The sequence below is a fragment of the Hydra vulgaris genome, chromosome 13 (assembly GCF_038396675.1).
Source record: "Hydra vulgaris chromosome 13, alternate assembly HydraT2T_AEP".
Taxonomy (NCBI): Eukaryota; Metazoa; Cnidaria; class Hydrozoa; order Anthoathecata; family Hydridae; genus Hydra; species Hydra vulgaris.
The window spans coordinates 14963978-15036066 of record NC_088932.1 but is presented as its reverse complement, the minus strand read 5'-3'; the positions used below and the strand labels follow the sequence as shown (position 1 = coordinate 15036066).

General features: G+C 27.3%; 1 protein-coding gene and 2 long non-coding RNA genes across 3 annotated transcripts; all 3 read left to right on the top strand.

The window, feature by feature from the left end:
• Positions 1-36973: 36973 nt before the first annotated feature.
• Positions 36974-41371, top strand: LOC136089677 (uncharacterized). The gene is made up of 4 exons (XM_065815730.1): positions 36974-37202; positions 37291-40174; positions 40364-40404; positions 41256-41371. Exons 1-4 carry the CDS (start codon positions 36974-36976, stop codon positions 41369-41371), a joined length of 3270 nt encoding a protein of 1089 aa, XP_065671802.1.
• A 12644-nt stretch (positions 41372-54015) lies between these two features.
• On the top strand, positions 54016-57662 carry LOC136090159 (uncharacterized). The gene is made up of 3 exons (XR_010643212.1): positions 54016-54081; positions 55087-55141; positions 57601-57662. It is a non-coding gene; the product is annotated as an uncharacterized LOC136090159 (long non-coding RNA).
• Positions 57663-57685: 23 nt separating this feature from the next.
• On the top strand, positions 57686-62037 carry LOC136090158 (uncharacterized). Its single transcript, XR_010643211.1, has 3 exons — positions 57686-57697; positions 57767-57827; positions 62014-62037. It is a non-coding gene; the product is annotated as an uncharacterized LOC136090158 (long non-coding RNA).
• Positions 62038-72089: the final 10052 nt, after the last annotated feature.

Genomic DNA, 72089 nt, shown 5'->3' with positions numbered 1-72089 from the left:
AAATAATGATTCTTCACGCTTTAAATCTCTGTTAATGTCGGGTTCTGATAAAACTTGTTTATAAATGCTTTGGCCAGTAGCACCATCAAAACCAGCCTTACACGTTAGTGTCATTGTTTTTATTGCTTTGTCGTTCAATATCAAGTGCCTTAGCACAGGTTCCTGAACTGCACAGATTCTTTGCAAAGTATGAGTCATTAAATCTTTTAAAGGAACTGAAGCTGAATAGTCCTCCACTGTTATGTTTGCAGGATAACATTTCAATTTTGCATCTCTGACATCATTGTAAGCGGGGTAGATGTTATATTCTTTCTCCAAGGCTCCGCTTCTAATCAATTGATAGGAAGCTTTTGTCAGACTTGCATCAATTATTAAAGCCAGTGCTTCGTCTGCTGAATATTTAGTTGCTTTATCTGTATTTGATATATTTAAAACATTCTTGGCAGCAATAACAACAGATTCATCTCTAAATTTTTTATTAGCAGCAAAAAATAATTCATTGGATGAATGAGATTCAATTAAACAAGATACACGCCGTTTTTTAGTTTTATTAGAACTATTATCAAATGCAACTGGTTTTCGACCACGTCTACTTGCAGTTGGTTCATTGTCTTTTTTTCTGACAATTAAATATTCATTAAGTTAGTTCACAAACTTCTTTTCAAAATTTTTTACAGTATAGTTTGCAGATTTCCACTTTTTTTTATACAAGTAAACAAATCGTTGAACAGCATTTCTAAAATCAACGTCTTTAAAATCAGCAAATTTTGGCTGAATAAACTTTAATATATCTTCAGTAATATTTTGTTTTGAAATACTAAGATTATTTTTTTGGAGAAAATTATGAATGTCTAAGTTTAACAAAACCATATCTAAATAATTATTGTAACAAGTATTTTGTATTTAAAAGTAAAATGTTATAATATATATGCCGCCTGGACTACTAATACTTGTTAGTAATTAAGTTACTACAAGTGTTAGTAATTAAAATTAAAAGTAATTAAATTACTGTCAGTGTTAGTAATTAAATTACTAACAACTACCAAAAATATGTTGTTGCTATGTTATGCAAAGTAAGGTATCCATAGTAACTAAAAAAGGTAGCCTCATAAGAATTCTGAATCTCATTTAAATACATACCCCCAATATTGTGTATTTAGCGCAAGTAAAATACTGTTAAAACAAATTTAATGTAAAAATGAGTTGTTGCTATGCAAAATTTAGTACCATAGCAACCAAATTAAAACATACATAAAATCTGAACAGGGATTTAAGGGGACGAGCAATCAATTAAAACTCGATTGAAGCATCATATAGCTCAAATAAATATAAGACAACACATGGCAAATTGTGGTAATTATTAGTTATTGTGCGGCAAAAAATAAGTTTCTTAAGAAATTTTTTTTTTTAATCTGTGATTTTTAAAGTATAACTGAGATAACATGCTATGACAAATTTATTTCACACATTGGTTTTTCTTATCTCTAAATACTCTAGAATAACATGTACTAATTTTTTGTTTCAAAAACGTAGATGTATTTGAAATATAACACAACGTTGATGTCACCGTTAATTACTTAGTTATAATTTTTTATTTTTTTATTTTATCTCAATGTTCAAATGCTTATAGTCCTGGTAACTAAGGGATTTAATATAAATAAATTATCAATAGATTTCTCCTAATATATGTAGATACTAAAATTAAATTGGTTTTCAAGATTAGACAACTAAAATTTTTCCCATTTGGTCCACCTACTGGCCCACTGTGCATGGGTTCAAGGTCATTACGCATAATGTGCGTTTAATTACTCATATTCCGTTAGTCATTGTAAGTAATAAATTAGGAAATAATTATTTGTGAAATATTGTAGTCATTAATGACTTCAACCTGGCTAATAATCAAAATTGCTCGACTAATAAGGTTCCTTATTAAAATTTCTCTCATTCTCTCTATCTCTGTCTCTCTCTCTGTCTCTCTCTCTCTCTCTCACTCTCTCTCTCTGTATATATATATATATATATATATATATATATATATATATATATATATATATATATATATATACATATATATATATATGTATATATATTTATATTTATATATATATATATATATATATATATATATATATATACATATACATATACATACATATATATATATATATATATATATATATATATATATATATATATACATACACACATATATATATATGTATATATATATATATATATATATATATATATATATATATATATATATATATATATATATATATATATATATATATATATATATATATATATATATATATATATATATATATATATATGTTTATATATATATTTGTATTTATATTTTTTTTAGAAAATGTTGAAGAAAGATAGAAGATACTAAAATCTTTGGTATTATGCAAGCCGAAGCGATTTAATTAATTCAATCGACAAAAAACGGCGTGTAAATCGCAAAAGAAAATGTAATATTTTTAATATTCATTTTGGATGTATTGATTAATAGCATTTATTTTAAAATAAATTCATTATGCAACTCGTTTTTTAATTTTATAAAATTTCGTCATAATAGTTTAAGGTAAATCCCACATAGGTTATAGGTGGAAAACATCACATGTAAATGATCAAAAATGCCTCACGTTTTGAATACCTAATGGGATAAAGTAGCAAATACCAGATTAAGTTAAACCTCTCTGAAAGCTTCGATGAATAATTTTAAATTACTATTTAAGTAATTTTTAAATTAAAAGAATTTCAAAAATTATCATATAAGCATTCGGACTTTTATTTGTCTAGTATTGACAACTTTTATACCATTTGGATTAAAATATGTGGCATTTAAGATCTATAACATGTAGTATTTTCCACCTATATCCCATGTAGGATTTACCACATAAAACCCATGTGGAATTTACCATATGAAACCCATATGGGACAAAATAATAATCCCCATATGGGTTACGTATGGTAAAAACCCACGCGTATCCCATATGGGATTTACCATATGGAATCCATGTGGGATTTACCATATGAAACCCACATAGGACAAAATAATAATCCCCACATGGGTTACATATGGAAAAAATCCACGCGTATTCCATGTGCGCTTTTTCACTGGGTATAGACAAAAATGTTACATGGACAGCCCGAATAAAGGCCATCAACACTCAAATATCTAAAAATCTTGGTTTACTTTTCAAAGCTAGGCCGATTTTATCACAAAAAACTTTAAAACACTTTACTTTTACTTTATACATAGTCATCTCACGTACGCTAACATTGCTTAGGGAACGCACACAAGACAAAATTAATATCTCTTTATCGACGGCAAAAACATGCTTCTAGAATTATATATCATGAAAACATACACATGCTAAACCTCTATAAAAAGAAATGAAAGCGCTAAACATTTTTCAAATCAATATCTATGCTAATATACTATTTATGCTAAAATATAGAATGGGATTCACAGAAAACATCTTTCATTCAATTACCAATAAGTTTAACACTAGAGCAACTGGTAACTTTATCGTACCCCGAAAAAAAAACAAAAAACTCTCAACTTGGTATCTCTTATCGCGACCCCTATATATATAACATATTCATTCCGAAATACACTGTAATTACTCTTCCTGACAATATATTTTCTTTAAAGTCAAAACTTAAAAATTTTGTTCTTAATATAGATAATTACATAGATTATTTATAGTTCACATGATAAATCAAAATTTGAACTAAAACAATTTACAAAGTGAGAAAAGTCGGATTTTTATATCTATGTTAAAAACATTAAAAAAAAATAAAAAAATAAAATAAAATTCACACAATCACAAATCATAATACAACTAGAAAAAACAAAGCAAAATTGTATCACAATAATATTTAAAATATTGGTGCATAAGAATCACAATGTTTATGTGTATCTTGGGTAATACCCCAAGGTTCTCGATGATAAGACTTATTCAGTCTTCTACAAGTTCCCTATAACAATATAATTTATCTTAACAAGTCCTTCATTATATATTCAACTAGTGCTTTCTAAGTTTATTGTTTTCAGTTGTTTTTTCTTTTTTAACTGAGTGTTATTTTTTCTGTTAAATGCATTTTAGCAGTATTTGGCTAAATATAATCTTTTGGAGAAAGTATATTTTGCTTATATTACGATGTGAAAAAATTATAACCAATATGTAGTTGTGAAGATATAAATACATAAATAATATTATTAAATAAATTTTGTAAAGTTAATATAGTATTTTGAAATAATTAAAGTTTCCACATGATTCTTACATTTAAACCTAAGTTGGCTAACTTTTCATCAACCAATCGTTGTAGCACTTTTTATTAATAAAATGTAACAAAAAAGTAGTTGATCCAAATAACAATAACAGATAATTATTTTCTTATGCCATGTACATGCTTATGGTGTTTCTTATATTTTTATGTAAAACTTATAAAATTTTTCATAAAAAAATATTTTCTTTTAGTTAAATAAAAATAAAAAGCCAATAATGTGTTTTTTGATTTGTAATTAAAGTTGACATATAAATAAAATACAAAAGCAATGATTTTATAGAATTTGTAAATAAAAATTTAGGAGAATGGCTTTACATGATTGGCTTTACAATATTTTGTGTGCAGCAAAAAATAAGAAAGATGTTAGCTTATTGCATCCAGTGTATAAAATTTTGTAAAGTATATTTATTCTTTTAATAATTTAATAACGCTCTCAAATTGAGCACTTTTTTTTAATTTAACAATCTTAGCGGTTTTACAATCTTTTTACGTTGCTGGAAAATACTAGGTAATAAAATTTCAATATAATTTTGATTTACAATCTTTGTTATATTTTATCTAAAGCAAATAAGTTGCTTTGAAAATTCTAAAATAGATTTTCAGCTGGTAAAGATTTAGTCATTTTACTCTTTAATTTCTTTTTCTAAACTACTTTGTATAGATTTTATTTAATCCAATTCCCACTATATAATAGTTGTGCTGCGTAAATTTAAATAAGTAAAAACTTTCAGATACCACTTAAATTTACTCTTATAAAGATGCCTCTTTTTGTTTTTTAACTAATTTATTTCCTGCAAAGCTGAAAGCAAACACTGTTTAAGTTTGGAGGTAGAGAAAACATTGAGTACAGTTAGAGACCTAGAAAGTGGTTAACAGAACGCTTAAAAGACTGTAGAATCAGGAAAAAATGAAGACAGAAAACAATTCCAAAACAACAATTTGCAACAAAAAAAGCTATATAAAATTAAGTTTTTCAAGCATAAAAAAATTTGTAGGATAAATAGATGAAACTTTGCTGATTGACAAGTTATGCACGATCGAGTTTCAGTTGAAAGAACAAGGGATGAAAGTTTTTTTTTGATTGCGTCACCATGGTAGAATTTGTAAAAAAAAAGATGTAACTTTACAACGATGGGACAGAGGCTGAAGCTTGGCAGCATGCCAAACAATAAAAATACGTTTTGAGATCTTGTTTGCAAAAGAAAAGGGCATTAATAAAAGAACCAACCCTTAACAGCAACAGTATTTTATACAAGGATAGATAAAAAATTTATAATGGCAGAGAATAGAGTCTGTAGAAAAAAAATTGCAATAAAGGGAAGCGAACATTAATCCAATAAATAGCTGTTGGATACTGCTAATAATCATTTACCTTAGCATGCACCTTTGCAGATCCTATCTTTGCAATAGATTGTATATGAGGTTTGTATAAAAGGCTATAACTAAAATATAATCTGCAAAACGTAAAATAATAGACTGAGTAAGAATTTCGTTATTCATCAATAAAGAAATATCAACAACATAGCTATATTGCAATAATTATTAGCGGTAAACAATTGAGTTTTGTTCGGATTTTTTTCGACTGCCAGTTTAAGCTCAAAGTTAGTGAAGCAAGATTAGCTGCCTGTTCTAAGCAATCAAAAGGTGATGATTTTTTGTCAAAACTGGAGTTGTGTTGCTAACAGGTAAAGTTGTCAGTCATATTGTTTGCAAATTGGACCACACTAGGCGTAAGATGATCATTAAGATCACTAATAGAAAAAATTAAAAAAAAGATTGGAATCTTGTGTCACTCAAGAAGTTACTGGAGATATTTCAGGATGTTTTAGGTATACACTCGTCAACTTAATCATCATAAGAATTAACTTAACAACTTTCCTGTATCAATACCTGTACACAAGTGTATATGCAAACTGGCCCTTTAAATTCTTAAAAATGTTCAAATTCTAACCATATTTATATAATGATAATAAATAAAGTAAAGAAAAGAATGATTAAAAGTTATATGTTTTATTTTAACAATATGATGATGGTTGTACTCTTATAGCATCACATTGACATTATTTAGTATTTAATTAATTTGTCAATTTATATTTAATAATTCTCAACTAAGACAACTCAAAATAAGTTTTGGTTTTTAAGTATTGACCATTAAAAAAAATTCAAATTGACGTCATTAAGATTAAATCAAAGTTATTTTGATCTATTATAAGTAAAAATGAAGATTAAAAAATAATATATTTTTATTTTAGATTGATTAAAGATATTTTGCAGAATTGTAATTATTAATATTTATTATTTCTATTTTCAGAAAACCTCTGAGAAACTAGAAGAATATGAAAATTCTGGTATTGAAAGAGTCAAGGTGGTTTACTTAATAAACTTAAGATATATAAAAAATGGCGTGCAAATTCATTTTTTAATTTTTTTTTTATTTTTGAAGCATTTTGCTGTAATAGGTTATAGTGACTCTCACATGGGTTATAGGTGGAAAACGCCACATATGTGGAAGATCTGCTATCGACTACTTTTTTACCATTTGGAAAAAAATATATATGGCACCTAAGATCTATAAAATATGTGGTATTTTCCACCTACAAAATATTCATCATCACAAAATAATAACTCAAACAAAGCTTACATGCCGTAAAGAAACACTCGCATTTTCCATCTAGAACTTGCCATATATAACACATGTAGGATTTACCGCCAATATTCAATGTGGAACTAACCACTTGAAACCCACGTGGAAAAAAATAACTATCCCCACATGGGTTACATGTGGAAAAAACCATGCGTATCCTATGTGCGATTTTTCACTGGAAAACGCTGTTGTTTTAAATATAGGGTAATATATGGGCTATTAGTTTCTTTATTATTTTTACTAAAGAGTCTTTAAAATAAACCTCGAATAAATTACTTTTACCACATGGAGGACGATAAACGTAACCTACTAATATAATTCTGCATTTATAGTTAATAATTTTAATGAAAAGACTTTCGAAGTTAGTATTTGGTAAATATAATAAAATTTTACTTTATAAGCATATTCATCTGAGACATAAAGCCCCAATCCTTCACTCTTTTTTTGCTGGTTCTTGCTTGGCCAAATAGTTTATAGAAAACCTAAATGTAGATAGATTTAATTCTAGAAGACTTTCTGAATCATGCTAAGTCTTCCGGCCTTTTCGAACAAGGGATGTAGGAGTGTTCCCCTCCCCTTCTCCCTTAAAGCTGCTATTGTCAAGATTATGACATTGACATGAAATGAACTATGTCTGAGGAAATTCTTTTCACACAACTTCAATTTGTAGTTTAGCAACATATTCATTGGTTCTTTCTTTTATATCTGACATTATTTAAGTTCTTGCACACATCAAATTAAACCTATTTAATTTATTAAAAATATCCTGTGATGATTCAATGTTATATTTTGCGATACATAATTTCAATTATCTAATTGAAATCTTTAAATATACTTCTTAATACTCGTGATAAGCTGTTATTATTGAAATAAATGCCGATCTGACTTATTTATTTATATATTTAAATTTTTTATTTTCTATTGAAATTATAATTATAATTTGTATTTTTGCAAACAAATTAAAATCTTATAATATTTAAAGTTTACAGACATCTTATAAAGAAGTCTGTAAACTTAAGGAAGCAGGTACTCATGCAGCACAAAACAGTGGGGCCGCATTGGCCTAATGATTTTAACGTTACTTTTTAGTTTAATCCAACGTATTAATACACGGATCAATAAATTTGTAATTTTTAACAATTTTTTTTAATGACTTTTAAATGATATGGCTGAATCATTACCGTATGGCATACAAATTGAAGTTCCATAAAATGTTGTTTTATATAAATATATATATATATATATATATATATATATATATATATATATATATATATATATATATATATATATATATATATATATATATAACTTATAAGCACGCAAGAAAATACGCATATCCCTAAACTTTTCTTTTTAAACCAGTATACAGTAAATTGAATTTTTAATGGGCATAAAAGGTGGAGAAGATTCAGGGTTAAGACAGATTATTGGTCTGGCATAATATAATCTTCAGTAATCTTAGAGCTAAAAAATGTTTGTCGTTAAACATCATGTAAACTTTTTAAATTTTATTAAAACTTCTACAAATAAAATTAATTTTGAGATTTTTGATAAATTTAATTTTAAGGCCAATTTAAACTAAAGTCTTGTCAATATGCATTAAAACGATTTATATATCTTTGAATCATATTCCCCTAATTGGGAATTGATTCTGATTACCAGTTTACAAGCAACTGCGTTATATTATTTGTTAAATTTTATTGTAATGCAATCAGAAAAGCCTTGTGCGACGTTTGATCAACAGTTTTACTTTAAAGTGTAAAAAAAATTCTTTTTTTTTACGCTTTAACGTTGTTCAGTACATTTCCTTACCAAGTATGACAAGAAAACAGAGTTTTTAGCTTGAATGATTTGACATTAATGATATAATTGACTGTCTACTGCCATGGATTTAGAGTATACCATCTAATACGTGTATGTCACTGTCACTTAGGATATGCCTAAGTGACAGTGACATTGATCTTCTTTGTTAGCAAGTAAGCACAAAACGTTTTGTAAACGTTTTTTAATAGTCCCGTGAAAGCATTTTTTTTTTTAGTTCTTTGAACGTCCATATGAATTGGTAACCTGACATTTTTTTTAAAACGCTTTGTGAACGTTTTTTAAGGGTCCTACAAAAACGTTTTTTAATGGTTTTTTAAACGTCCATATGAAGCGGTGAACGGAAGTTTCACTAAAAACGTTTTTTAATGGTTTTTATTAAGTCTAAATGAAACGTTTTATCGTTTATAACGTTGTTCCTAAAAACCTCTTTTTACGTATCAGTTATTCAAGTAAATAACTTATGTTGTTGAGAAAAAAACCTTTTCACAAACGAACTTTTAGGTTAAACAGCCTAAATCCGGATAATTAACTAAAAATTTAAACATTTTGCGTTTATATACAATTTTAGTAAACAAAAACATAATGAAATAATGTTTTTCTGTTAGAGCTCTCTTTAAACGATCGCCTATCAACTTGTAGACCAAACCGTATTTTGCTGTATGTAACACTAATGCTCCTAAAAAGAAATATATCGTATAAATCTTTTATGTATTGCATGTAAAAAATTAAAAATCTATAAGAAAAAAGAAATGTAAAATTACACACGGTATATAAAAGGAACAATATAAACGACCTGCACACCACATTTTTTAAAAAATTATTTATGATCACTCTAAACAATAAAGTTTTTTTAATATGATTTATTTCCATATGCTCCAGCTTTCTTAAACATTGCTATAGCACATTTTGACATAATTTATCCAAAATATAGTAAGCAGAAGCTGAAAAGAGCTGAAAATATCATTGAATATATTTAGTTTGATCGTGTATTACTTTATTTAGGAAATTTTTATTCATTTAGCAAGAATATAATAACTAATAAAACTTTACATTATTTTTATAAATTATTTCACCTTCATCAAACCTTGTTATATCATTTATTTTTAGAAAATAATCACTCTTCAGACGCCGTTTTTTCCTCCAGGATATCCAATGTAGATAAAGAACTTTTGATTTCGGACTTTAGGGTTGGTAGTTTCATAAAAACATTAAAAACCTATTAAATAAAAAAAAATTAGAACAGAGTAAAGTATTATAAAAAAACTGTTGTGGAAAACTGAAAATTAAATTAAATACTATAACATCTTTTGAAAGATGAAAAGACAACATTTATAAACATACGTGTTATACTAACAGGTTTAAAACTTGATGGCAGTTCATCATAACAATAAACCGCAGCAATGCCTCTCTGTAAGTCTATTTTAACTTGTTGAAAAAATGTTTTGTTTATTATTTATTAACTTATAAAAAATGAATACACTTTTTTAAACTAAAATTTATAATAAAAACAGATGAATAACATTTATTTATTTTGCACTGTGATATCAGGACTTGTTTCTCTAATGTGAAAACATTTGTGATATATTACACTTATCGTTCTAAAGTTGTTATTAAAAAAAATACAAAAGATTGTACACTCCAATCGTTTAAATAGACTTACATTGAAGTATTTAGTTAAGAATATTTAATATTACACTAATTTTGAAAACTAATTAAAAAATTTGCATTTATGGTTTTTATTAAAAAATTTATCAAAAGATTTATTTATAAAATGATTCTAACCTAAATTTACTTTGTTTTTAGGTTATGATCATTTCATTGTAACTATACTTGGCTCTTTATTACTCAAAATTGAGATTGGTTGTTTAACTTCTTTTAGTATACACAAAAATAGTTTTACATACATAAGGAAAAAAAAAAATAAATAAACAAAATACATTTAAGATAACATATATATATATATATATATATATATATATATATATATATATATATATATATATATATATATATATATATATATATATAAATATATATACATATGTATAAAAATAATATTTTGAAATATATATAAATATAATATGTGAAACATATATAAATATATATATGCAAATATATATACGTATATATATGTTTATACATATATATGTTTATACATTTATTTATATACACACAAACATTTCTATAATTTTCAAAAAGTTTGCCTATACGTGAACTAAATGTTTAAAAGAAAACTCTTTCTTGGATTTTAGTACTCGAAGACTCTCAAGTTTTGAAACAAATATTATGTATAACTTTATATATATATATATAAAGTTTTACATAATATATATATATATATATATATATATATATATATATATATATATATATATATATATATATATATATATATATATATATATATATATATATATATATATATATATATATATATATATATATATATATATATATAAAGCGCCGTTTTTAGCTTAGAAAAATTGTTTTTCAAACGTTTTTTATAGGCCCCGTAATATATTAAATCTGTTGATAAAAAACTGCTAATTAAACGTTTTTTAAATGTTTTTTCAACGTTTCACCTAAACAATCGTCGTTTGAGCGACCATTAAACGTTTAATAAATGTTTACAAAACTTCCTTGAGCCCACTGGCTATTATGGATGGATAGTAATGGCTGGGTAGCTCAATTATTTAAAGCGTCAAACGACTTGATAAAACAACTTCTTGGTTTACAAAACGAATTGTTGGTGCAGCCGCGGCGCTGAGGTTGGAGATCTGGCTTGGAACCAAGAGGTCCAAAGTTGGCACCGGGCTTAAGCCCAATAAGCGATATTGGTAAGAAAAAAAGCGTCAACATCTTAGTCAAAAGATCTTCGGCGGTGCTCAGCAATAAGACCGATAGGTCTTTTGGGAGCACATTCATATTCACTAAAAAAAAACAACTGATGTGTTGTGCAAGACGAGTACATATCTAGTCACCGCTAACTCAGCGCTCGGATAAGAGAATTTGAGATGTATTATAAAATCGTTAATAATAAAAAACAGTTTTGTTTCAGTTTTATAAAAAAGTTTATAAGTTAATAAAAGAAACTAGCTTTTTTAATGGAAACTAAAATTTTTTAAATAAACAAAACGAATTGAAACAACTTTTGTAAATCATCGTCAGCAAGTCTATTTACTTTAAATATTTATTGTTTTCGATACTTTGTAAATTTATCTTCTTTTTACTTTTTCAGTTTAAAAGAGTGTCACTTAAATATTATAAATTTTACTCAAAACAACATTTTAATATCATGAACCAAATGTCTCAAGACAAAAAAAACCAAAAGGATTATGTGTCTTAAGATATTTCGAGAAAAGACATAAGTTTAGCTAGCATCATCACTAGTGAATGTAGAAATAATTTTAAAAGCATTTTTTTGTTTAACTATGATATCGTCTTAATGTAAATAAACCCTTTTTTTTCTCAATTAACTTTTAAAAATTATAGTCATAACATAACTATTTACTTTAAAACATTTATTTGTTTTCTTTCTTCTTATAGCGCTGCTGAACTTTCTTAGTATATATATTTGCATCATCATTTAAATAGAAAAAACTTTAGCTAGTTTGCATAATCCATCAAAGTTGTTGCAATTATTTATTGGGTATTATTTTAGTTAATAACCAATATTCATAACAATAGTTTGTCAAAATTATTTTATAATAAGTAGACAAAATTATATTAGCTAATTATTTTTTTTCTTTAGTTGAGTAAATTCTATATTCAATATATTGTTATATAAATATATTTACGCGAGCATTTTTTTGAATGTTGTACTATTTTCTTAATGTTGTTATATTTAATATTGTACAAGATTACTTAATGTACTCCTTGGTAAATTTTTTTTTTATACATATTTAATATTTTGAACCCTTTTTTTTTAAGCATCTTTTATAAATTCACACTTTTTTGGATTTTAATCTAGCAATTAAGTATTTTTATAATTATTTTTCGTCATAAATTATTTACTTGATACTAAAAGTAAAAATCTGTATAGACACGTGTTTGTCACGATCTAGGTATAAACCAAAAACATGTGTATGTTACGGGCAGTTTAACTTTAGTTTCACACGTGTTTTTTTGATGTTTTAAAGTCAAATTTATAACTGGTTTTACATTACTTACACAAGTTTATTAAAACATAATTCCAGGATTCCGTAACAGTGAAACCAATCTTATTTTAACTTTTTATTAAAAAAGAGTAGTTAGTTTCACAAAATCATTGTCAGCACGTTTTATACAATTTGTTTTGGAAGGTTTTAAAGATGCAACTAAAGGCTAGCGTTACTTTTTACTGAGTTGTGCCGGATAGGTAGTTTAGGTATTTACTAAATGTTCGAAAATAATTGAATCTGCTTTAAAAAAAATTTTAATTTACATTTCTTAGATGCATATGGCTGTAGAATGGGTCAGAATTCCTTTATTAATATTTATTTTTATTTTACTTTATTCAAACACAGCATTATTATTTTTAACAACTTCGCATAAAAAGCAGTAATATATTGTATCAGTGTATATTTAAGGCAAGTTTTTTTAGTTGTTTGATATTATGTTCCTTAAAAGTTATTTATCTCTCTTTCTATCACTGTCATATTTGCTATGTTATGTTATGTTCATTAAAAGTTATTTATCTCTGTTTCTATCCCTGTCAGTTGTTTACTCCTTCTATTATCAAAGTAAATCAGTGACAGGGATAAGAACTGAGATTATATAACTGAGTTAACTGAATAACTGAGACAAAACGGTTCAACAAAATAATTTGGAGATTTAACCAATATTTTTTATTGGAAAAAAATTAACATTTTTTTTCTTTATTTTAAAGAGAACTTAAGATGTATTTAAAATGTAAAAAAAAAGCGAACAAAACTATTTGTTAAGTTCTTAACTAAATTTATCTTTAAAAAGAAACGAGCCTTTTTTACCCTGCCGTTTTGATATATAGAAATCAATGGGTACTTAAAATTGATCTTAATTAACAAATAAAGAAACCAAAAAAAGACATAAAAAAACGATAAAACAATTAAAAGAACAACAAAATAAAACAAATAAAAAAGCATCAGATTATTATTTAAAAAAATATCTGTGAACATTTTGAGTTGCATCGAAGTTTTGTAAGTTGATTTGAAATATCGCTTTCCTTTTTTTGTTTAATAAAACTAGATGCTTCTTACATATTTGCTTTAGTATGTATGCTTATCAAAGTAATGTTTTGCGACTTGAAAATTTATACATATATCATTTACTAGTTTGACTTGAAACTTTGAGTAAAGTTATATTAGGTGCCCAAGGAAGTCCTTACGGTCATATCTTAGAACACTGCGAAAGAGCATTTGAAAGAAAGTTCATGCCTCCTTCCTTACTGTTGTTAAAAAACTTGCCCAGAGGTGCTCTTGAACCACCGATCTCCAGCTTCTGAGGCAAGCCCGCTAACCAATGCACTACGGCTGCTTAACGTTGTTCCCAATTTGTTTTTTAATTGCTAGCGGTGTCTTTGTGTTGTCAACAACTTTTAATCTGCCAAGTATTTGAATTTTAATCCAGTATTTCCCTTTGAATTTGGAAAGTCCAGAGTTTCTACTTTTTTTTTTATTAATTGACAATGCATTAGTGGTGAAAAATTTGTTGCATCAAAGCTGAAAATCTTTTCCTACAATTGACTATAACCCTATTTTTTTTAATATTTGAAATTTATCTCTGCAAAACACTGGTTATATGTGTGACGTAAAAACTTACGACTGAACTATAATACTTGTAATTGGATAACTATAACTTAAAAGCACTATTTATCGAGTTAATAAGAACCAAAAAACAAAACAAATTCAAAATATATGCATTTTTCAAACTTTTGATGTTTTTTAGGCACGCAAAACCCATTTTTAAGAATAGAACACAATTAGCTATAAGTTTTCCTTTTCTTTTAAAAAAGAAAAAAAATTCTAGTATATAATTTTATTAAATTTTTATTAAATTTTTTAAATATTAAGTTTATGTCAAGTTTCAGATTAAATCATATAATGGTTTGAAAAAGATCCCCACATTTTATGATTATGCAAAAATAAACTTAATTTAAAAATTACTAAAAGAAAAAACTCTTCGAAATTCCCCGCTTGCATAAACTACTCTTTCAAATATTTTGTACGTATTTCAAAAATTATTTTGTATAGCTCTCAACTTATTGCGCCTAAATTTTACTTTACTTAAATACTTTGTCACATTAGAAATACACTTTGAGTCGTTTTTAAGTCAAAAGGCCTGTAGATTGCAGCCTAGTGTTAGAATCTCATTAAATAAACTCTGTAAAAATTATTTTAGTGTATTAAAGTTTAGTACGGCTGATGCTACTTTGATACATAGAGCAGTTCTTTCGACTAATATATCTTTGACACCACGCTTTCAAATCAAATATTTTATAAACTTATTATGTTTCTGTGCAAACATTTCTCTTAAAGAATATCACTATAAAGTCTTGCACAGTAGCAAGTTTTATATTATATTTTGCTATTCATACAATTAAAAAAATATTAAAGTACAAGGAAGCGTTTTCAATTACAAAGAGAATTTTTTAAAAAACAAAAGAAACAACTTATATTATAGACAGTGGCTCAAAGTATATGCGGATGACCAGAGATACAATAATCTTATCAAAGAGCACCTATGTGGGCTTTAGCAGGTGTAAAGTAAGTAACAATTTTTATAAAAATTTTATAAAACTCTGTTAAAATAATAATAATCTCCGTTACATATGTAGAGTGAAAGTCAGAAAAATAGAATCAATTTCTATAAATAAATAGAAAAATTGAATCGAATAAAAAAGTTTATACATCTAATTTCAAAACTTTCAATTGAATTCAAAATTTATTTTTTTAAATATAAAGAAAATAAATTTACTAACTTTACCATATTGAATTTTTGAAATTGCAATTTTAAAGCGTATTCTTTATATTTAATGTACTTGAGAGGTAATGTGGTGTAAGCTTCCAATTAGATCTCAAAAAACAGCTATTGTTTAAGTTTTATTTCAATGTTTTACGTTGCGATATAGTCAAAATTATTAATATGTGAAGATTATGTGATGGAATCTATATATGTCATTTACACTCATCCCTTACATTCTTTCGATTATTAACTTTGCATGCTTACATTTAATTTGTCAGTTGGTTGAGTTCTAGCCCACGCAGTGTTAACATAATTAGTTGTAGCTATAGACTAGGCTAAGATATATTAGTTTTAGGCTTTAGATATTTATTAGTCGACTAATTCTGTACATGGTGTCGATTCTTATGTTTATTTTTGACTTGATGTATTGTGCATGAGGAAAATTTGTTTATTTACAAAAATTTCTTGGTGCATTTAAAATGTCTGTTTTTAATTTGTTTATCATATAAAAATTGAGCTCGTAGTTTAAACAGCAGGTATTCTTCTTGTGGTTTATTGAGAGCTTGTTAGCTGTGAATTATCTATTTACTTTTATCAGCACAATATTCGTATTTCCATATTGTTGATTAATACAACTATTGGGCATAAACAAAATAGCATTATCAGCATAGATAGTTTAGTTTATTTTTGTTGATATGTTACAGCAGTCATTTATATAAATTAGAAATATTAGACAACTGACGATTGAAACTTCAAGCAAAATTATTATTGTACCAGAATCCGTATTGACTTCATATGTTTTCTGTCAGTTAGCAAGCTTTTAGCACGGAAAAATGATTTCATTGTAAAAATGATAACAGTTTATCTTTTTTTAAAGTGTAGAGTGAACTACTGTGTCAAATTCTTTTGAAATATTTTTAAAAATTCCGCGTGTAAATTGAAGTTTTTCAAATTCATTTGTTATTTAGTCAACTTTTTTGATTTTTTTCAAAATATAAAAGAAAGGTTTACTGAAGTTTTTTTTGTTTGAAACATCTATTGGTTGATGTTCCATCAAAATTCAGATATATATTTTTTATTTATAAACATGAGAAAGGATCCTAAATTTCTTTTATTATAAGTTTACTGTTACATAAAAAATTACAACTAGAAGAACTTAGATTTTAAATGATTCAATTGGAAGTAAGATTACATTGCTAATTTTAGAGCAATTTTGTAGAAAAATTGTTAAACTCTTTTGAGATGTTGAGTAGTAAATAGTATTATTATTAGTAATATTGAAAAGAAGTGACGAGCTACACTTCTCATAAGCCATCTTGTTATTAATTAAAATTTATACTTTTTTATTTCAAATTTAAATTTAGTTATATTTTTTTTATAAAATTGTTTGCCTTTTTTTTCATTTTTTAGAAAGCCTTACTAGTATTTAAAGCTTTAATTTTAATTTTTATTAATTTTTTGTAAACACCTGCAGTAAATACTTTTACAAGGTTAAAGTAAAAAATTGTTTAAAGTTTGAAAGAAAGAATAGAAATCATTTTTGAATGTTTTCTTCTGGAGTTTGCTTGAAAATGTTTCTCTGTTCTTTTACATTCCACCAATCTAATAAGTATTTCAATGTTTTCTTAATGTAATGAGTATTTCAATGTTTTATATTTCTTTTTGTTTTCAATATTCCTATTTTTTTTAATTTTGTTGTAAACTTTTTGTTTCTTTCTTGAAAATAGTACTAGAGTTTTTTCTATTCCAATTGTTTTCATTTTCGATTTTATTGTTTCATAAAGAAACGTCTTATTTTATATTTTTATAAACTTATTGAAAAAAGAAGCGCATGCATCATTAGTATTATGACATTCATATACTTCATAGAATAGTTTTTGGAAAAAGGTACTGTGTATAGTTAGTTTGAATGAGTAGTCGAAGTTGTTTTAACTTTATTAAATTTATTGTAAATAGAAGAGGGGTCACTTATGTCTCTCTGAAATAATCCTGTTTCAATTAACGTTTTTGAAAAGTGGTTTAAAATATATTATCAATCGCAGTTCCTGTACCAATATTTACCTGAGTTATTACTACTCGAAATATATTTTTTCTAAATATTACATAGGGCTTGCATGCGAATAAAACTTTTAATTACAAATAATTGCATGATTAATTTTTTTGATCATAATTAATCGCGCTATTAATCGAGCACTATAATTTATATTATTTAAAAACACTAACCGAAAAAAATTTTTAAATCGTTTGATCTATTTACATGGATATGATAAAACATCATAAAAAAGTTCTTGTTAAAGTTTCTACTGTATCTAATACAATTAATAAAAATAAAATTTTTGAAAATTTTGAAATAAAAAATTTCTAAAAGCCAGTCTTTTAAACATGATAACATGTTCAGTGAATCTGGTAGCAATGATGATCTGTGCCTTTCTGCAATGAATCCAGAGGTTGAAAACAGCCTTTCGAATGGAATTATAGTCGCTGGAACTGCCAAATATTTATTCGCAATTGTTGCTAACCGAGGATATGATCTTGGGTGTAGCTTCCACCTCATAAGAAGATCTTTAATTTGGCGCAGGGTTCTTTTCGATATTGACTCATTTTTATCTTCACTTGGGGAGTCAACTTTATGCAGATCTGGTAGATTGAACGCTATTTAACGCTTTTTCGCTGATGCCTGTTGCAAAATAATTATTCAAATATTACCGTTAATAAAGCATATAGATATTTTCTAACTATTTCAATTAATATTATAGTACTCGTAGAATTTTATCTATGTCATTAGAATAATTCAGTAAAAAAACATTATCAAATAAGTTACTACAAATGCTCACCTCTTTTGAATCTTGTTTTAATGATACTGAGCTTTGGAAAAGAATCAAGATGCTTTGATAATCTCTGCCAGACATTTGATCTTTCATTTGAAGCTATAAGCGATAATTTTTTAAATCTTGAATCTAATGCTGACGAGATTTGTAACAAACTGTCATTCGAAAAATCATTATATCGACGCCTTATTTCATTTATATATTTTACTTTAAATAGCACGATGTAACAAAGATCGTCGTTTCAATAACCATTTCGCGTGATAAGTGGCATATGACTGGTAAAACCACCGAACTAGAAACGTATTTGTTATCACCTAACAAATCCGAAGCCACTTTGCATGTTTGCAAAACATCAGCAATTTTTTCCATTTTTTTCCATTCTCTTTTTGTCCAAGTCTGTAAGCGATGGTTTTGCTCATCAAGTGTCACTGTGAAGGCTTTTCTATGTTTCAACATAGGTCTCAGCATATCATACATGCTATTTTACCTTGTAACAGCATGCCGAAATGCTGAATTAGACTTTTTTGTGGCAGGTCGAGGTCAATTTGATTTTCATGTAGTTTAATATTATTTGATGGACATTATATGTTTGAAATAGTCAACAATTTTGTGGCATTTAGCTAGTATTTTGTCAAATGCAGTCTTCTCAATGGCAGATTTTTGTAACTAGCTGAACGGTATGTGGGAAACATGAAAGATGTTTGAAGGGTAAACTTGATACAGTCTTTACAAGTACCAATAGAAAATATTTTTTCAAATAATTTCCATTCATTGGCAATATTTCTGAAGTGGGTTGAAACATTGTCACTGTTTTGTCGGTCCAATGTTTGAGGAAAACCTAAGGCAAATGAGTTTAACATCCAGTTTTTATCTATAAAATGGCATGTTAAATCAAGGCAACTGACATTACCCAAAGAGGACCAATGGTCGCATGTAATTGCTATACAAGTAGCCATGTTTACGAGGTCTATTTTCTTTTTCTTCTCATCTTCATAGAGTGTTTGCATTTTATTTTAGTTTGTGTTTTGACAAGAAAATTAGATTTGTAGTCGGATATTGATGTTCGAATGGGATCCGTCAAACCTGGATCTCTAACAATCTTGAGTGTTTGACAGCTACTGGGAACCCAGCAAACAATAGCTTCCGTAATATTTTTTGATTTTTTTGCAGAAATATGTTTATTTACGCCATTTTGTGAGTTAATACTGTCGCATATTGTATATTGTTTTGACGAACTTGCGATCTTGCTTTTATTCTTACTAGCAGTTGCGAGGAAAACGTGTTTACTGTTAAAATGACACTGAAACGTTGTTAGACTCGGTGATATGCAAATTCCTTAAAACAATTTTTACAGATAATTAGTTTTTTTAACTCGTATTTAAAAGAAAGGCTCCATTGAGGATAGATTAATTGCCGTTTGAACCAATAATTTCATTTATAAATAAACAAATTTCGTTAGGATATTATATTAAAACTTTTTTTAAATCTTGAATCTAATGCTGACGAGATTTGTAACAAACTGTCATTCGAAAAATCATTATATCGACGCCTTATTTCATTTATATATTTTACTTTAAATAGCACGATGTAACAAAGATCGTCGTTTCAATAACCATTTCGCGTGATAAGTGGCATATGACTGGTAAAACCACCGAACTAGAAACGTATTTGTTATCACCTAACAAATCCGAAGCCACTTTGCATGTTTGCAAAACATCAGCAATTTTTTCCATTTTTTTCCATTCTCTTTTTGTCCAAGTCTGTAAGCGATGGTTTTGCTCATCAAGTGTCACTGTGAAGGCTTTTCTATGTTTCAACATAGGTCTCAGCATATCATACATGCTATTTTACCTTGTAACAGCATGCCGAAATGCTGAATTAGACTTTTTTGTGGCAGGTCGAGGTCAATTTGATTTTCATGTAGTTTAATATTATTTGATGGACATTATATGTTTGAAATAGTCAACAATTTTGTGGCATTTAGCTAGTATTTTGTCAAATGCAGTCTTCTCAATGGCAGATTTTTGTAACTAGCTGAACGGTATGTGGGAAACATGAAAGATGTTTGAAGGGTAAACTTGATACAGTCTTTACAAGTACCAATAGAAAATATTTTTTCAAATAATTTCCATTCATTGGCAATATTTCTGAAGTGGGTTGAAACATTGTCACTGTTTTGTCGGTCCAATGTTTGAGGAAAACCTAAGGCAAATGAGTTTAACATCCAGTTTTTATCTATAAAATGGCATGTTAAATCAAGGCAACTGACATTACCCAAAGAGGACCAATGGTCGCATGTAATTGCTATACAAGTAGCCATGTTTACGAGGTCTATTTTCTTTTTCTTCTCATCTTCATAGAGTGTTTGCATTTTATTTTAGTTTGTGTTTTGACAAGAAAATTAGATTTGTAGTCGGATATTGATGTTCGAATGGGATCCGTCAAACCTGGATCTCTAACAATCTTGAGTGTTTGACAGCTACTGGGAACCCAGCAAACAATAGCTTCCGTAATATTTTTTGATTTTTTTGCAGAAATATGTTTATTTACGCCATTTTGTGAGTTAATACTGTCGCATATTGTATATTGTTTTGACGAACTTGCGATCTTGCTTTTATTCTTACTAGCAGTTGCGAGGAAAACGTGTTTACTGTTAAAATGACACTGAAACGTTGTTAGACTCGGTGATATGCAAATTCCTTAAAACAATTTTTACAGATAATTAGTTTTTTTAACTCGTATTTAAAAGAAAGGCTCCATTGAGGATAGATTAATTGCCGTTTGAACCAATAATTTCATTTATAAATAAACAAATTTCGTTAGGATATTATATTAAAACTTTTTTTAAATCTTGAATCTAATGCTGACGAGATTTGTAACAAACTGTCATTCGAAAAATCATTATATCGACGCCTTATTTCATTTATATATTTTACTTTAAATAGCACGATGTAACAAAGATCGTCGTTTCAATAACCATTTCGCGTGATAAGTGGCATATGACTGGTAAAACCACCGAACTAGAAACGTATTTGTTATCACCTAACAAATCCGAAGCCACTTTGCATGTTTGCAAAACATCAGCAATTTTTTCCATTTTTTTCCATTCTCTTTTTGTCCAAGTCTGTAAGCGATGGTTTTGCTCATCAAGTGTCACTGTGAAGGCTTTTCTATGTTTCAACATAGGTCTCAGCATATCATACATGCTATTTTACCTTGTAACAGCATGCCGAAATGCTGAATTAGACTTTTTTGTGGCAGGTCGAGGTCAATTTGATTTTCATGTAGTTTAATATTATTTGATGGACATTATATGTTTGAAATAGTCAACAATTTTGTGGCATTTAGCTAGTATTTTGTCAAATGCAGTCTTCTCAATGGCAGATTTTTGTAACTAGCTGAACGGTATGTGGGAAACATGAAAGATGTTTGAAGGGTAAACTTGATACAGTCTTTACAAGTACCAATAGAAAATATTTTTTCAAATAATTTCCATTCATTGGCAATATTTCTGAAGTGGGTTGAAACATTGTCACTGTTTTGTCGGTCCAATGTTTGAGGAAAACCTAAGGCAAATGAGTTTAACATCCAGTTTTTATCTATAAAATGGCATGTTAAATCAAGGCAACTGACATTACCCAAAGAGGACCAATGGTCGCATGTAATTGCTATACAAGTAGCCATGTTTACGAGGTCTATTTTCTTTTTCTTCTCATCTTCATAGAGTGTTTGCATTTTATTTTAGTTTGTGTTTTGACAAGAAAATTAGATTTGTAGTCGGATATTGATGTTCGAATGGGATCCGTCAAACCTGGATCTCTAACAATCTTGAGTGTTTGACAGCTACTGGGAACCCAGCAAACAATAGCTTCCGTAATATTTTTTGATTTTTTTGCAGAAATATGTTTATTTACGCCATTTTGTGAGTTAATACTGTCGCATATTGTATATTGTTTTGACGAACTTGCGATCTTGCTTTTATTCTTACTAGCAGTTGCGAGGAAAACGTGTTTACTGTTAAAATGACACTGAAACGTTGTTAGACTCGGTGATATGCAAATTCCTTAAAACAATTTTTACAGATAATTAGTTTTTTTAACTCGTATTTAAAAGAAAGGCTCCATTGAGGATAGATTAATTGCCGTTTGAACCAATAATTTCATTTATAAATAAACAAATTTCGTTAGGATATTATATTAAAACTTTTTTTAAATCTTGAATCTAATGCTGACGAGATTTGTAACAAACTGTCATTCGAAAAATCATTATATCGACGCCTTATTTCATTTATATATTTTACTTTAAATAGCACGATGTAACAAAGATCGTCGTTTCAATAACCATTTCGCGTGATAAGTGGCATATGACTGGTAAAACCACCGAACTAGAAACGTATTTGTTATCACCTAACAAATCCGAAGCCACTTTGCATGTTTGCAAAACATCAGCAATTTTTTCCATTTTTTTCCATTCTCTTTTTGTCCAAGTCTGTAAGCGATGGTTTTGCTCATCAAGTGTCACTGTGAAGGCTTTTCTATGTTTCAACATAGGTCTCAGCATATCATACATGCTATTTTACCTTGTAACAGCATGCCGAAATGCTGAATTAGACTTTTTTGTGGCAGGTCGAGGTCAATTTGATTTTCATGTAGTTTAATATTATTTGATGGACATTATATGTTTGAAATAGTCAACAATTTTGTGGCATTTAGCTAGTATTTTGTCAAATGCAGTCTTCTCAATGGCAGATTTTTGTAACTAGCTGAACGGTATGTGGGAAACATGAAAGATGTTTGAAGGGTAAACTTGATACAGTCTTTACAAGTACCAATAGAAAATATTTTTTCAAATAATTTCCATTCATTGGCAATATTTCTGAAGTGGGTTGAAACATTGTCACTGTTTTGTCGGTCCAATGTTTGAGGAAAACCTAAGGCAAATGAGTTTAACATCCAGTTTTTATCTATAAAATGGCATGTTAAATCAAGGCAACTGACATTACCCAAAGAGGACCAATGGTCGCATGTAATTGCTATACAAGTAGCCATGTTTACGAGGTCTATTTTCTTTTTCTTCTCATCTTCATAGAGTGTTTGCATTTTATTTTAGTTTGTGTTTTGACAAGAAAATTAGATTTGTAGTCGGATATTGATGTTCGAATGGGATCCGTCAAACCTGGATCTCTAACAATCTTGAGTGTTTGACAGCTACTGGGAACCCAGCAAACAATAGCTTCCGTAATATTTTTTGATTTTTTTGCAGAAATATGTTTATTTACGCCATTTTGTGAGTTAATACTGTCGCATATTGTATATTGTTTTGACGAACTTGCGATCTTGCTTTTATTCTTACTAGCAGTTGCGAGGAAAACGTGTTTACTGTTAAAATGACACTGAAACGTTGTTAGACTCGGTGATATGCAAATTCCTTAAAACAATTTTTACAGATAATTAGTTTTTTTAACTCGTATTTAAAAGAAAGGCTCCATTGAGGATAGATTAATTGCCGTTTGAACCAATAATTTCATTTATAAATAAACAAATTTCGTTAGGATATTATATTAAAACTTTGGAAATTTAATAAATTAATTGACAAAATAACAAAACAATCAAAACTATTTTGGAAAGAAAAAGTATAAAGTTAGAGACACAAATTTGAGAAAAATAAAACAAAATGGCGTCATAACGTGAGTAAACATTAATTAGAAATCACAAAGTGGTATAGACATTTTATTAATGCTCAAAAACTATTTTTGATTCTAATTAAAATTAGTAGTCAAAATTGATGATCTTATTTAATCTTATCGTCAAAAAAATTTATGAGTTAGAAAATTTGATCTGCGTTAATTTTTTATAACTTGCGTTAAATTACTTGCATTTTAACACGTTTTTAACGCGTTAACTTTGGAAGCCGTGATATTTAAACATAATATTTATCGAACATTAACACAAAGTTGATATCTATCATATTTAAAAAGCATGTCATGCAAAGATATTGTTTTTTAATATTTATTACAGGTTCGGGATTTTATGTTTATGTACCTGGTAATGCACAATTTTTACTATTATTAATTATTTAATTTATAATAAATTCTTAAAAATGTTTTACAGCATCAAAAGGAGGACGTTAGATGCATACAATGACAGTGTTTTTAACTATTGACTTCATTTGTTAAGTTTTGGTTAGGTGCAATACCTTCGTAATGTTATATGAATACTTCTCTCGAATGTGAAAACAAACGAGTGATCAAAGTATCATAAGAGATGAATGCAATTTTGTTTCTGGGAGCAATCTAAATTTAACAGATTTCCGGGTACTTTCATATTTTCTTTAAAACTTTATCGTATTTGATCGGTTTCAGCAAACAAGTCCTCAAACCAAAATATATTTTTACCTTTTAACGTTACATACTTTTTAAAGATTTTAACTTAATGTTTTATTATCCAAGTGCTTTAAAACTATTGTTCTTGATTTATTTTATTCTTTAATTCCAGTTAGATGCACTCGTTCTACATCAAATTACTCTCGTAACAATTTTCAAATTTTTTGTATTATTTCATTTTTTTTGGATCAATTTCAATTTAAAATGGGTTTCTAATTGCTATTTTATATTAAGAATTATTATTGTCTAAGTATATAATTGTTAGATATATTATAAATGAGTCGTCATATATACTAAAATTTTATTTTAATTACCTAATATAAAGACCGTTAGGTTTACCTTTGTTAATAGAAAAGTGGTTTTCAAGTTTTATATAAAAGATATTTGATTCAAAAATTAATGTTGTATTTTTTTTTCAATATAATTACTTTCTTATAGTAAACAAGCTAAACATTAGGAAGTAACTAATTATAGACCATCAATTCAATATTATTAAACACAATGTTGCATGTGGTTTTATGTATACCTTTAAACTTTTTTCTTCAGGGTAAAATGCTTTATTACCTACTATTGACATTATTTATAGCTGGATGTAGATGCAACCTTATAGTTAAGATTGATGGCATCAATGGGAATGATAGTATTGCTTGCACTAATGGCACATTACAACACCTTGCAAAAACTTAAACTACGTTTTCGCAAATGTTAAAATTATGAGCTATTTAACATTAAAGATTTTAAAAGGAGAGCATATACTTTTTGCGGAGAATCGGGTAAATGGTATTTTGTTATGGAAATTGTTTCTTTTAACAAAGCTTTGCTTAAATGCGTTAATTCATCTGGACCAACATTATTTCTTCAAGTAATGCTAATGTACGGGGAGTTACACTCAAACATTGCAGTGCAAAATATAATAAGATTGAATACTAAAACAAAGGAAACATTTATCGATTTTCATGAGCACGGCAATTCGTTTTCTTAATTTTAAAAATGTTGCTATAAATAATATTGCATTCAAAGAAAACGAAACTGTTGCTCTTGCTTTCTATATTGTTGGCGATTCCGTCCAAATTTACTAATAATTTTTTGATTCTGATGTGATTTATTTAACAAAAGAAATATTTCAGTCGGTGGTGGGGTAAATGTGGAGATATCTAATTACGCAAGTTTAAATTTATTTATTAATACAGATACCAAATACCTTATTGAAAAATGCAATTTTTAAACAATTTCTTGGTCAGTAGATTAAAACAATCAGATTTGTCCACCAAAGTCCGACAAAATATATATGCTAGAGGCGCTGGTCTCTTAATTGTGTTAAAAGGAGATGCAAAAAGAAACTTTTTAAACATTGTTGATTGTTTGTTTATTAACAACACTGCTCATTGAGAAGTAGGTGAGATTTTATATTTAGCAGAGGAATGCAAAAACAAATCACAACTATTTAATGGCTGCGTATTTGAAGCAAATAAAGCCGTTTTAGCCGGTAGTGATAATCGTATTTATAAAGAATCCAAGCAAATAACATCGTTGAAAGAAAATAGAACTAAACTAGAAAAGTTATTATTCAAAAAAAACTCAGCCATATGGGAAGGTGGAGTCCCCATTGAAAGTGCAACAATAAACGTGTATGAGGATTGGACAACTAATACCTTATTTAAAAGATGTATTTTTGATGAATCCTATGGTACTGTTGGTTTTGCAATTGGCCTTCACACACGAAATTTAAAAACAAAGATGTTCGATAGAGGAGTGTGATATTGGGTCGTTATGAACAATTGCTTATTTAACAAGAATCAAGTGACTTGAGGATAAAAAAGTCAGAGGTCAAGGTTGTATTTACTTCAAAGAAGCATTTCTAGTGCTTACTGGAAACAATAGTTTCTCATGTAATCAAGGAACAGCTATTGCGTTGGAATCCGCATCTTTAACATTTGGAAGCACTGGGTATTCTTTATTTCTAAATAGTACGGAAACAGAAGGAGGTGCAATAGCTTAGTATAAAACGTCATGGGAAGAACTAGAAAAAGATTGACGGAATTTGTTTAATCGAAATACGACCTTACGAATAGGAGGTGCGTTATTTGTTAAACATGCTGGTCATCCTCGAGTTGGTTTTCAAAATATAGAACTACAATCTTTCTCATGTTTTATACGCTATATTGATATGGATACTTTTGAGTGGCCTGGTAATATAACTTTTCTTAAAAACTCTATTCCACCAAGTTCAGGGAACTCGATATACGCTTCAACATAAAATATTGTCGCTCCAATGGCGAGAGTCCAATGAACGCACCAGCTCTAGTTTGGCCTTTTATAAAATACGAGAGTGTCAGAACAGATCAAGTAATTGTAACAAGTCCTATGGAACTAAACTTTAATAAAGAACAATGAAACGTTTCACCATTCTTCTCTTTTTCGACAGAGGTTCACCAAATGATAAACGTGGACAAAGTGTTTATGGTTCAGTAAAAATAGAGATAAATAGCAAAGTATATTTATAACCTTAGCTCCTCCAAGCTACGATTTTATTGCGAGAGATAAAATATCCAATCTAAAGTTATTGGGGAAAACGCTATCAAAGTTTTCTGTGACATTGATTACTATTAACGATCAACTTGTTTTTTCGCTAACATTTAATGTTTCTTTAAGTTTTTGTTAACAGGTTTTCGCCTTTGGGCAAACAATTGTATACCCAGTAGGCACCCAACGTCGAACCAACGTTGTATTTTGGATAGATTATGTTAGGCTACGTCGACTCACTATATTTAACGTTGTAATAACGTTATATTCACTAACGTTACTTTCATCAGAATTTCAACGTTGTACTAACGGTGGTTTTGTAACGTTTATGTTATAAGGTTGTAATAACGTTGTAATAACATCGGCAACACTAATTCCAATTATCATCGGAAATACAACGTTGTATTAACGTTGGTTACACTAACGTTTTTTTTCATCTGAATTACAATATTATGGAAACATTTGTTACACTAACGTTATTTTTTATCGGAATCGTAACATTGTGGTAACGTTAGTTACACTAACGTTTCTTTTCATCGAATTACAACGTTATAACAACTTCGGTTATACTAACATTTTTTTAAAATCAGAATTATAACGTTTAGTCAACGTTGGATGAAGCGGGCTATTTTCGTCGCAATTTCATTTGGTTAATTAAAATATTTTTTGTCAACATGCGTTTCCTCTTGAGTCGCATTTTGCGACAAATAAGGAAATCCATATATAATTTTAATTCATTTTGGTTTAAACTAATTACATTATACGAAAACAAGCGAATAAATGTTTACATTCTAAAAAGAAATAAAAATCCTTTTTTTACCAAAAAATGTATACTATGTTTGAAAAATTTAAAATAATTAAAAAAACTTTGAAATAATTACTCATTTAAATCAGGAAAATTTATTAAATAAAAAATCTGAATTAATTTCTAAATGTAGACACGAAAATAAATATCTCTTCAAAAATTATAAAAACAAATGACCAAATTAAACTATCCCCATTCCAAAGAAATTTATTTAATAATTACTTTCTGTAGCATCCCGTTTACCAAAAAAATATAGTAATTAAAATTTTTTGTATAATAATTTATATTTTCCTGTAATCATTTTTTTCTATAAATTGAATTTTTTTCGAGATTTAGTAACTCTTCCTGATGATCCATTAATGTTGAAACTTCAACTTGAAGAAAAAAGTTAGGTAAGTGTTTTTTACTAATTTATTATTGCTCTGTTCTTTAAGAACATTGAGCACTCTATTTGTATAATACACTAACATAATTTACATTTATATATTTATATATATATATAAATATATGTATGAATATATATATATATATATATATATATATATATATATATATATATATATATATATATATATATATATATATATATGTATGTATGTATGTGTGTGTGTATGTATGTATGTATGTATGTATGTATGTATGTATGTATGTATGTATGTATGTATGTATGTATGTATGTATGTATGTATGTATTTATGTATGTATGTATGTATGTATGTATGTATGTATGTATGTATGTATGTATGCATAGACACAAGTATGTGTTTTTTACATTGCTGGGAGTATTTAAAATTCTTTTTAAAATACTTTCACTGTATTAAATTTTAGAAAATAAAATTTATAAATCACTGTATATAAATTTTATTTTCTAACAGAGTTCTAATTTATTTGTATTTCATCAAGTTTTTGTGTGTTTGACACAAAACACAAATCCTGATTTTATTGTTAATTTGCGACATGGTCAAAGTTTAAAATCATAAATTTTAATATAATTATTTGTTTTCAATATTACAAGTATTAATTTTAATTATTATTAAATATAATTAAAGATATTATATATAATTAAACTTATATTAACCAAGCTATGCATTTTTAGCCTTGCTAATGTCTTCGAAAGAAAACACGTTGATAGAGATTAATTTTGAAATACAAAAAATTCTGAGATACGTTCCAGACAAGGTGAATGTAGAAGATGGCGGGCGAAAAAAAAATTAAAGCACAACCAATATCGTCCAAAAAAACTACAGCAACAAGAGAATAACTAACTTTTTATTTTTAAATTTATTATGTAAAAATTCCCTCGAAATATTTCTTAATGAATGAAACTACTCTACCACGTTGTAATATTTTTGTAAATCGACGTTTTTAAACAATTTCTTCTCATTTTATTGTCAAACCTGTTGTTTATTGAACGTTAACCTTCAGCTAAGTAGATCTACTCAAAAGTTTAATAAGCGTTAGAATAACGTTAAGCAACGTTTGAATGGTGTTAATCCAATGTTGTTCAATGTCAAAACGTCAACATAAAATGTTCTAATTTTTATCTTGACAAAAAACGCCAAGATAAAAATTATAACATTTCGTTTTAGCGTCTAAATTAAAACGTTAGCTAACGTTAGTAAAACGATGTTAATACAACATTAATTAACATTAATTAATGCTCGATGTTAATACAACATTAATTATTGTTGGAAAAACATCGAGGAACATTATAACATATCGGTCTTCGTCAAATTATAACGTTAGCTAATGTTGGCAAATCTGACGTCGTCCATCCTTTCCATTTCCAACATTAATCCAACGTTAATCCTACCAAAAAAACAACGTCATTAAACGTTGTATCAACGTTGTTGTGCCCGCTGGGTTTGCATGTATGTCGAGGTTGGAGATGTTTCACGAGGCAGGTGGGGTTATGTAAATAGTAAAACCAGTTTGCTTAAAACTGTAGTGTGTTCGCAATCATATTGCAAATGCCATTTTGGTATCAAAGAATATTTATGCCAATTCGATGTAAAAGATCAATGTTCTGAAAATCGTTGAGGAAGACTTTGTAGTTAATGTGCTGAAGGGTATAGCGTGGTTTTTTTTACGTAGGTTGTAAAACCTGTTACAAAATGGTGGCTGATTTTCATTTTGTTTTTTTGTTTTTTTGTTATTCTTTTAATATATTTTTGTTCCATAGTACACATTTTTGTGAGAACATAATATAGGTTCCTTAAGATTGAATATACATACAAATATAAAAAATCTCAAACATATATAATAAATAAACTTCTGTAATACAAACTGTAAGAAAAACGCGGGAAACTTGCATTAGACCAAAAGGTCTTATCATCAAGAACCGCTTTACATTGTCGTACATATATATATGCATATATATATATATATATTTATATATATATATATATATATATATATATATATATATATATATATATATATATATATAAATATATATATATATATATATATATATATATAAATGTATATATATATATACACACATATATATATATGTATTTATATATTTACATATATATATATATATATATATATATATATATATATATATACATGTATATACATAAATTAAAATCAAAATACTTTCAAACTTTTTACGTTAAATTGTTACATTATAATTGTATTTAAATGTATGATAACATTTATACAAACATATATCAGTACTTTTTCTTTATTTTACCACGTTTATTGCTTACGCAATGTTTAAAATATATTCAAGTAAATAAAAAATAAAATTTTATATAAGAAGCTAGCAGCCAACTAATTTCGAAAAAATTAGTAAGTAAATTTTTATATTTTAAAATACTCTTTTTAATAGCTTTTTTAAAGCCATTTAAGTTTTCAAAGTCAATAATATTTTGATTAAGTAATAAAAACTTATTTTATTTATGAGGTGCACGATAAGTAATTTTAAATTGCTCAAGATTAGTTTTGCATAAAGGCTCTAAAAGGGTACTTTTTGTGTGCAACGGGTACTTATACTCTGTCTTTTGTTTATAAAGAGAAAATTGAAAGTTAAAGGAGCTTTTTGCATTTTGCTATTACACATAAGCTTTGAACATTATATATATTTAGTTTAAACATTCATTGTACTATTATTAGATATAATAATATTTTATGTTTGTTATTTGTATTTGTTATTTTTCTCAGCTTTAATGAGGTTGATAAGTTTTTTGCATATAGACTTCATGAATTTGTTGAAAATGATGTTCAGTATTATTTACTCAAAGCAGCATTTGCAAGACACTTTCTCATATATATTGCGGATTACTTGCTTTGTGCTTTTTACTTGTAATGTTCGCATTCTTATTACTTTTATTTTTTATTCCTAAAAAAATAAGAGAATGTAAACATATTGGAATAATATATTTTAAATACGTTGTTCCCGTTTTTGATGCGTTGAAGAGCTGCTTTGATAAATCAAAGTTAATTGGGAACGATAATAGCCGACAAGAAAAAGAAATAAAAGAGAGCTGAAAACAACAGCGATGATTTGCAACTTATTATTTTATCCTCAGACTTATAATGATTATCATTTCTGTTTTTGTTCGTAACGAAATTATTAATCTTTCTCTCTTTTTGTTGGTATCTGTTATATCTCTAGCAGTTTTTGCCTCGTGTCAGCCTTACAGAGAACGTTGTTTTAACATTTAGGATATGCTCGCCGTAACTTTAATGTGTATTGCTATCTTAAAAAGTTTACTTCTAAACGTTCCTTTTTTTACAAAACAGACTCTATTGAATATTATTAGAATATAGTTGGAAATCATTATTTCGTTGCAATTTTCAACCTTAATTGTAAGGCTTGGTTGAACGAGACGAATATTTCTGTTTAAAAGGTTGTCAAAAAGATCCAGTTTAATAAAGAAAAGCGGTATATTTTATTTTAATTATATGGTAATATTATACACTATTTCGTGTTTACTGCTTTATTAATTTTTTTCATATAACAAATGTTTAATTTCGAATTAACTGCTTTTATATTTTTTTTATGTATCAAACTTTTAGATCAACAGTTTAGTTTTGATTTTTCTTTTTTTATGTTTCTGTTTTTTCTAAAACAGTTATATGAAATTGAAATTCGTATATTACTTCTGACAGCTAAATGATTAATAATATGACGTTGGGGTGATATATATATAAAATATTTCTAAAGTTAATAGTGGTTTACAGCGTTTAATAAACTAAAAGCAAACTAAAAAAATTGTAATACGTATATTAACAATAATTAAATTTATTAAATAAATAAGCTTCATTAAGCTAACTTGTTTCAGTAATTTATTTTAATGATTATAAATACAAAAGAGCTAATGTTTATTGTCGTTGCAGTTATGATATATGTATAATACAACTTTTATGTTGCACAGTAAAATTGCATATTTTGAATATTGCACGTCAATAAAATGAACTGAACAACTTATTGCTTTATTTTTATATGTGTGGCCCACTTTTGTTCAGTATAGTTTGATTTTACCCACCAACCGACTCGGGTTAATTAAAGAAATGAAATTTATAAACTTTGTTACTGGATTAATCATAATTCTCTTTCAATGTTTGACTTACTATGTAAGTTAATTATATAAAGCAGGGGCTTGCAACCGAAATCGGTTGGTGGGCAAAAATACAATTTACTGAGGTGGAAACAAACATCAAAATAAATCAACAAATTATTTAAAATATTTTGTTATTGTGCAATGTTCAAAGTAAGTATTTTTCCAGCGCCAGCTGCGACTGTACTAACAAGTTGTGTTACACATATATCATAACTACAACGACAATAAACATTACCTATTCCGTATTTACAATCATTCTAAACACCTCTTTCGTCCCTAATCACGAGGGTTAAAGTATTATTATTACATTTATACTATAAATATTCATGGTGGTTTTGTCACAATTATTTTAAAGTTGTTATGATTAGTTTAAACTTAATATGATATATGTTTTTGTATTTTACTGAAGATTTAATGATATTACCAGATCATCGACGCGCATTGTACTTATTGGTCAGGGCTTAACTGGTTTAATTTTGAAAAAAAAATTAAGCAGCGTTCCTAATGCTTATATAATGTACGATGTCAATCGGCTAAAATTTGCAAATTTATTAATGGCGATATATATTTGATGATAATCAACCTTATGTCTTTTCTAAAGGTATATTAGCTCAATGTTTGATTGAAATTCTTTTACCTCCATTCTTGGAGACGCTAATTTCACCTCTACATTAAATGGAGCTAAGAATATTTAGAAGAATTCTTCAAACTATTGCATGAATGAGAATCTAGTTGTGAATTCTTCAAGTATTTTTGTAATTTCAGTTGAATATTACACTAATATACTGTTTTGCAAACTAAGTTAAACATTATGGATGATAGAACTTTAAATGCATTGTTAGCTTTCGTTTTCTGAATAAACAATGCCTTAATTATATTCCTTTACAATTAATGAAAACTTCTAATTTTAATTTATAACTTTTTAATATATATAAAAATAATTTTTAATGTTCTATGTTTCAATAGTTTATAGTCAGAATAACTAAAACTATATCGACAGATAAAAACTTTTATTGGGCAGCAAACAGTTTTACAAGGGCTGCAGGTTTGGCATATCAGATTGTTAATGTTATGAAGACTATATTTTAATTTATTTAATTATACTTATTAAAACGTGTAATTGGTTCACACGTATACATACATAGACGTGCAAACCAATTTTGGTTAAAATTATTTGCGCTAGGAGTGATCTGAATAAAGTGGGAGTGGAGTCACTTGCTGGTGTATTTTTTTTTTGTTTCTGACTGTTTATATATTAAAAAAAGTAGTACAAATTGGCAAATATATAGACGTGCTTTTTACATAAAGTTAGCCTCTTGTAAATGTAACCAATATATAAATGAAGTAAATTTACGAAGGGATATTCATTAAACCAAATGTAAGTAATATGTCGAATCAAGGCCGCTTCTAGCTCCCTCGGGACCTGGGGCAAAAATAGTTTTAGAGGCTGCATACATTTAAATATCACAATAGATCAAAGATTTTTGAATAAATATTAGACAAAAAGATCTTTAACTTTTGCTTTTCCTCTAAAAAAGAAAACTTAGCTTAAAAAAAAAGACTTTTTTAGTTTTTCATTTATATTATCAGTAAATTAAGAAAAAAAATATATACTTTCCACCTTTTTTTTCAGCTATGCTGTTGAAAACATCAACATAGTTTTAAACTTTTGCTAACTTATGTTTTATTAAAAGATATATTAAATGATTAAGCCAGTTCTTTTCTGTTGTCAAAGCTAAAAAAGTTTTTATTAATTTTAGTTAGCTTAAAGATATATGTCCTTTTGGCTCTATTAGTGAGTTAAGCATTAGAGAGTACTCTTTCACAATCACATAGAGACGGAGTATAGTTTTATGCCCATTTTGTATATATTTAATTAAAAATTAAATTTTATTAAATTTTTCTTTATTAAAAATGCTCGTCAATACATAGCATATTTTGTAATAAAGTCTTATTTTATCTTATGAGCACCTACGTCATTATTTTTATTTTTTTGACACGATTTCAACTTGAGTTTTTAAAAACATCTTCGACTCTTTCTTTCTTTTTGTAAAGTAGTTATTGTGGAAATGTTTTGATATTTTTTTCTATATTTACTTGAATACTACTGATATCTGATCGAAGCTTATCTAATGTGGTTATGAAAACATCAAATATAAATTTTATTTCAAGATTTTGGAACGGCTGTTTATCTAAAATATCATCAAAATGAGGTTTAATAATATAAGCTTTACATGCTTGTTTGCTTTTTAGTTGATTCAATTACAATTAATTGGTGTAATTTTCTTTAAAAGACAGAAGTTTTAATTATTGATGAATTTTAAGGATTAATTTATTCAGAAATAATTTGTTTGATAATGATTTCAATTTGAATATTTGAAAAAAAAGTTACTATTAATTCTCACATAACTAATATTAGTTCTCTTATCTATTAAAATTTAAAATATTTTCCTACAATTTTATGGCCTCCAAGAATATGAAGGGGAAAGGTGGAAAAATATGCTTTAAGAGCACTATTTTATATGGTGTTGTGAAAGATATAACTTTATAAGATATCTTTTTTTGGACTTCCGCTTCAAAAGTGATAAGACGTGTTTTTTCTGCGTAAGATTTAACTTTTAAATCTAGTATTTAATATATAATTGTTTTCCTAGATTATTGTACTCTCTTTTAAATATTTTGTAAAGTGTTGTTTCAGTCTAATTTTTCCTAGTTAATTAAGGTTTTATTTTGTTAATTTTTTTTTTTATATTAACTTAAATCTAGTATTTAATATATATTTGTTTTCCTAAGTTATTGTACTATCTCCTTTTAGTATATTTGTTTTAAGTTTTTGTTTGAGTCTTTTTTCCTAGTTAATTAAGGTTTTATTTTGTTAAGGTCTTATTTTGAAATAATTATACAATAATTTATTTATAAAGTTTTTTGCACATATATATATTTTTCGAAGATCGTCCTTTTTCCTTGTTTATGATTATTCGGAATTGTACATATTTTTGACTGCTATATTATATTTGACTGCTATAATATATTTGAATATTTTTGGTTTTATTTTGTTTATCTACTATATTGTGATTTGTTAAACATCTTCCTTATTTTTGTATTTTATTTTATTAATTGTTAATTTTGTTCTAAACTACAATACATTTCTTAGTATATTTAAATTTTTCTAGCTTGCTAATTGACGTAATTCCTTTTGTATAATTTTGTATAGGCCATTTAAATTACATTATTTGCTAAACGACGTAATATAAATTGATTGTGCTATAAACACTTAGTTCTGTTCTAATCAGCAATTAAGTTTGTTTTAAAGTTTGCTAAAACTTGAAATATATTATTTTAATATCTTTATTATTATTATCATTATTATTAAAATTTTTACTATTATTATTTTAATAATTGTAAATTATTAAAATTGACAATTATCAAATGACATCAATAGTGGCTGCTGCGGCAGCTCTCGACACAACTTGCGTATCAATAGTCGACGCAGCGATAAGAGATACCATGGCAACAACATTCACAAACAAAACATTCAACGAAAACTACAAAAACCGCGTCGCCGAAATGCTCAAGGTGGCATTAATCTCTGCGCTCACACCGATAATTAAATTGAATAAAGAAACCGAGGCTAAACTAACTGCCCAAATTTACGATCTCAACAAGAAACTGGAAGACAAGAAATCTATTACCTACGCCTCGAAACTCAAAGGAAACGCACCTGAAACAGTCAAACACAGAAACGAAATAATAAATATTGTTGCTGCCGAAAACAAAGACAGGCAGGATCGTTCCATGAACGTCATTGTGGTTGGTCTACCCAAAACCGAGAACAAAGACGACAAGACAAGCGTCACAGAGTTCATCAAGGCTTGTGGTCTTGATGACTTTACAATCAAACAAGCTCGACGCCTAAACTCAAGTAAAAAACAAACTGTTCATAACTCTAATATTATTCAAGTCTCTCTTGCAAACGAAATGGAACAAACCGTTGTTTTAAATCTCTGCAATCGCCATCAACTACAACAATTTAACGGAGTTAAATTGATGTAGTTGATGAGAAGTAGTTGAAGGAGTCACGAGAAGACAGAACTCCGGCTCAGCAACAAGCGTTCAACGAAACTCGAGCTAGACTTAAAAAGAAAAACGAAGAGCTGAAAGATGCTGGGATTCTCGACCAACCGTTTTGGAATGTCATCCACAAAAGAACCGGTCAAATATGCTGTATTGATGTCACAATGTCAAACGAGCAAAAGAAATATGTGTTCGCCTCAGCAACTACAGCTCTCAACGAATATCGAAGAAGTAATACAGCAGCTACAACAAGCACCGCTCAAGAAAACTCGTCCACCTAAAAAAAAAACACACCAAAATAACGACCAGCATCCCTGTAATAAATAAAAATAATCTATCTCCTGCAAATCTCCGCTTTTGGGCCAACAATCCATGCTCGCTAAATAAAAACAAACGCAACGAAGCCATAGCCCGTTTACACAACTTAGAAGTTAAAAATACTCCTCACATTTTATTCTTCACCGAAACTTGGTACAACGGAACAAGCGACACGGTTATACCAGGCTATCAAATTCATCGAAGAGATAGAGACGGAAGAGGAGGTGGCGTGGCCATTTATATACAAGAAGAGATAACTACATTAGAAACCAATTTTGCACAATTGAACTCAGACTCCATTGAACAAATGTGGCGCGTTATTAAGCTTGGCAACAACTCAATTCTTCTCGGATGTATATATAGTCCACACGACCTAAATGACGAAATTCTCAAAAACTATATAGCATCTATCAAAGCTTCGAAAGCTGCCGCCCAAAGGTTAGAGTGTGATTTCATTATAATCTATGGGGACTTTAATTTTAGCAACACATTTTATGAGTATATTGAGATTGGCGGTGGCGTGGCGACAACAGCGCACGTGCTAAATGAACAACCAGGAGACATGAAATTTCAAGATTGCTTAAACGAATGCCTACTCACACAATTGATCACCTTCAAAACATATCGTAGTAACAGATTTTCAGAGCCGAACAGTACTCTAGACCTAGTAATAACAGACAAACCAGATCTCTTGATAGAAATAAAAGAAGAAGACTCGTTCGGGGACACTCCAATGGGACAATCTCATGCTCTAATCACAGGTCGATTTGTTCTGAACGACAAGATAAAAGTACCACCAATCGTGCAGCAAAAACGCTTTATCTGGAGCAGAGCCGACTACGCTAATTTCTCGCTAAAACTAAGTTCAACAAATTGGAAAAGCTTATTCGAAAACTGCTCAGCTAACGAATGTTACAATCTATTCCAAGAAGTGTACGACGAACTAGCAACAGAACTCATTCCGTCGACTACCTTGCCCTTCAAGAAGAAACACGAACCATGGATAACAGACGAAGTTTTAAAAGCTATTAGAACAAAACAAGAACTTTGGAATAAATATATTGCCTCTGGTCGCCATACACATAGAGAGCTCAAAGACAAGCACAAAGAAGCATGCAGAAATGTAACCAAAACTTTGAGATTAGCAGTGTTAAAATATGAAGAGAACCTAGCTAATTTATATAAAAACGACCCTAAAAAGCTACACGCTCATATCAAAAACAAAACCAACTCAAAATGTGTATTCAACTCCATAGAAACAATTGATGGAACAATTTCAACAGATCTTCAAATTATTTGCACAACCCTGAACAATTATTTTCAATCAGTATTTGTCAACGAGCCAGACGGACCTGTGCCGGAATTAGAACCCCGAACTGACAATAAATGTATATTAGACGAGAATATCTTTTCAATCAACGATATCCGTGCTCGACTCGCAAACCTAGACGAATCTAAATCTCTTGGTGTTGATAACGTTCACCCTCGTGTACTCAAACACTGCGCAGAAGCTTTCGCATTGCCACTAACATTAGTTTTCAAGAAATTTTTCTCAACCTGCACTATACCAGACCTGTGGAAAAAATCTAACGTCACGCCCATTTTCAAGAAAGGAAGCAAACTAAGAGCATCAAATTATAGACCAGTTTCTCTCACATCCATACCATGCAAAATATTCGAGAGTATATTACATGAAAAAATAGTGCTACACTGTAACTTAAACGGTTTAATAAGCATAGCACAACACGGATTTGTTCAAAGAAAAAGCTGTTTGACTAATCTCCTCGAAACTCGCGACTTCCTCACAGAAGCTGCACACATGAAGTATCCAGTCGATATGATTTACACTGATTTTGCAAAAGCATTTGATAAAGTCCCACATAATCGCCTATTGAGCAAATTGAAAGCATATGGCATCAGCGGGAAAGCACTAATGTGGATAAATGCTTGGCTTAACAATAGACAACAGCGTGTTGTCATTGATACTCACTCAACTGCTAAAATATTCACATCAGATTGGAAAAAAGTTACAAGTGGCGTCCCTCAAGGAAGTGTCCTCGGCCCTCTCCTTTTCGTACTATTTATAAATGATCTGCCGGACAACATTACCAGCAAGTTCAAGCTCTACGCAGATGATAGTAAAATTATGAACATGATAAAATCGAATGAAGATATGCTAGCTTTACAATCAGACATTGATCAAGCCATAAAATGGTCTCACAAATGGTTGATGTTCTTTAATGTGGAAAAATGCAAAACAATGCATGTCGGTCGAGGTAACAGAAAATCTAATCAAGTCTATTCAATGACGAACACAGAAGGCACTCGTCGAAACCTGGAGGAAACTGAAACTGAACGAGATCTAGGTATTCTAATATCAAATGACCTCAAAGTCCGTGCCCAGGTAGAGTGTGCAGTCTCAGTAGCCTATTACAAATTGGGCCTACTAAAAGAAGTGTTCCGAAGCAGAAGCATTTATCTCTGGCGAACGCTTTACATCACATATGTGCGCCCACACCTGGAATTCGCTATTCAAGCATGGTCTCCTCACCTAAAAAAGGATATCAATATGCTTGAAAGAGTTCAGCGCAGAGCGACAAAAGTTTCCTCAATCAAACATCTCCCATATGAGCAACGCTTAAATATATTTAGAGTGACAACACTAGAAGAGAGAAGAGCTAGAGGAGATCTTATTGAACAGTTTAAAATTATAAATAAAATTGATGATGTTAACTTTTTTGTTCCTCAAAGATCTCTAACAACGTATATTGCAGGAGGAGTCACAATAAACAGCTACACAGACAAATTGTCAGCGATTGCGAAGAGCGACATCACTTTTTTACTAATCGTGTCACACCGTCCTGGAATATGCTACCACAGGAAGCAATTGACACTCACTCGGTCAACTTATTCAAAAGTTTCCTATCATGATGGGCATCTTGTCTCGTTGACAATTAGCCCTACACATTAGTTAGTATAGAGATGCCTGGTGTTGCATCTCTTCGTCATTATACTTTATAATCAATGATTGACTAATTTACAGTATTATTGAATTTGTAAAAACTTTAAAAAAAAAAAATTATTATTGATTGTAAATTTATTGATTCTAAATAAAATCAAATTCAAATTCATGTAAAACTTTTTAATTTTTATTCACAGCTTTAGTAAAAGCGATGGAGCGACTGGAACTTTAACTGATGGCATTTTGTCTGACTTCTTAAAATACACTCCGCTTTAAAAAGGTGGCGAAAAGAAAAAAATTAGATTTATTGTTATAAAAATTTACACATATTTTTATACAGAAATGTTTTTTTGCTGTCTACTAATATTTTGTTTCCAGTGTTAATTCAACATTTCCAAAAAAAACTCAACTATGAAAAAATCCTAGGATTGAGTTGATGTTTTACGTAAAATGATAAAAGCCGAAAAAGTAACTGATATAATATATATATTTTTTAAATAAAAACAAAAATACTAATAATGTGGGATTAAAAATTAATAATAATATTAATGTTTATTAGATCAAAATAAGTAAAAAACAAGTTCAAGTTATTTTTTGGTCTTAAAAATTGTTTGAATGATAATTTATTATTTATTGAGATGTTTTCTCTTTTTAATTTTTGTTGGTGTTATATTATCAATCAAACATAGATATTGTTATGTGATATTTTATAATATACCTTAAGTTAAACTATTACATTTTATATTATTAATAAATATTATCTATTTTTATCAAAATATTCCGTATTACTCTTACGTAGATACTTATGTTTTAGCAACCTGGGATTCTTTCATTATTTTCATTTGATGCCTTGAGTTATTTGAACATAATAAATTCAGAACTCTGCAGAGTAATAGAATAATAAATATATTAGTAAAAATGAATTTAAAATATAATAAACTTGTATATAAAAGAAAATCTTATCTTTGCTAATAATGTCTACTAATATTATTGTTTAGCAAGTATTATGGTTATAAAACGTCAAGAATTAGCTAGTTTAACTAGACCTGTTAGTTTACTTATATTATGGTTTCTTCATTTTATTATTAGCTCATATAATATTTTCAAAATCAATTATTTGGAAAGGAGCTGTTTGGAATGATGATTTACAAGGAGAAGAAGGTGTAATTCCATCTAATTGGATTAGCAATAAAACTGTTTATTAGCTTCCAGGTACCGAAGTATTGACTGCACTAAAATGCCGAAAAGAATCGGCTTAAGTTTCCACAAATAAAAACTATATTCTCTTTAGGTATAACATCTAAATTTTACAATTATTATTTTTTAAATAATGTGGTAAGTAAAGTTATTTTGTGGATAAAAATATATAACCATTCATATAACTATTTCAGTTCAACAGAAAGCAAACAGGATTGTGAAAGATTTGAATTCATAACTGGAAAAGATAAATGTGATAATGAAAATGTTGGTTTACGAAAAAGAAAACGCAAACAAAGAGAATTTCCTGGTTATTTTTGAAGTAGGTATTACTTTTGTGCTTGGTTTATATAAATTTAAATTTTTATACCTAAAACTAAAATTTTTTTTTATAGTTTATTCTATAAATTAGTCATTACGTTTTACATGTTCAGTTATCAAAGATTTAGATAAAGTGACAATGCACCTGACCTCCAGTTATTCATTGATCAAATCTATACGTAAATATATATACATCTTTTTTTAAATTTTGCATCCAGGAATTCCACTTGTGTGGTTTTTCCACAATATAATATCTCCACAAACATAATATTAGAATTACTTCATGTTTTTTACAGATAAATCAATTAAAATTAGTTGGTGGAACGTCTTTAGAGCTCCTTCAAAATCCTCTAAAGTCCTCTTTTTTCAATAACCAGGTCCAAAGTACTCAATTATCCTCTAAAAAGTTTAAAATTTGATTAAACCTCTTTAACTCCTTCTTTTTTATTTCTTGATGAAAGTATAATGTTTGAAAAACCCATTTTTGGTCTGCAAAACTGGTTAATGCCTAAAAGTGCAAGGGATTGTAAAAAAATTGCTTTAGCAAATGCATGCTGTTTAACATATAAAATGACATTATTGACCCATGTCCAAGCCCCATTAGTGTAAAATATGGACGTTAAGCCTAAATAAAAACAAAAAAGTTCCTCTAAGTTAGATGCAAAATTTCCTCTAAAGCCTTATTTTTGTTATGAAAATTTTATGTGGCCACTCCGTCATCATATTATAATTACTTATCGATGTTAGAAAACTTTAGTATTTTGATAATTAAATTATTTTGGAAAAAGTTTGTTTCATTTAAATTATATATTTAAAAATTTTTTTAATAATTATCTAACATCAGGGCCGTCCTGAACGGGGATGTAGGGTGTTTCCCCGTCCCAAAAGTGACAAGTTTTGAACTATAGTTGGCAAATTGCAAATATTTAGGACTTTTTCTTTTTGTGTGTGTGTGTTTTTAGTTGACAAAAAATACATACAACACCCACCTTCCTTTCCATTAGAGACCACTTTGGAATGGCCCTGTCCAACAGTTATGTTATCTTTTAAAAATTAAGAATATTTTGGAAAAGTTTAATGGACTCATAGGATATGAAGGGTAAAGGTGGAAAAATATATTTAAAAGCACTAATTTTTATGACGTTGTAAAAGATATACCTTTATAAGTTGTAACACTTTTTCATTTATTATATTTTTTTCAAATCTTTCCTTTTTGATTGTTTTAATATATTTTTTTTATTTACAGCTTCTTCTATTGTATTCAATATAGCAAAAAAATCTCGGTGAATGGAATATTGTTTGACTTTCTAAAATACACTCCATTTCAAAAAGGTAATGAAAAAGAAAAGAAATTTTTGTAGATTTTATTCAATTATATGTAAATATATGTAATATTTAAATATATTTTTCAATAAAACAGGTTTTATCTCTTTCTTTAACCATACTATTTTAACTAAACTAAATTGAATAAGTTCAAATTAGTCTAAGTATAGATTTTGAGTAGAGTTACTATCCATAATATAACTTGATAATGTAATGGAGATGTACAACAACACTATTGGACATGCATAGTACGTTTTGACGGTGATCACAATTTTCATCAACCGTTTCTGTGACTACAAAACGTTTTTTAACAGTCGGTTCATAAATCATTGTTGATAAATCAGTCGTTGATAAATCATTGTTGAAAAAACTGTCATTCTAAACGTTGTTTCAACGTAAATTCAACGTTATTGTAACGTTTTTGCGTCGAACCAACGTTGATATAATGTTTGAGCCTAACGTATATTTAAAGTTGATAAATCAACGTAGAAAAAAACATTTATTCTAAACGTTGAATCGACGTAAACTCAACGTTAGGTTTTAACGTTAGTTTAACGTTATTTCAACGTTGTTTGCCGGCTGGGAACTCATTAGAAACTTAAGAAATTAGAATTATTTCGAAACAATATATTGGACGTAATAATAATGGGTCAAACATAAAACATTTTTTTAAAGAAAAGGTTTAATTTTTTCAAAGGACAGATACTTAAAAGTTTTTTTAAATGACTGTTCCTTTAACAGCGGTTACAAAATGTATTTTTTTCAAATGAAGGTTACTCTTCATTTGAAAATGCTACCGACAGTGACCAATGACTCGCTGTAGGTAGCATTATTAATTGTCGCTTATATATAACCCAGCCGGAAAAACAACGTTGAAATATCGTTGAACCTACGTTGAAACCTAACGTTAAATTTACGTTAATTTAACGTTTAGAATGAAAATTTTTCAAGGTTGATTTATCAACGTTAGAGTAACGTTAGGTTCGAACGTTATATCAACGTTTATTCGACGCAAAAAAACGTTACAATAACGTTGAATTTACGTTGAAACAACGTTAAGATTGATAGCTTTTTTAACGTTGATTTATTAACATTAAACAGACTGTAAATAAACTAAATTGTGAAGCTCCGAAATCAATATGTCATCTATACAATCACATTGTACATATGATTGTAATGACTTTTTGAAATATAGCCATTGTGTCACGAAATGACTTTTAATTCAAACCTCTTTTCCTGAGAAAAACCTTAGGGCATATTATAGTACAAGAATGTAAGAGTACATTAGAGTTGGTTTTGAAATCTTTCATCATCATCCATAAAAGAAAAATTGATTCGAATTTTCAATTTTATTGCTCTGAACTAAGTTACATTTTTTATTGAAAACATTTGAAACTTTTTCTAACATATTTATTCGATAAATATGCAGTATACTTACAACTTAGAAACAACAACAAATGAAAAGCATTTAATTTCTTCAGAAAATTAAAAAAATCAGATTCCTGCTTAACAGATCAAGCAACTTAAAAAAAAAAAGGATTACTCTTATTAAAATTAGTTCTTAAAAATTGATGTTGAAGGGTAATTTTCTACAATTTGCATGTTATAATACAGTATTCTCTACAAAAAAGTTAAAAGAGTACATGCTGTTTAAGTTAATCAAACAGTTTAGAAGATTCTTTGTGTAGTCTGGATGATTACTGAGCTTTTTGAACCGTTGCCAGTGATGATTGAAGTCATGATTTAGTGATTCTGTTGCTTGCTTTTAACAGATGCCCTGTAAATGGTTATGGCGATCAATAAACTGTGTTATATTAAAACAGCATGCAATTTGGCAGTCACACTCGTGTTTGAAAGCTTAAGCTAGGAATCCTTAAATTCTTCAATGAAGATGCGATAGTTGTCTTTGAGGAACATTTCTAATGGTGTCATGAACAACTGCATCAAACTTTCTGAATGTGTCAAGGAATGGAAATGCTTTAAAAACAAGCATGCTTTTCCGCAAGTTGTTAAAGCAGGTCAACATTTCGTAAAACAATTTCTGCACTAATTGTCTGCAAATTGCTCTTCGCAAAAGGGTTGTTGTTGAAAGTTTATAATTTTTGGCCCCTCGGATGCATTTTTCCATTGCAGACAGACCCGTGAAGAGGTGATTAACAACACCAAGAAGCAAGTGAAGTTCGATGGGTGGAGTGAAGCCCAAAATAAGTGTTTCTTTATGTAACTTAATAACTAACTTATTGCTGCAGAACATTTTAAAAATTTTGAAAAACTGTCCAATGTTTGGAGCTCACCACTCTGATATAAATTCTTAGACTCAATGTCACATCAGGTACAAGGGCGAACACTTGAGTGTGATCTCTAAAGGCACAATTTTCCGTGATCTGCTTTATATTGCCATAATTTTCAGAGTGGTTTTCTGAGATAGCCATCTGATGTTGATGCTTCACTCCTGAGTCCTTGAAGAGAAGTTTCTTAGTCGGGGGAGAAGTATTTCGTTCTAAGTCAAGAATCCCAAGAGATACTCTCAGGAACCCCCCATCCTCCATCAATTCTCACCTTGATGAGTTTATTTGACTGAGGACCTCAGATCTGAACTAAAATGATTCCTAGAGCTTCAACATCTTTGCAGTACACTAATAGATAATTGGATTATTCCCCAATAGACGTTTGGATGTGTCTGAAATTTCTGAGGTGACAATCAAATCAGAAAGATTCTTTCCAAGAGACTCAAAATTTTCCCTAAAGTTGTAACTACTCGCTAGGAAGCTACTTTGATAAGTGTTTGAAAGCCCAGTCTGGTTTTGATCTTGTAAATGTTGTTGAGCAGTCAAGGTGGATGTAGCTGCTGGAAAAAGTTCTTTTTGTCTTGATGGCCCTGAAAAAAATGTTTTCATCAACATAACACAATTTCTTATAAAGTTTTCTTGTTGTAATAAAAATCACTAAAACAAAAGTATATTAAGCATTTATAATTAACTGGAAGATATCTTCTTATTCCTTGACTAAGACACAGTGCCACTGGGTGAAGGAACCTTATTGGTTATAACAAAAACTATAACTGCTGCTTTTATGTCTTTTGCTGCAGCTTCAGGCAAGTTCTGTCAAACCATTGCTTTTGTACAATTATGTGGAATCCCTCTTCCAATCATTGCTGTTCTCTCATTTGACTGGTAGTGTTTGTTTTTCCAAATGGCTGAGAACTTCCAAACTTGGTTTTTCCCACATAACAAATCATGCAATCACATAGTGATTCTCTTGTTGCAGGACGAATCTTTATGTTTTGGTAGTCAGTGAGGGAAGTTGAACATCTTCACCATTGTCTCTTTTTTCCTAGGCCTACTGAACAGTTTTCACAGATACTAATTGGGACTCTTTGATCTTCAAAGTTGAAAGCTTGACCAAAAACTTCTTGATAGTGTTTAATCATTAAGTCAGTCAGTTCCCTGTAAGCTTTTTTAAACTGATAATTTTCTGTTGTCATCATGAGTTTTTGCTTGATTTGGCATTTTGAATAATTTTGCACTTTTATTTTGCTCAAAAAACAAAATAAAACTGTTCGCAGGCCTTTTCCGGATTTTTAAAATTAATAAAGGACCTAGGAACGCTTACTTAAACAAGTTGTTTATCTTTGTTAGTAACTTATGTGACAAAAGTAAATAATTTTTTTGTAAAAAAAAATTTTTTTGGTCCATTTGCAAGATTATTCATTAAATGAAATTTGATGAATAATCTTGCCAATGCACAGTGATTTAGAAACACTTGAAATTTGGCCAAAATATAGTTTTTTGAGTAGTAAAATTTAAACAATGTTATTAGCTAACTATTTTCTACAGTTTCTTATACTTTTAACGATATAAAAAAATAAGTACTGAAATAATAGATTTAATTGTTAATTTTTGTTTGAAAATGACAAAAATCATATATATATATATATATATATATATATATATATATATATATATATATATATATATATATATATATATATATATATATATATATATATATATATATATACATATATATATATATATATATATATATATATATATGTCGTATTGGCTTTTACATCATTAATTTTTTTATTAAATTAGCTTTTTAAAACCACATTATTTGAAAATGGGGCAAGTTGGGGCAGCTAATTTTTTAGTTTCTAACAGAATGATACAAACTCTCTTTAAAAAAAAGAATTGACTTTGCGAAGGAAGTCTAAGATAAAAAATCCTTGGACTATAAAAATCAGTTTAAACTCATAAAAGTTACATTTTTTAAATGCATTTTTTATAAGATGTATCAATACATATTTACTTTTTTTTATAAATAAAGATAAATTTATCTATTATCTTTGTATACAATGAAAATTAAAACGAAAGGTTATGTATTTAAGGAGAAAATTAAGTTTTAATAATGATAAAACTTTTACGATAGAAAAGAGCTGTTTACGTTCATTTTCAAACAAAAAATAACAATTAAATCTGTTATTTCAGTACTTATTTTTGTATACCGTTAGAAATATAAGAAACTGCAGAAAATAGGTAGCTAAAAAAATTGTTTAAATTTCGCTACTTAAAAAACTATATTTTGGCTAAATTTAAATTTTAATTTCTAAATCACTGTGCAATGGGCCAAAAAATCAAAATTTTTAAATCGATTTTTCTTTTACAGACGATAAATAAAGATTTCATTACCAACTCTAATGTATTTCTACATACTTGTAAAATCATACCCTAGAATGTTTTTCTCATAAAAAAAAAGTTCAAATTACAAGCCATTTTGTGACAGCAAGTATTTAAGACGGTATCTAAATCATTGAGCTCTAGAACTAGATTGTCCCATATATATCTATATATACAGGGCTCGAAATAATGAACTTTTTTGTACTGGACAATTTGTCCGATAGACTCTAGTGTGCTGGACATGTCCGATAAAAATTTAAAAATTGCGATCAAACGCCATTCTTGACCACATATAAAGTTTTTTGTATTTACAACTTGACCATGCAATTTATATGATAAATTATCTAACAAAAAGAAAATCTTAAAGAAAAAGAAAAAAGCAAAGTTCAAAAAACTAAAATTTGAAAAAGAAAATAAATATTTTTATGACATTTTTTTAAAACTACTATACTATGCGAAATGCTTTGTAAATAATTAAATACATAAATTATTACGTAAATATATTAAATACTGTCATAAACTTTTAATATTTAGTACGAATATTTGTAAATTAAAAAATGTCATGCTATTATGCTTTTTTCACAGTATTTTGAATGGGTTTTTGTTATGGCAATTATCTTGGTATCAAGGGAATACTTAAGTAACATATTTTAGTTACGGATAATTGCCAATTGTGTATAAATATCATTGGTTTACATTAAAAACATTCAAAATTGATATGCCTTAGTCAGTTAAACGCAACAGAGTATTAAATTCACGATACAAAGTGGTGACACTACCAGGACATTTTGAATCTACTGAACACTTCAACAAGTTATCTACTGACTAAGGAAACCTACAACAAAAATTAAAATGCCTTCTTAGCATCGCGAAGATCCTATGGCAACACTGACAGGAAAATTGGAACTAACAATATCAAAAGTTGAGCAACTTGGTTTAGAAGTACGCATGGCATTGAACCATAACATTACACACTTATTGGAGCAATTGGAATCAACTATCAATGCAAAGTTGTTGGCAACTTTCAACTTGATCCAAACCATAGAAGAATTAAAAAGAAATGAAGATAATGCTGACAATGGAGACATTGGTTGCTGGTACGAACAACAAAACAATTTAATCAAACATCAAAGCGATATTCTTACTTTATTAGAAGAACACCGCATAGAAAGAGACATTACAAAAAAGAGGATAATGCAGGAAGAAATTGTTTGCGTAAAACAAAAAGCAACTCAAAGCATGAATAGTACAAATACAAACGATTTTAAAGCAATAACTTCCCAGTCTACAAATTTCAAAGTTTGATGGCACCGTTCTTGACTGGGTACAATTCTGGCAACAGTCCAGCACTGAATTGACATATCTATGCAAACTCTTATCAACCATTCCAAAAGAAGAAGTTGCTGGACTTCCTTTTAATGCTAGTGGTTATGAAAAAGCAAAAATGGTGTTGAAACAAAAATATGGAATCACTTCTAAAATTATTCGAAAACAAGGTTTTGATATTATTGACCTTCCCTTCATAAAAAATACCAATGTGGATCAAATGCATCAGTTTTACAGAGAATTAAACGTCAGTGTGAACTCATTAAAAACATTAAACAAATTGGAAACAGCAGAAATACTGGTATATGAAACTCTCAACAAACTTGGTCCTGTTAAATCAGATATTACTTAAACTGATCCAAATTGGTAGGAGTGGGGTTTTAAACAGCTGATCAAAGCACTACGTGACTATACAATACGAAATTCAAAATTATCTATTGGGCGACCAAGTAATATTATCAGAAAAGAAAACGAAAACTACAAAACCTCACGTTCATTGGAAGCACAAACATCAAATGGAAAAATGTTTTCGACATAACGAAATAAAAATTGTGTGCTTATTGCAGTTCACAAAATACTGTAGTCACAAATGTACGAAAATCCAATCGACTCAGCAAAGAAAACAATTTCTTAAAGAAAACCATTGTTGTTTTAACTGCACTTAAACAAATCATGCAGTATCGAACTGCTGAAGCAAGCATTCTTGCTATCATTGCAAAGGAAGATATCATTTATCTATATGCACTGATGTTAATAAAAATGAATCAAAAAAGGGTATCTTTATGGTTTGATACAAAGGACAAACTATTCATCCAACAATTGTTGTGAAGGTTGGTGAATATGTGAGAGCACTCTTGGACACTTGAGCTGGTAGATCCTATGCTTCATCTACGCTAATCAAGTATCTGAAAATCAAACAAATAGGAAGCAAAAAACATGGAAACAATGACTGGCTCAGTTCTCCAAAATCTTCCGTTGTTCAACATGACGCAACACTCAACTAATGGATGCAGCAGCCTTGATATTAAACTTTACAAGTTGGAATGAACTATGCTTACAGTGCTACAAAATTCGATGATATCCGTCTTAAAGAAGTACAAACACTTAGATGAATTGCATTTTGACAATGAAGATAACTATGATGATCATAAAATTCATCTTATTATTGGTGCTGGGGATATTGCAAGAATTAAGTTAAAAGGCTTCAGGACTGGAAACAACGGAGAAGCTATTGCAGAAGAAACCGTATTTGGTTGGACAATTATGGGTCCCTGACAAGTTACTTTGGACTGCTTATACTTTACAAAGTCAACCAATGATTGCTACAAAGAACTATACAGCTTGGATGTACTTGGTCTGCTAGACCAAATGAAGGAAATCAAAATGAAGTAATATAAAGTTTAAAGAACAATTAAAACAAGATCCAACTGATTTTTATAACAATGGATTACCATGGAATGAAGAATGTTCAACTCTAGCTTCTTATTCAGAAGGGAGCATCTCCAGGTTACACAATTTACTAAAAATTTTGTAAAGAAACCAAATAATTTTATCAAATACAATGATGTTATTCAAGAACAACTCAAGGATGGAATTATTGAGTATGCACCAATCAAACCAACTGGAAAGAGGATATTCTATATGCCTCATTGAGCGGTGATAAAAGAAGTTTCCAAAACAACTAAGCTAAGGATTGTGTTTGATGCTTTTGCTAAAGAGCATGGAACACCCTTACTCAATGATTGTTTGCATATTGGTCCTCCGTTACAACCTTTACAAATAAGGGTTGATACCAAAGGTCATGATGACTTCCGTTTCTATTGGATATATGACTTAAAAAGTAAAGAAGTTATAACTCTGCGGTTCACTCGAATCCTGTTTGGATGTACACATAGTCCCTTTAAACTTGGGGAGTAATCAAACAACATTTATTGACATATGAAATGCATTACCCACATCAAGAGAATGAAATTCAATTAATCAACAAGATCATATACGTTAATGACATAATCACTGAAGAGATTGATATGGAATATGTTAAAAATTTGAAGCTAACAGCAATGCATTTACTCAAAAAGGGAGAATTCGACCTTCACAAGAGGAATTCAAATTTTCCCGTATTGGAAACAAATGATCCAGGAGAGAACTATAATGAAGTTACCCCGAATGAACACCATTAATGTTATTCAAAAATTCGTGGTTTGTTATGAGACAAGAATGATAATACTTTAAGGCTTCTTTGGAAGAATGGTAGGTTTGGTGAAACGATCGTTACACAAAGCAACTGGAAGACTTCGCCTAACATTCAAACGAGATAAAGAGGTTTTGATAGATATTGAGAATACGTTGAATAACTGATCATTAGGATACATTGAAAACGATATTTATTCTCTAATTTTAACACCAAACGTGATACTACAAGGTAAAGGTATTACTACCCCTTTCAAAAATACAGAAGATGACAATGATCTAGAGTTTAACAACAATACAATGACACAAGCAGTGAAGTATATCACAAAATGCAAGAACTTAGCGTGGAAAACATGGACAAGCGAGTACTTAAGATCACTACAAGAAAATCATCAACATAGAGAATATAATTGAATAGTCATCGCAGTGGGAGAGATTTTTTTATTTCAAGGGGAAGAAAAGAATTGAGGTGAGTGGAAAACTGGTATAGTTACTAAACTTATAGAAGGAGACGTTATAATTCAAGATGCTAAATTAACAACGAGAAATAATCAAATAGTGGAAAGACCGGTTCAGATGCTTTATCTGTTGGAAATTAGCTGTCAAGTTTCTAACGAGACTGAAGAAAACATAAACAACTCTAAAAGGAGCGATATCACATCACAGGTGCAAATAACTACGAAGCTACAAACAGAACAAAAAACAAAACCATATAACAAATCATAAAATCATATATACATATAATGGTCCTTGATACACATTTTGATGATAATTTGTAGATATTTTATCTACAAATTAAGGAGTGTGTCATAAACTTTTGGTATTTAGTACAAATATTTGTAAATTAATTTGTCACGCGATGACATCTTTTTTTAAGGTATTTTGAATGGGTTTTTTTTATACAGCAATTATCTTGGTATTAAGGGAATACTTAAGTAATGTATTTTAGTTACGGATAATTGCCAGTTGTTTATAAATATCGTTGGTTTATATTAAAAATATATTAGGCGTTAAAAATTGATATGCCTTAGTCAGGTGAACCCAACAAACAGAGTATTAAGTTCACAACAATACATAAACTCTGTAAATATTAAGTTTATAATTAAATATATAATGAAAATGTATAATAAAAACACAAAATTATCAAATACATAAATTACTTTGTAAATATATTAAATATTTACAGAGTAAACATTTAATAAATTTACAAATTAATTTACGTATTTGATAACTTAATGTATTTCGGTTACATTCTGTAACTAAAATACATTAAGTTTAATTATAACTTTATTAAATTACGTTAAAATTTTTAAATACGGAGTTTTTAAAGCTAAAATATTTGTTTGAAATTTATAAAAACCATCGGACAAAAAATACAAATTAATACTAAACTATAATTTTAAAATAATAACTAATTGTAACGCTTTAATAAATGATACAAACGAGACTATTTAACTCAAAAAAATGTAATGCTTAATGACAAGAACTAGGCTATGTCTGATATCCGGCGCTTATTTCCAGCCCTGTATATATATCTATATATATTGTTTAAATGACATCGCTAATATATTTTATATTTTGATTGATGAAAAAAATCATGTACCATTATATATTATTTTTATTATTTAACAGTAATATTTCGACTTATATAGTATAAGCCATTATCATAATGGCTTATACTATATAAGCAAAAGTATCACTATTAAATGATAAAAGAAATATAACTGAACATGACATTTTTTATCAATTAAATATATATATATATATATATATATATTTATATATATATATATATATATATATATATATATATATATATATATATATATATATATATATATATATATATATATATATATATATATATATATATATATATATATATATACATACACACACACACAACTATAAATGGGTGATTAGATAAGCATAGTGATATCATGTTTAATATTTTAAAATCTTTTTTTTGTTGTTGTTTTATTAAGAACTTTAACAAGTAGTTTTGAAAAGAATTGTTTTTGTTGTTATTACTTGTTACTGCTGTTGTTGCTTATTACTGTTGTTGTTGCTTGTTATTGTTGTTGTTGCTTGTTGCTGTTGTTGTTTAATGTTACTGTTGTTGTTGCTTGTTACTGTTTTTTATTGCTTGTTGCTGTTGTTGCTGACAATAACTAAATGGTTTAAAGTTGATAAGAAATAATGAATAAATTTAAATATATACTACTTTATTAAATCTTAAACAATGCCTTTTTTCTACTTTACGAAGGCAATAAAAAGTTTTATTAAAAAAATTTTTTTTTTATGTTTTTCTTTAATTTTGCGTTTTTTTAGTTATTGTTGGGTCTTATTTACATTTTATTATTATCAATGCAATCAGCAATATATTTTTTTATTTACAGTGCAATCAGCAATATTATACGTTATTAACAATGCAATCAGCAATATAATACGTTATTAACAATGCAATCAGCAATATAATACGTTATTAACAATGCAATCAGCAATAATTGTTATTAATAATGTAATCAGCAACATATTGTTTAATTAACAATGCAATTAGCAACATATTGTGTAATGAAAAATGCAATCAGCAATATATTTTTTTATTAACAGTGCAATCAGCAATATTTTGCGTTATTAACAATGCAATCAGCAATATTTTGTTATTAATAATGTAATTAGAAATATATTGTTTTATTAACAATGCAATCAGTAATCTATTGTTTTATTACTTCTCTAAATAGTTAACTTTAAATTGTTTTGTAAAAATATATAGAAATCTTGTTTGTTTATAATAAGTTTTTAAAACTTTTTAGTGAAGTTGTGTTAGATAGGTATTTATTCAAAAAATCAAGTAATGCGTTCAAGAACTGGCACAGGTTTGTTAACATAATTTTTGTGTACTTCATATGTACAGGTAGATACCTAATTTGTTCGAAGAAATATCAATTCTAATTTAATAAATATCAAATCTAAATACATATTGATTTTGTGGAAAACAAGATTATCTGTTTCTTGTTTCACAATATATGTATTTTGGGTTCATTTAGTTTTTTTAAAATATTAATTATATAGTATACAATTAAATACTGTATAGTATATAATTATAATAAATAGCAATTAATACTGTATAGTATACACTGCAAAGCTTATAATAAGCATTATATTGAAAATATATTTGTAACAAATCACAAAGAAAATAACTCAGTTTATTTATGGTTAATACACACCAAGTTAGGTTCATTATGTTTAGTACATATCAAGTTATATTCATTATTTTGAATACACATCAAGTTATACACATAGGTTTATCCATATTATTATTTAATAGGTGTTGCATATTTTTTAGTACATATTAACTATTAATTTTTAACTTTTTAAAATTTGTTATCCTCTTGAAGGCTGAGCAGGCACTACTTCTAAGGAGATTCCTTATGTATTTTTTCGTTAAAAATCTTGGAAAGAGAGGTTTCTTTATTGTAAAATAAGCATTGTAGTATTATGGATGAATTGTTTGATCTATATTGAAGTATTTTAACTATGGGTGTAATTAAACCTTTTTCACACACATATGATACTTTTTCACATACAAGTAATCTTACTGCAATATCACTATCACCTAATTGTTAATAATATATGTTTTTATAAAAAATAAATAATTGTCATTAAATATTAGATTAACTGCATTTTTTTATGTTTGTTGTTTTTAATGTTATCAATATAATTTAATATATTATATAAGTATTTTAAATTTAATAATAGTGATAATAGTAACAATAATAGAAATAATAATTTGCCTTTTTTTAATAAAAATAATTTGAAAGTGTTGTTTTTAAAGAAAAAGAAACAAATGTCACTAATTTATAGTACTATTGTATTTTAAGGAGATGGTTTGTAATACAAAATAATAAACTTTATTATACAAGAAGGTCTAAATCTGTAAGTTTATTAAATTTATTTAAAGTTATTTTTTTTATATTGAAAATTAATGATAATAAGTTGCATGAGAAAATAATGTAAAAAGTATAATATGATAAATGTAAATACGGAAGTCCGTAATAGACAAAGAATATAAAAATTAACTAAGAAATAAAAATTTCCAGAAAATTTTTATTGATTTATCTAGTTTAATTTCATTGATTTATTGTCTTACCATTACAGTATACATGTGGAAGTGGTGTAGTGGTAGAGTGCTCGCTTCATAAGCGAGAGAATTCTGAATTCAATCCCCACCACGTTCCTGGTAGTACCGCGCTCAACTTGTTTCTCGGCGCAGCGGCCTTGTTCGTCAAGTTTCGTGTTTCGGAGTTATAGAGTTAAGAGAGGGTTATAACCACAATTAAGTAGTCTCCTCGTCTGTAGTGGCTTTCTGGGCCTTGGGGAGGTGAATTAACAAAAAATAAAACAAAACAAAAAAAACAGAAGTTTTGCAGTCAATGCATTTTTAAAATGTAATCTGAAAAATATTTTTTTAAATTTATCGGAAATTGTAATGAATGTTGTTGTCTCTTTTTAATTGTATTTTGGGGATGTTCTATGTTTACTTTTAACATATGAATAAAATTTTAGAGTTGCTTTGATTTCATTCATTGTTTGTTTTTCCTACATTAATTTTTTTATAGATTTTAGTATCATCCTACTAAATCATTTCATATTCATTTGATCATCTTTTTAAATTTATTTTGCAATGTTCGGATAGAACCAGAAACTACTTTGAACCAATGGTTTCTTTATTATAAAAGTATTAAATAATTCGTCATTTTTTTGAAAGATTTGCCAATTGTAGTAATATTATCTAAATTAAAACTCAACATCAAAAAGTGATAGTCTTAGTTATATATATAAGTTTTAAAATATAACTATTAGCTTACTTGAATGCTTCTCCATTATATTTTATACTTCTCCATTTTATTTTAGTTCTTGCTGATTTGTGTTATCAATTTTTAATCTTTATAAATAATACAATTATTTTATTTTGCCCAATTGTTAATGCATTTGCAAGTCACGCAAATTTTGACAATTGTTGGATAGAATTAAATCCAACATGTTAGTCTAAAAATTTTAATTTCAAATGTTACTTTGTATACAAACTGTTTAATGTAATTGTTATTCAAGTTGTCTATAAAAAAAAACACTCTGTTCACAGTTTTATTTATGTATTGTTTTGAGTGATTGTTTCAGTCAATATTCTTTTTTGCATTACTTATTATATTGTTAATTATAAGGTAGTTTTCAACATAACTGTCAGGTAGTCTATAAATATACCCTATCAAAATATTTTCTGCTCCAATAGTATGTGAACACCAGACCTGTTCAATAAAATCAAATGCATATAGCCCATGATTTAGAAAAAAAGTTTTTAAATTATCTTTGAAATGAATTGCAATGCGACTGCATCTTTATTATACCTGTTTACATTGTAACATTAATAACTATCAACTCTAACATAAAAGAGTAGAGTAATCTAATTTTCACTTAGTTTTATAATATCTGGTCTATCACAAAGATTTTTGCTTTGCAATAAATTCATTTTATTATTTAAAGATGTTAAATTCAAGAATTTAAAACTTTTTTCGTTAATTAGTTACATATAATTAAGACTAAGAACACTATTCTGTTGGAATTCTTGTTATCTTTTAGTTTCATGATAGCTGATTTTATGATAGCTGATTCTTTGATATCTTTTAGTTTCATGATAGGTTAAAAGTTTTGATTTATGTTGTCTTTATTTTTAACTTGAACTAAAATGACACCTGCGTTTACTGTTATGATAAAAATTAATTTAAACTGATATATGATCTGATCTTTATATTGTTACAAAACTTGAATGTATCTGTTCAATGATCAATCAATTATCCATTTAAACAAAAACATATGTATTCAGTGCATAGAGAAAAGAATCCTGGAAAAATAAAGTTAAAAACTGTTTTTTTTAAACAAAATTTATTTTTCAGGTCCTCCTGGAGCATCTTAATAACTTAAATAAAAAACGTAAACTTAAATTAAAAAGCATAAATACAAAACTAAATTTACATCAAAAAAATGACATTTTTCACCTACTTTTAATTTTGAGATCAGTTAGTTAATTCAAATTATTTAATGGATGAAAAAAATCTGATTTTATGATTATTAAGTCAATGTTTTTCAGTAAGTTACTATTAATAATAATTTGACAAAGTAATTTGGCAAAAAACTTTAATTATTTGACTAAAGTTAAGGTAAAAGCTTGTTTAAATTTTCACATCTTGTTTAGTAATATTAAAATAAAAATAAATTTAAGTAGTTAAAAAAGGAAGTTTATGTGTTTTATTTTTAAAACACTCTGATCATGCAACTAAAAATTAACATTTTGGTCTTCTTTTTTTATATATAATAATTATTTGTATTTTTTTAATTAGGAGTGTGTGACAAAAATGGTTGACTTGCGTCTTTCGACTGTAAAAAATGCAGACGATTGTGATCGACGAGTTGTATTTGCGTTGCTTGCCCAACAAAGTAATAAAAAAATTTTTTTCTTTTTTTCTTTTTTCGTTTTATATTCTTTTAAGTTAATTTTTTTTTAAGATGTTGGTATTTGCAAGCAGACAATGAAACATTAAAATCTCGTTGGATAGCAGCCATGCAAGTAACGTTTCTTTTTTTTAATTTTATTTTATAAGTTGAAGCTTTTTGTTGTTGTTGTTGTTGTTGTTTGTTTTTTATTTTAAAAGCTATTCATATAAACTTAATGTTATAGTACATTACTAAAAAAAAATTGTTTAGAAAATTCTACAACTATAAAATTTTAATTCAAATGAGCTAAGTGCACTCCTAGTATTTGCCTCTTTCAAAAAAAAAGACACAAATTCTAGTGACATTTGAGTGTACATAACTGTACTTATTTACTATGGATCACTGTAAAAACCAAGAAGTGATTGGAATTATTCAAACAGTTATCAATTTGTTATCAAAAAAATATAATTCAGTTATCAAAAATTTAGTTCAGTATCAAAAAAATAAACACTTAATCAAACCCTAATCACCACATTTGCTTTTTGAAGGGATGGTTTTAAAAGGATGTAATGAAAAAAAATATAATTTTTTTATGTCAGTGGTTTGTTAGATTTAGGTTAAATTAGGTTATATTTGTGTACATTATTATCAATAATTAGTACACTTCAGTAGATTTTACAAAATTATTTTAGAGTGATATACTAATATAATTAGAACAATTTTGCATGGTTGCAAGGCTTGCCACCATCAGTAACAGGAGTAAAAGAGAAGTAATTGAGTAAGACACGTTAGGAGACAAATGAGATGTATTAATGATGAAAATGTGTATAACAGACACTAAGAAAATTGTATTTCGGCATCGCACATACCAAATATACCAACAGTTTTGCATGATATACATATACTGCTATATCGTATATAGTTCAGCTAATGCATACTAGTTTTGCTTATCTTTATAGCATATAGCTTTTTCAGAAAAAGAAGAAAAAATGAAGAATAATGATAGAAAAGATTGCTGCCCCATCCCAAATTGTCAGTCTTAGTTGATTTATGTACTAAAGCCTCCAGCAGTAGCCTATTATAGTGTGACATCACAGTCCTTATCTAATTATGCATTTAAAGTTGTATGTATATATATAAATATATATATATATATATATATATATATATATATATATATATATATATATGTATATGTATACATGTATATATATATATATACACTCGAAAATTAGAGTGTTTAAGAAATGTGCTGAATAAACAAACATTTACTTAAACTAAAACTAAAAATAAACAAACCATAAACTGATAAGGGAAATAAAAGCTAAAAAAACAATTTAATAAATGATAAAAAGAAAATTAACTGGAAAAAAATATAAGAATATGTAAAAAACAATAGCCAAGTTGTTAAAAAAAATTGTATGCATGATCGTGTAAATATATAAGGCTTGATATATATATATATATATATATATATATATATATATATATATATATATATATATATATATATATATATATATATATATATATATATATATATATATATATATATATATATATAATTAAAAACTAAATAATTACAACACTCGATTTATTTAAAACATTACTCAGAGTTTCACACAAATAGCGATCATCAGATGTTACAAATCTCAAAAAAACAACGACAAAAATAAGCGAAACAAACGCAAGTTTGTTTCGCTTGTTTAGTAAAGGCAATCGGGATGAAATTATATGATATTTTTCCATTAAGCATAAATTGCATGACTTACCACCAGGTTTAAATAATTTAGCCTGGTCTAAAATTGTCCACGAAAGGACAGGATTTAAACCTTTCTTTTTTACACTACACACAAATTTAGAAAGTTCGGTAGAGTTTGGCCCACTTTCATAACGAAAGGAATTATTGTGCTTGTTAAGGCGATCTTTAAAATTTTTTTCTGTAAGCCCAATTTAATATCTACCTTCATCTTGCAGATTTGTCTTAACATTACATAAATAGATGACATTTTTAGTTAAACATTTCTAAACAGCGTCTCCACGATTCTTTGACTCACGCCAAATATTTTACTCAAATTTCAGATAACACAACTAATATTTACCATACTAGAAAATCCTCACTTTTTACAAGAAATAATATGTGGGTTAAAAAATCAGGAGATTTTGATGTGACAATGGGAAGCTTTGATGGAGCCGAGTTGTGTGAACTGGTAGGCCTTTTTATTTTATATACCATCAGCAAAGAATACGGATTAAGCATCAACGGTTTATATAGAGATGACGGGCTTTGCTGTTTCAATGGTATTAGTGGAACATAATCGGAAATAATAAAGAAAAACCTAATCATTCTTTTTAAAGGAAAATTTAAACTAATTATAACAATAAATTCTAATTAAAAAATTGTTAACTTTCTTGACATTTCGCTCAACTTGTCTGACAATTCTTATCAGCCATATAGGAAAGCAGGTGATACCCTATTATATATCAGTGTTAATTCAAACCATCCTCCAAACATTCTTAAAGCTATTCCCTCAATGATATCTAATCGTATAAGAAGTATATCTTGAAGTAATGAAGTTTTTAATGGAGCCGCTACTTTTTACAACAGTGCCCTCAAGTCTAGTGGATTTAAAGAAAACATTACTGCCGTTGCCAATGATTCTATAAAAGTTGCCAAATCACGCGCACTAAATATTATTTGGTTTAACCCTCCGTTTTCAATTAATTTCAAGACAAACGTAGCTAAACTTTTCCTAAATTAAATCGATAAAAATTTCCCAAAATCTCATAAATTCAATAAGCTGTTTAATCAAAACAACCTTTTTAAATAAAATTCCTTAAAACAAAATAAAATTCCTTCGCATTTAAAGGAAATGTTTGATCTTGATATCGCCTTATATAAAGTATGAAAGAAATGGTATCGTGTTTTTTAAATGCTATTCAAGATTTCTTGTTAAAATAATTTTTAGTTATAAGCTTATATTATGTGTTAGTAACATATAAGATATAAATAAAAACATTTATTTAGCTAATTTTTGTGATTCTTTGAGTATAATAAGTATATTTAATAGTTGAGTTACTATAAGTTGCTGTAATAATTTAAACTGGTTGTTTGATTTAGTTTAAAGGTAAATTTACTGTGATGTACTTTATCCATTCAGTAAATCAAACTAAATATAACTTTAAAATAATATTGGTTTCCATGCAGAGATTTAATCTAATTGCTTTATGTTTAATAAAATCTCAGCGCAAGAGAACAAAGATTACACTTCTATTCAAAAAATAATTTTAGCGTGACGTCCTTTAGGGCTCCAAATAAAAAACTTAGACAAAAACATTACTTTTAACAATGGCCAATAAAATGCTAAATTAGAAAAAAAAAAAAAAATTAACAAAAAAAACATCAGACAAAAACAACAACAAACAAATCACGAAAATATTATTTTCAAGAAAAAACTAATTGCAATGTTGTGAAAAGCAATCGCGATATGCGTAATAAGCTTGATTTTTTCTTCTTTATTACTAAAGCACAAATTGTCTTAAATAGATATTTTTATTTTTAAGCACAAATTGTCTTAAAAATGTTTTTGTTTTTTCAAGCACATTCCTTGCAAGAAAACCTTTTTGGCTTACAGAGTCTAACCATTACATAGGTATGATACCAGCAACTGCAAACAAAAACAATGCTGCAAAAAGATGTGTACTGCATTTTAATAAATTAAACAAATCGCGAAAAACATTTGTTGCCTGTGACAAATTCGATGCTGCATTATGTGTTGTTCCATTACTGAGCAACATTATACATTATTGAATAAGGTGTTGTAATGCCTTACTTTGCTGCTTACTTTTGTAACAAATTTGGTTTTTACTCATAATTTAATTAAGTTTTTACTGATAATTTTTGTTTTTTCTGCCCTTTATTTTCAATTTTTTAAATGAATAAAATGTCCACCAAACATAGGTATCATATAAGAAGTTAGAAATATTTTCCTGCAAGTTACAACCATTTTATATTTGACATTATTTGTTTGGAATGTGTGTTAAAATGTTTAGTTTTTGTTTGGAATGTGTGTTAAAATGTTCAGTTTTTGTTTGGAATGTGTATTAAAATGTTCAGTTTTTGTTTGGAATGTGTGTTAAATGTTTCGTTTTTGTTTGAAATGTGTGTTAAAATGTTCAGTTTTTGTTTGGAATGTGTGTTAAAATGTTCAATTTTTGTTTAAAAAATAGTTGTGAGTATAAGAATATTTTTATTTTACTCATAAGAATAAACAATTAAAAAGTTTGTTAAATTTGTTATTGTGATAAATTGAATTTAGATGGCGATTGCGCGTGCACTTAATATAACTCAGTAAATTGTTTTCTATTTTAAATTTTTTTTTTTAATTTTTAAATTATATTTAATTATTTTAATTATATTTATATATCAATATATCTATATATACATATATATATATATATATATGTATATTTATATATATATATATATATATATATATATACATATATATATATATACATATATATATATATATATATACATATATATATATATATATATATATATATATATATATATATATATACATATATATATATATATATATATATATATATATATATATATATATATATATATATATATATATATATATATATATATATATATATGTATGTATATATATATATATATATATATATATATATATATATATATATATATATATATATATATATATATAGATACATATATAATTAAATATATAATTAAATTTTTTTTTTTTAATTTTTAAATTATATTTAATTATTTTATATATATTTATATATCTATATATCTATATATACATATATATATATATATATATATATATATATATATATATATATATATATATATATATATATGTATATATATATATATACATATATATATATATATATATATATATATATATATATATATACATATATATATATATATATATACATATATATATATATATACATATATACATATATATATATATATATATATATATATATATATATATATATATATATATATGTATGTATGTATATATATGTATGTATATATATAGGTATATATATATATTATATATGTATATATATATTATATATGTATATATATATATTATATATATGTATGTATATATATGTATGTATATATATATATGTATGTATATATATATATATATATATATATATATATATATATATATATATATATATATACACACACACGCACAAAAAATTTTAGTTTATTATATAAATAATTATTTTGCATGACTAGTGTGATTTGCAAGTTGATACAGCTTCTAAACTACATCCGCAATAGTATGTATAAAATTTCACTTTTTGTAATTTTTACTCGAAACAGGTCAAATGTAAATTGGCACAACTGTTTTGATATTTTTTTAACAAAACTTTGTTTCAAAATATACTTAAATAAAAAATGTTTATAAAAACTATATTTAGTCAAAAGAAGTTGTAAAAACTACATTTAGTTGAAAATAATTATGAAAACTATATTTAATCAAGCGTGTTGCTGAAGCTAACTTTTGTATTATCTTGACATTTCTTAGGCAACATCTAATTCTGGTTTCTAGTTTGCAAGCATTATTAGCTGCTAGCCGTTTATGTACATTTCTTGTTTTAAAATTGTCTAAAATTTCTCAATAAGATAAACTCTTGAAATATTTGCTGGATTCATGTCTTTTGATACCACAAATTTTGTGCTTATATAAAGTCTTATTATATTTGCTAGATTCATTCATGCCAAAATTACCATTGCTTTGGTATTCCTTAATGAATTGGACCAAACATTGTTTAATATTGATTTGCTCATGTCTTTTTGTGAAAAATTCAGACAATATAGAATGCTCTGCTCATATTATCAAATATAAAATTGATATTTTTATAATCTTTTCATAGTTGTCTATATTTTTGATGAGCCACAAGTAAAGGAGTCCTGTTTGTTTGCTTAATATAGACTTCTTTATATTCCCAGAGTGTTTTTTGTTGCTGTAACTAAACTTTTTCGCTGCATATCTTAGTATACCCAATACTTTGTGTTTGAACATTTTTTGAAATTCAAACTTCTTTGAAGTGTTAATTAGAGTCGTTTGACCACTTCTTTTTGTTTCTTAAATGGTCTTGATTCTCTAGTATCTGTTGTCTTTCTTAATTCTCATTGGATCTGTGTCTATAAACAGTTGATCTAAAGCAACCTTCTGCCCAGTACTAGTTTGCTACAAATGATATGCCTTTTTAATGTTCTCATCACTTAGTTTGTAAAAACATGATTTTTAAATTTTATTTAGTTTTTTTTTTTAATTTTATTATGCAGATTTTTCAAAATCAACAAAAAAATTATTCTCGAGAATTATAAGAGAAGATAAATAAAAAAACTTTTGTAAGTTGTATTTATTGCAAAAAAACAGCATTAATCATACAGTAATTTGTTTTTAAATTTATAAACTAAGTGTTAAAAATTTTGTACTTGTGTCCTTTTTTGAACTGGCAGTTAAATGTAACTATTAAGATGTTGTGTATTTTCTTTAAAACTATGAAATGGTTAAGTTGATTATATTGAGAGAATTTCCTAAGGTAGAAATCTCTTCATCTAGAGTATTAATTATTGTTATTATAAGATAGAAATAGAAACACATTTAAAATAAATCATAACTTAAATATCTAATTTAAAATGTAAATAGTTTTATTTTTTTTTTATTTTTTTTTATTTTGTTTTTTTTCCTTTTATTTTTTAGGTCTTTTGAAATTTTTTTTAATTGCAATTTAGCCTGTTGCAACAAATCAGTCAACCCCCTGGAAATAATTGCTGTGCTGATTGTGGAAGTCTTAGTAAAAAAAAAATTTTGTTTACTTTTATAAAGTACATTGCATATTGCATATACATAAAGTGCTTCATGCTTTTTTAAATTTTTCAGGTTCTTTTTGATTGAAAGTGAATGAAATTTTTGTTAAATTTATATTTTTTGTTTATTATTATTAGTGATGTTCATTTTCCCCTCGGAAATTTTACATTATTCCTAAATAAATTTTTTTACTTTAAAAAAGTTTTCAGTTAGATAAAGCAGTTTATTATAAGTAGAAGAACACACTTAATTCCAAAAAAATGAAATTTCTTGCTTTTATTATTTTATAATTAAAATCAAATTTACTAATAGATCCAAAATGGGCAAGCATAAACTTGGGATTAATTCTTTGTATTGTGTGTTATGGCATACATAGGTAAATTTTTAAATTTTTTTGTTTTGTAAATTTTCCATTTTTTATTTTTATGTTTTTTGTTTCATTTGTTTAGTTTATAACTAGTTAGATGAAAAATAACAAGTAGTATATAAGCATGAAGCATAAATAACAGTTGCGTACAAGCTAACTTTTTTTAATATTTCAAATTGTTTTTGCACAGCTCATCGTCAGACGTCAAATATAATTACAAAAAGCCATTGCAAATATTACATGAAATTGTCAAAGAAGGAGTTTAAAAAAACCCATTAATGATAAATATATGGTCAAAATAAGTTTATCAAATTTTATTTACCTTGTAAATTTTTTTATTTTATAAATTTACCATATATGGCTTATTTTTGATGGTGATCTGTAATTACATTTTACATTTGATGATTATACTTTAATTATATATATTCACATACAACAAGATATGACATTTAAACAATATATATATATATATATATATATATATATATATATATATATATATATATATATATATATATATATATATATATATATATATATATACATATATATATATATATATATATATATATATATATATATATATATATATATATATATATATATATATATATATATGTATATATATATATATATATATATATATATATATACATATATATATATTATATATATATATATATATATATATGTTTTGCTGACTTAAATCCATATAGTTTTATTCAGAAAAAGAAAAAAAAATAGTGTATTATAATAATTGTTACCCTAAACCCCTTAGTGCATGTAGTGGCACTCCCTTGCAAGTTCTACCTAGACAGTTGATGCATGCAAGAACATGCAAGGAGTACTACTACATTGAGTTAAAGCAGCTTTAACATATAAGAGCAATAATAATAAGGGCAAATTTAACATATGCTTTGTATACATTTTTGATATTTGAATTTCATTTCAAACAAAATAAAAATAAGTATTAAAATAAAATAGTTTTTTTAGTTATTCATCACCCCATGACCAAGAAGGCCACTACAGTCAAGGAGGCTTTTTTTTCGTTACAACCCTCTCTTAACTCTATAACTCTGAAACACGAACCTCAGTGAACACGGCTGCTGTGCATAGAAACGAGTTGAGTACGGTACTACCAGGGACGTAGTGGCGATCGAACGCAGAACTTCTTGCTTATGAGGCAAGCGCCCTACCACTACTGCATTTAAATGCTGATCCAGCATTTTCTAGGTAATCTGAAAAGATAACAAGGCGACATTGACAAAGATGGATACATTTTTTAAATTATGCTGCATACCCATTAGAAAAATACTTCACATATGATGCAACATGAAGATTTTCTTTGACTTATCTTGTTTGTTATACCTTCTTGAATCTTGTAAACAAACCCTGCGTCATGATCAACATCTGAAAAGTAACAAAAAGGTTTTTGCTTGAGAAATGTTTTCTCAAGCAAAAATAAATTACAATTTTAAAAAATAAACATTGACTTTTGCTCCAATGATAACTTTGAACTTTATCCTAGACAACAAATTGATAGTTTTCAGTAAAATCTCCTAACATTAAGTATTGGAAAGTTTTGTTTCAGATTTTCTTTACAGCTTTTCAAGTATCTACTATGCCTTTTTACTACAAATGAATGTGAGTCAAGGTTGTCAATGTTATCACGTAAGAAATCATTAAATTTATCTAGTAACAATCATTGTCACAGTAATTTGGATTAAAATAATGCTGATTCAGTAAAAAATGCTGAATCAGCATTATTTTAATCCAAATGTTAAAAAGTGACAAAATTTCATATTCTCAGACTCAGCATACAAATTTATCATTTTACCTTAATACAAGGTAAAATCTCCATTAGATTTTACCTTATATTAGGCAATTTCAATTTTTCGTGCAATCACTGTTAGCGATAGTATATAATTACATCTTTAGAACAAGATGAGACTGTCAATTCCATAAATTTTTTGAATAATAACTGATTGGTTTCAAATAAGAAATTTTAACATTTTTATGCACGACAGAGCAACATGTCATACGAGCAAAATTGTCAAGATATGGCTCCAAGAAAATGTGAAAATGTTCTTGCCCTGTTGCCTGGCAATTCACTTGATATGAACCCAACCAAAAACTACTAGGTAAAATTGAATACAAAAGTTTCTAAACAGAACCCAACCTCACTAGGGGATCTGAGAAATGTCATAATGAAAGTGTAAAAGTTAACAAGCCAATATGGAGTCTCTTGCTGTCTCAATGCCATGAATAGTAGAGGCTGTTCTAAGAAGGCTTTTTTTTTTAAATTTAATAAAAAGGTTGCCTGCCCTAGCCTAAAACTTGAGTCGGTGTAGCGGCATCCTTGCATATTCTACCTATCTAAGTCAGTCCATTTATTTATACTCCTCACATATTCTATCTATTTCAGTCGATGTATGCACTCTTCACTGCCCCAATCCTTATTCACTTTTAATAACACTCATTTCACGGAATACAAGGGAGATATGTGTATACTAGTGTACACTCTGATTTATGCTGACCATAACACACAGAGTCAATTCTCCAGCTTAAAAAAGTTTACAAACCTTTAAACAAGTGCAAAGACATAGGTAATACTTGGTAAAAATAGTCCTGTTGAGCAGCAAACTAACTTAAAACAAGATTTTCAAAAAGAAAATTTGCTGATTTAGACTGAATGCTCAAACTTTTCTCCTGTAAAATTCAACATTATGCAGGTAGCACCTTTACCATAAATGTAAATTTTTAAAATTTTATTTACAAAATTTTGTATTAATAAATGGACTTTTGTATCTATAAAATTAACATAAAGTAAGAAATCTCTTTAAAATAAGTTTTAATAAAAATTAGGTTAAAAATGATACATTATTACATTATGATGAAGTAAACCATTAGTTAAAAATAAGCCCAATTAAAATTCCACTTATCCTAATCAAATTAATACAATAGTGTAAAAAATTTTCAAAAAAAAAAAAAATCAAATATTTGCTCCCTACATCACCAAAATTGCTGAAATTTGCCACAAGTATTTAGAGACATAGGTTAGGATGGACAGCAAATTATTTTTATAAAATTCCTATCTATTTAGGGTTTACAGTGACATAAACTTTGTTCGATAATGACTATGTAATATATGATAATGTTACATTATTACTAATACACTTTACTAATATCCTTAAAAGGTGTTTGTAGTAATGCTACTTTGCTGAAATCTGGTTCCAAAGATGTTTATAGCCAGCAAGTGTAGGTCCAAAAATTATAGTTTTGGAGCTTTTAAAACAAGGCAATACAGTTTATTTTAAGATTCATAAAAAACACTTAATAATGACTATTGAAAATTTTACAACTATAGGTCTAGAAAAAATGTTTGAAAAAACTTTTAATTTAATTGTGTTTTGGCCTTACGTTTTATTCAAGAAATATTAATTTTTGATATCGATACAATATTTTTTAATATTTTTAAAATAATAAAATTTATTACCGTCTCTTAAAAATTAATCAAATTAGAAAATAGGAATCCAATGAATTTATTACTTGTTTACCCTTATTTTACTACAAATTAATGGAAAATGAAAAGATATAAAAATAGTTAGCACACACACATACGAAATGTGTTTCTGAAGCAATAATTCATCATTTTGGTTAATGTGCAAAATCTTGAAAATCCTATTTTTATTTCTGGGTTTTCGGTTTTGAAAGGCAGTAAGCAGTTTCTTTAAGTTACATTAGAGCACAATTTTTGCATGCGAGCATTTTTCTTTATGCTAAGTCTTCAAATTATATTAGAGCACAACTTTTGCATGTGAGCATTTTTCTTTATGCTAAGTCTTTAAATTATATTAGAGAACAACTTTTGCATGTGAGCATTTTTCTTTATGCTAAGTCTTTTTTACCAGGTTTTATATGGTTATAATTTTTGTAAAAAGAGTTTTTATTGCTAACTTATGTGCAGTTCAAGCTACATAGTTTGTTACATGCAATATTTCGAAAACCTTTTTCTTATGTTTTCTTGTCAGTTAGACCAAGAGTCGTCAGCTGTTTTTAGATGCTGCTGAAGACTCAACAATTATGATATTTAACAACACTATCATGTTATCAAGCAAGTTTGCATTTTCTATAAACTCAATACCAAAACATGACTGTTCTCCAAACCTTTTTTTGGACATGTTTAGGAAGTGTTTACCTTTGAATAGAGGTTGTTATTGATCTTAATTTTGGTTTACCCTCCTCTTATATTACCTGACTTTTGCAATTGTTTGACCTTAATAGGAGATACTCCAGTAGCAGTAAGTTTTAAATCTGTACCCTCTTTTTATTTTGAGTTGATGTTTCTTTAACAATATCAAAATCTTCCTTGTTTTCATTTTTATTCAAGCTTTTTAATCAATGTGTTGTCACTTTATTTTGACAGGTTGAGCACAACTTTTTTCAGGGTATAAGATTAAAACCTGCAGTTTCCGCTTCTAATACAGTATGCATTGTAATCACATGTAGAGATTATAATACAATATACTGATTATAAAACAATACACAATACATTTTATTAATAAAAAACTTTCAAACTTTTTATTAAAGAATGTTATTAACCATGAAAAAATAAATAAATATTTTTTTAACTCTGCACACTTTTTAATGTGTCTGAAATGAATTACAGCAACTTTTCTAGTTACTCTCATATCTTTTTACTATTATTTCATGATTGTAGATACTAGTAGTTTTTTTTTTCTTCATAATTGATCATTAATTATTTAACAAATAACTAATGATCATTCCTGATAATATTTTCAGTCAGATTTTTTACTTGGGTATATGATTGTTCACAACAACATCCATTATTATTTACAAAATCTAATTTTTTGTTCCATATAAAACTATAATTAAGAATTGCAATCTACACACTAACATACGAGAAATCTTAAATGCAATGTCCCTAATGAACAAAATACTAGTGAACATAAACAATAAGTCCTCAATAAAAGTAAACATCATTTATAAGGAACATATTGCTAGAACAAATCACATTTAGTTCTGTTAAAGTAATTCTTAATATCTAATTATCTACTAATTATTGTCAATTATCGTCTAATTATGTACAAAATATGTGTTAAAACCAGTAAGTAGATATTAACTATAAATAATAATAATTGTATGATATTTAGTAGATTCTCTATATTTATATATATATATAAATATATATATATATATATATATATATATATATATATATATATATATATATATATACATATATATATATATATATATATATATATATATATATATATATATATATATATATATATATATATATACATATATATATATCTATATATATATATATATATATATATATATTTATATATATAAATATATATATATATAAATATATATATATATATATAACTTTATATAATAGCTGTATTGTACAATATTATGCACATTAGCCATTTTATTACTTCTTGTCACCATATTGTAGATTTTGTAACTTATTGTCATTATATTACTTATTTTATAAATGAGATAATACTTTATCACAATATCTATTTAGATAAGAATAATACAAATTAATAAAAGAAACACAACAGTTATAAAATAAAAGTAAATAGATAGGAATCAACACCACATAACAATTATGTAATGAAAATAACATAAGTAACAAAATGATAATTTTTTAAATTATTGTACAACACTTTGTAATAACTTTTCACAAATAATCATTATACGCATACTCTAATGACTAAAAAAACAGTACGATACAGTTTTTTTTGTCCACTGACTCTAATTTAATTTACAAAAAAATATTTGTTTCAATCAAAATGCATTAGCTAACTTTTTAAGAAAAATGAAAAACCAAAGCATCGTCAACAAAACAAAAAACCAAAACAAATTTTGTTTGAAAATCTAATCTTAAAGGAAATCAAAGTCAAAAGTTGTTTCCATCAATCAGATTTTTTATAGAGCTGTAGTTATCAATGTCCTTTTTTAATTATCATTGTTAAATGGATTTTCTGAATTTTAAAACAACTTAGGTTTGCCTTGATTTGAAAGTTACAAAAATATAACTTCCTCCTAATTTATATTTCTAAACATTTGTGCCAAATTTCAGCAAATTTAATGAGGTAGGGTGCAACTCCATGTTTTTTGAGATTTTTTTACCAAATAACAAAATTTTTAGATTTCCATTCTTGTACTATGTTTGAATTATGTTTAAAAGTAATAATCTATTTTTTTAGTTGAATGGCATTTTATACACTTTTATAATGTAACATAAGCTTTGATCTAATAATCTAGAAAGTAATTAAAAGTTGGATTTATATTTTTCATAAAAGTCCAAAAGATTATCCGTAGCGACAGCAGCAGTGACAGTCATAATACATTTTTATATTATTATCAATACAACAAAACATTTTCTGTAAAAAAATTTCAATTTTTTTTTTTTGTAAAACAAATTGACAGATTAGTCTTTAATAAGTTTTTTCTCTATATAAGCTGATGTTAGAGCTTGGTAATGAGGTGGTAAACAACGTCTATGAAGCCTATGTTGATTTGAATCATCATAAACCATTAGCTCTAAGCACAAGGTATATTTTGATTGTCTAACAAGTTCTAACCAGGTAGTCAGGTTAGTTCCAAAATAAAGTTGTTTGTGTATTTTAATATATTTCGAACATATTGTTTCACAATCTTTTGATACATGCTGTGACTTTTATTTCAGAGCAGAACGAGAAACTTGGATTCATGCAGAGTATTTGCAAAAGCTTTTTATAAGTCCAATGCAATCTCCTTGTCAAACACGTTTGAAGCGAGGCAAGTTAATAAAAAGAAAACTTAGAGCTCGTTCTTTAGAAATTATTGACAGCACTGATGATGCTCACTTGAATGAGAACCTAGTGGATCAGAAAAAAAAATTAGTCTTTCTATATGAGCCAATATCAGTTGTGTAAGCAATGAAGAAGAAAATCTTAAATACCTTCATCCTAACTTAGAATGTTTAATATGTTTTTTTACAAGTTTTTACAACTAAAAAATGAGTTGGTATAAAAATAGCTAGTTGTTAAATAACATTTTTGTTTTATTTAAAAAAAAAGTATAAAGGATTTTTTTAGTTGACTTAAAA

Bases quoted from the DNA above. Each gene is read 5' to 3' on its own strand.
- LOC136089677 (XM_065815730.1), top strand. From the start codon at position 36,974: ATGCTGGGATTCTCGACCAACCGTTTTGGAATGTCATCCACAAAAGAA. The intron at 40,175-40,363 runs GTTAGTATAGAG...TTTTATTCACAG, and splicing joins ACAATTAGCCCTACACATTA to CTTTAGTAAAAGCGATGGAG. The intron at 40,405-41,255 runs GCATTTTGTCTG...TTTTATTATTAG, and splicing joins GACTGGAACTTTAACTGATG to CTCATATAATATTTTCAAAA.